Source organism: Mustela nivalis (assembly GCF_964662115.1).
Source record: "Mustela nivalis genome assembly, contig: HAP1_SCAFFOLD_516, whole genome shotgun sequence".
Classification (NCBI taxonomy): Eukaryota; Metazoa; Chordata; class Mammalia; order Carnivora; family Mustelidae; genus Mustela; species Mustela nivalis.
The window spans coordinates 48,245-120,333 of NW_028136141.1; the positions used below are offsets into that span (position 1 = coordinate 48,245).

A 72,089-nucleotide genomic window follows, 5' to 3' on the forward strand; every position below is an offset into this window, starting at 1 on the left:
CATCTTAGCAACGACAAGCCAAGAAACTAACAGACCGCAAGCAATGCCTCAGGGGAGGAAATCCGAGCCCTGCGTAAGGGTGAGACCCTCCCACCAAATCATGGAGCATCTCAACAGGAAAAGGTCCACCCAAGGGAAGCTCAAAGTGAACCCCCGCAACCGTGCCAAAGACATGTCTGGAATCTTCCACAGAAAGCACACGAGTACCTCAATGGTCTCCAGAAACGGTGCCAACAAGGCCTCCCAATCTTCCAAAAACACCATGCATCCAAGGCAGAGTCTACACCCTAGAACCTTAGGTCCAGGACGGACTCATGTTCTTGGAGTCCACAGAAGCCAACGGAGAGCATGTTGGAAGAGACCCATAGCCCAATGAAGCCAACTGAAAGACTTCCGTGCCCATTTCAGGAAGACAACTTGTATGTGCAAAAGGACGCATTGAAGAGGATTCGAATGTGGAAGAACCTTGAGCACTCCCTCATGGTGGATCAGCTACCCTCTGTGGAACTGCATGGAGATGTGGCAGCACAAGCCTGCCTTCACCCTCTCATGACCATCCCCCAAATGGTTCCATGCGATAAGCAAACAGTGCCTCTTGAGGAAGATGGGCATGTTCCAATGGAGCCCCGAGAGGATGCACAATGTGTTAACAAGGGGTCAGTACAGCACGACAGACAGCGGATGCTGCAGGTTGGTGAGGAGATCCAGGAAGGCAAAGAACAGGAGAATGAACAAGGAAGCTCCAAGCGAAGGTCGGGCATTTTAGGATGGTGGGAGGTTCTCTATACCTGGCTGCCCTCCATAGGAACCTAGGTCCAAATTCAATAAAACATCCTTTGGCCCCAGTCAATTATTGTGCACTGTTTTTGTCTTTGTTATCTTATCGAACATGCACATGCACGTTTGGACAGAGAGGCAGAGAGATCCCAATCAGGGGGTGGAGCTGGAGAGGGAGAAGCTTACTTGCCCCTGAGCAGAGAACCTGAGAACAGAGTCAATGCCAAGGCCCTGGAATCATGAGTTGATCTGAAGGCCGCGTCTGAACTGATGGACACAACCCGGGACCCAACAATTGACTTCTGAATACCTCCTGGTTCTAGACAGAACCGCTGCTCTGTCATTGTTCAGAAATGCAGGGGATAAGGATTTTGGCTTGGCTGCTGTTGCTTGAGCTATCCGGCCTGCTTCGAGAGCTGGTATAGCTTTTCCTCTTGAAGTCAGTGACTGGGCTATGGACAAACTATTCTCCGATGCCTATTTGCCTAAAGAGAATACCTCCATGCCTAGATTTTCCGGGGGGAATGGCACTATGTCTTTAGGTGCTCCGCTTCTGTGGAAGGTGTTGGGAGTCCTCTGTGCCTCTGATTCTGGACCACTTTCTCTGCTCCCAGATGAGGGTCCTTTTCAGCCCCGAGTTCTCCAATCTAGGATCAGCCCTCTTTTCTTTCTCTCACTCTTACTTCACCTACAAGAGGCACCTCTTTCATTAACTTGGTGATTCCCTAAGCTCACTATCATGTTCCATCAAAGAATACATTCAAATGGCCAACAGACACATGAAAAAATGCTCCACATCACTCGGCATCAGGGAAATACAAATCAAAACCAGAATGAGATACCACCTCACACCGTTCAGAATGGCTAAAATGAACAAGTCAGTCAATGACAGATGCTGGCGAGGATGTGGAGAAAGGGCAACCCTCCTACACTGTATGTGGGAATGCAAGCTGGTGCAACCACTCTGGAAAACAGCGTGGACGTGCCTCAAAAAGCTGAAAATAGAACTACCCTATGACCCAGTGCTTGTAGTACTGGGTATATACCCTACAGATACAAACGTGGCATTCTGAAGGGGCACATGCACCCAAATGTTTATAGCAGCAATGTCCACAATAGTTAAACTATGGAAAGAAACTAAATGTCCTTCAACAGATGAATCAATAAATAAGATGTGGTATATATGTTCAATGGAATACTATGCAGCCATCAAAAAAAAATGAAATCCTGCTATTTGTGATGACGTGGATGGAACTAGAGGGTATTATGCTTGGCGAAATAAATCAATCTGAGAAAGACAACTATCATATGATCTCCCTGATATGATGAAGTGGAGATGCAACATAGGCAGTTTCGGGCGTACGAAAAAAAAATAAAAAAAGATGGTATTAGGAGGGAGACAAACCATAAAAGACTGAATCTCACAAAACAGACTGAGGGTTGCTGGGGGGAGGTGTGTTGGGAGAGGATGGTGGGGTATGGACATTGGAGAGGGCAGGTGCTATGGTGAGTGATGGTGAGTGCTGTGAATCACAGACCTGTACCCCTAGGGATAAAAACACATTATATAAAAAATTTTAAAAAATAATTTAAAAAACCCATTAAAGAAAAAACACAGATTGCAAGCCCAGAGCTAATCTCATATTCAATCAAAACTTTTGAAAGTTTTCCCCTTAAAGATCAGAAGAAAGACAAGTGTGTCCATTTTCACTACTCTCATTTGACACAGTAGTGGATGTCCTAGCCAGAGAAACAAGGAACACAAAGAAATAAGAGACTCCAAAAAAAAAAAAAAAAAAAGGAAGAAGTAAAATTTTCTTTTTTTGGATAACATGAACTTACATGTTAAAAAATCCTAAAAAATTCACAAAAAATTTGAATAAACAAATTTAGTAAAATTACCAAATACAAGATCAATATATAAAAGAAAAGAATTTTGTTTTGTTTCTTTTTTTTTTTATGGACTGCTTCCCAGTTTGTCATGTCATCCTTGTTCAGTGATCACGCTAATCTTCTCTGCATCATTCCAATTTTAGTATATGTGCTGCCAAAGTAAGCACAAGACAGGAGCATTTTAACATTCTAATGATGAACTATCTGAAAAAATAAAGAAAACAATCTAATTCACAATAGCATCAAAAATAATAAAATACTTAGGAATAGATTTAACTAAGAAGATGAAAGATCTGTACTCCATAAACTATGACATTGATAAAGAAATTGAAGGTGACAGAAATGGAAAGATAGCTCATATTTATGAATGGTAAGAATTAACATTGTTAAAATGTCCATACTACCGTAAACCATCTGTAAATCCAATTCCTATCAAAAATCCAATGTTAGGGGCGCCTGGGTGGCTCAGTGGGTTAAGCCGCTGCCTTCGGCTCTGGTCATGATCCCAGGGTCCTGGGATCGAGCCCCGCATCAGGCTCTCTGCTCAGCAGGAAGCCTGCTTCCTCTTCTCTCTCTGCCTGCCTCTCTGCCTGCTTGTCATCTCTCTCTGTCAAATAAATAAATTAAAAATCTTTAAAAAAAATCCAATATTATTGTTTTACAGAAGTAAGTAAAGAATCCTAAAGTTTATATGAGACCATAAAAGACAACAAATAATCAAAGCAGTTCTGAGAAAGAATGAAGAAGGGAGATTACACTTCTTGATTTGAAACTATACTACAAAGCCCTCATGCTCAAAACAATAAAGTAAACTGGCATAAAAACAGACCAATAAACAAGTAGAACAGAATTGAGAGTCCAGAAATAAATCCTTTCATACAGTCACCTAATATTTGACAGGGGCCAACATATGTAATGGGGAAAGATAGTCTGTTCAATAAATGATATTTAAAACTGAATAGTCACATAAACAGTATGAAAAGGGAACCTTATATCACTCATAAGTCTGAACTTGAAATAGATTAAAGACTTAAAGGTGATGCATGAAACTAAATTTCCTAAAGGAAAACATAGGAAAAATTCTCCTTGACATTGGTCTTGCCAATAGTTTTTTGGATACCAGACTAAAAACACAAGCAAAAAAAGCAAAAATAAATAAATGGTATTACATCAAACTAACGTTTCTGCTTTGCCAAAAAAAGGGAGAGAGAATGAAAACACAATCCACAGAATGTAAGAAAATACTTACGAATCTTATATCTGAAAAGAGGTTAATAACCAACAGATACAAATAGAAAAAAATATATGATTAAAAAAATAGCAAAAGGATCTCAATAGACTTTTTTTTTCAAAAAAGTTATATAAATGACCAACAGGAGCATTAAAAAGTGCTCAACGTAAAAATCTCAGGGCAAAGTCCTTATGTTGTTGTTGTTGTTGTTTACCTCTGAAAAACACAGCAAGATATTAGAATATATACTACCAAAAAATTGAAACTAACCAATTTTGGTAAATATTGGGGAAAACGGGGAACTTATGCACTGTAATAGGGATATAAATTTGTATGGAAAACAGTATGGAGATTATTCATATTATTAAAAGTAAAATTACCATATGATTCAGTAATCCCACTTCTAGGTATCTATCTAAAGAAAACGAAGTTCACTGTTCAAAGACATATCTGCACTCTTATGTTTATTATAAAATTATTAACTCTAAGCAAGAGATGGAAATAACTTCAGTATCCATTAATGGATGAATGAGTAAAATAAGTATGGTAAATATATACTACGGAATACTACTTAACCATGAAAAATTAAGAAATACTGCCATTTACAACAGCATGGATGGATCTTGAAGGTATTATTCTAAGTGAAATATTTCAAAGATTTTGTATATTTTTTTAATTTATGTATTATGATATCCCTTACATACAGAATCTGAGGAAAAGGAAAACTAATGGAAACTTAGAGTTGAGTTGACAAGGGGTGAACCTGGGGTGGAGTAAGGTGGTCCAAGGGTGCAAACTTGCAACTATAATATGAAAAAGTTCTGGGGATCTAATGTACAGCATGATGATCATAGTTAATAAGATATACATACTTTTTTTTATTGTGCTTCCCTTTATTAAACTTTGCATATATCACATTCTTACAAGTTGAAAGTTTATAGCAATCTTGTATAAAAGAGGTCTGCTGCCACCATTTTTCTAACAACATTTGTTCATTTTGTGTCTCTTTGTCACATGTTGGTAATTCTTGCAATATATCAAGTTTTTTCATTATTATTGTATTTGTTATGGTGATCTGTGATCAGTAATTATGACCCACTGAAAACTCAGAACTAGTGTACTTAAGGTATATACATTGTTTTTCTTTAAAAACATAATGCTTTTGAACAGTGCAGTATAGTTTTTATTTTTTATATGCACTGGGAAACATAATTTTTTATATGCACTGGGAAACCAAAAAATATAATAATTTGACTTAGTTTATTGAGATAATCACTTTATTGAGGCAGTCTGGAACAAAACCCACAAGACCTCTGAAGTTTATCTCTACTATACTATATACATAAAAGTTGCTAAGAGAGTAGATCTTAAAATTCCTTATAATAAATGCATAAAAAACAGTGGCAACTATACAAGATAGTAGATGTATTAACATTTTTATGTAGATTATATTGCAATAAAGATGTATACCAATTTATCAAATTGTACAAAATTTACACAATGTTAAAGGTTTGCAATGTTATAAGAAATCATTTCTTAAATTTACAAATATGTCGATTTTTTTCAATAAACCTGGAAAAAACTTTTTGTAGAATTAATCTATTTTTCAAAAAATGAAGTAAGGCAGTAGAAACTGCAACTAACTCTGAAATAATAGAATATAAAATCCATTTTCATTATATACACTGTGACAAAAAGTATTACTTAGTTTACAATGGAGGAGTACTTATGAAACATGAAGGATGGTCTATAAAAAAGGCTGAAAGAGCTCAGTTTTAAGGTTTAAATTTAAAATCTTCTTTTGAAATACTAAACTGACCACCCAGTGTTCCAAACATCAATGTCTTAACTGCATGAATTTATTTCATACAACTCTATAATCTAGTTTCATAAGAAAACAGCATGCAAATTTTGAATAAGACAGACTTGCTTAAGTTTCATGTTCAACAGTAAAGGATACCTCCCTAAAAACAAATAGAAGACAAATCAGCATATTTATTATGATAATTATTATTCATAAAGAGATTCATATTGAATTAGGGAATATATATCCTCAGAGGGGGTAAAGTAAAATGAAATTTATTTTGGTAAATGTGTCTATGAATAGTCAATACAATGCCTCAATATAAATGAATATTACCATTTTGAACAATTTAATTATTATTACTAGAATTATTATAAGTATAAAAATAGCTATCATTTTAGCATGGAATATGAGATTCTCATGCTCCATGCTTCATCACATACACACAACAACGCAGCATAAGTATTATCATCACCATTTCATGGGTGAAAAAACTGAGGCTAACACATTTGGATAACTGGTTTATGATTACATGGGTAGCAAAAATGCATCACACTAATTTAGGCTTTATGATTTCAGAATTGTACTCTTACCATTGCACATTCTATTACTCTGTAAATACTTGGCCTGTTTTCATTTGGTTCTTTAATTTTATTCATGTGGTGATGGCTTAAAGATTCATTTAAAGGAAGCTTAAAAATTTCATTTAACCAAAAGCTCCCAAGAATTAAAAATGTCATTGATCTAATGTAGACATGGATATCATTAGTTAATGGGTAACTATATATTTTCCACTCTAGTAAGATAAAAGAGTATTTTTCTAAGTTTTAGTCTCTCAGTGTTAAAAAGCACTTTGTTAAAATAGAAATATTTAGACAAAGGTGATCAAAAGTCTGGATCAGGTCACCTTAAGGTAAATATTAGGAACCTGAGGAAACAAATGGAGATTTGAACACTGAGCTATGATATAATGAATGGTTTCAAGTATTTAGTAGAGTATAGAAAAGCCCTTTAAAGCCTGGTCTTAGCCTAGCATTGCAGCTTCTGGGATATCTATCTATCATCTATCTATCTAGATATAATGTGAAAACTTTTTTAACTTAAAGATTTTGAGAAATAGAACATAATCAGCACCATAGAAGATCTGTTTATGATAACAACCTAGCCCCTCCTCCCAGTTTGTTAATATTCTCTCTTATTTAATGTAACATTGTGCAAATAGACCACTACTGATCTGCTGTTATGAATGAAATAGCTATAATCATCTGTTTGCATATCCTGGTGAAAATATTCATTTAGTTCCATGTTGTATTTCTAGGAATGGACCAAATTTTTATTTTTATTTTTAAGTTTTCTAAATATTGTCCAACTTACCTCAAATGTTTTTATTATGGGCACTTTCATTCTTTCACATTCTTGCAAGGCAATTTTACTGTTGCCCAATATGGTAAGTGTGTAATAGTATGTCATTTTAGGTTTTAATTTATTATTAATTTAATTTAATTTAATTCCAGATTCATAATAAAGATAAACAGTTTTTATATATGAGTGGCCATTTGGATTACCCTTTCTGTAAAGTGCATGCTCAAATCTTTTGATATCTTAACATTGTGTCATACTGACTTCTTTAATAGTAGATTTTCTGAATGAACTTTAAGCTGTGTAGGTCTTCTCTATTTTATTTTGAACTTGTTTTCATTTCAAAATCTTTATATTTATTTTCATAATCTGCTTTTATTTTTCTTTGTCTATTATCTATCTATCTATCTATTTATTTGCAAGCAAGAGAGAGCGAGCAAGTGAGAGTGCAGGGAGGGATAGAAAAAGAAGGGAAAAGAATCTTAAGCAGACTCCAGGCTCAGCACAGAGCCCAACTCTGGGCTCTATTTCACAACCCTGACATCATGACCTGAGCCAAATGAAAGAGATAAAATAAAATTAAGGTGTTAAAAAAAAAAGGAAAAAGAATTGGAGGTTTAATTAAGTGAGCCACCCAGGCACCCCTGTGGTACCTTAAATTAGCTGTCATATCTTTAAAGTTCTAGAGTATCCATTTGGTTCATTTATAAAACCTTTCTCAATATCATTTTTAGTGTCAGTTTTTGGTTCAATTTGCTTCCCCTCTCATTTCTTTGAGCAGAGTAATCAAGCCATTTTACAATCTTTATTGATCATTTTAACATCATACTTAATCCCATTTTGTCTATCAAATCTTGTTAATGGTTTTTCTTTGTGTGCTTTGTTACATTTTGCTATGTTCAAGACATTATATTTGAAACTCTTATTGAGTAGGGATAATTAAGAGCTATAATAATGGTATGGTCCTCCTTGGTAGGATTTTCTCTTATATCTGAGACTCTACAAGACAATCATACTCCAAATTCAGTGATTGACTTTCTCAGTTTACACAGAAGGCAAGGTAGGCTATAGTCTTATTTCTGCTTCTCCTTGTGCTTTGGGGATCTCAAGTTAAATTTGGGTTGTACCAAAGTCCTCAAATTTGATTGCTGCTGGATTTTGAATTTTGTTTCTCTAGTATCAAGAGTCTATGAACAACACAGCTCAGTGTGTTTTAGCAGTTTCAAATGCTCTCATAGCTAAAATGGCTTCAGGGCATATATCTCTAGGCTCTCATTGTATTTCGTATTTTGGCCCAGTAATCCCTCACTTATTTTTATAATCATTCTGATATTTTTAACTTTAAAAGCTATTTTGTCTGGATTTTTAGTTGTCTTAAGTAGGAGTTTTTAGATCACCATTACTAGAAGCAACAACAAATATACATGAAAATATCTGCAGTAGTTTATCACATCTTTATGGCTTTGAACTTCCATAAGCTGAGGCATCCTTCTCTAATCACTTAGGCAAACTCCAATTTAACCTTTAATACAACCCAAGAATTGCTTCATTTAAGAACATGTTCAGGGATGACTCTTCCCCACTGTTCTTACCAACATTCCCACACACTCTTTGCTACCCACACCTTGCTTATGAACTTTCGTTAGGTATATCAGCGTGACCAGAATTTTGCTCTATTGTATTTTTGTCCTTTAGAGCTTTAATTAAATATGAATTCCATAGAAAGTCTGTCCCTTTTCTTTCAAACCTGGGTTAGTTATTTCTTCTCATTCTTTGTCAGAAGTTACTTTATTAGAGAAACTTATAGCTCTATTGTGACTTTGGAGCCTTTACAGTTTTTCGACTGGAAAAATCACCCATCCCTGAGATTTTTACGCAGCTTCCTAGCTGATATTATTCAGAAATCTGTTCAAAACAGACTTTTTCAGGGAGGCCCTTTCGGACCACTCAGTTTAAAAACCTCTTCTCAATCACTGCTCTTTTAAAAATGTGCTTATTTAGTTCAAATATGCATCTCTATTAAAGAAAAATCAGTACGTTTTTTTTTTTTAAAGTTGGCTTACCTATTATCTATCTCTCCCATTAAAATGATTCCTCTGGGCTGGGGTTTTGTTGTGCTCATCTTAGGCCAGGCACTCAATAAATTGTCTCTGAATGATTGAATTGTTTGACTCCCTTGCTAGATTCTCAACTTCATGAGGCCAAGGATTGTTCTATTCAGTCCTTCTTTATCCTCAATGTCTGTTATATTGCAGTCACTTACATGACTAATGGGAAAAATCACAGAAAGAAAGAGTTAAAACTACATAAAAACCCCGTAGGTTCAATAACACAAAGCTTTCTAAAATTATTTAGCCCAGGAATTGAATACTGGCTGCACTTTTGATTTTTTTTAAATGGTATTGAATTTAATTTAAATGGAAATACTGGAATGGTAGAATAATAAAAAAATTATAAAAGCAACTTGCTCCTTAAAGTAAGAATTATATAGGGCATCTCTTCTAGAAGCAAAATTTTCAAATGACAAACATCTGAAAGCATAGAAGGAGAAGTAAGAGTGTGAATTGTACTTCAATGCTCTTTTCTTTATATTCAACAAACAGCTTCATTCACACACCTTTCCAATTTTTTCAACTCTTTTGACAAAGCCTTCAGAGGAGTTACTGCTGATGACAACCATCACAGCCTAACAGGAGAAATTTTATAAAGAAAAATAATAGCATGTTTTTCCCAAATTGTTAAGGATATGGTGAAGCTCTGTCGGATTCAAAGGAGGAATGTGCAATTCCATGCTATATATAATAATAACTTGTTTTAATAGTGGCTTTGCAATTTTTCAGATATATCCATTTACTGAAACCACTATCAAATAAACAAAAACAAACAAATGAACAGGGGTTCGAGACAGAAATTATCTAATCTAAAAATAGCACATGTTCACAGAATACACAACACATATCCCAAGTACTACTATAGGTTTCAAGTAATAGTCAAAACAATAGTAAACATGATTCAGACCCTACCAGTCAAATCATAAATGGGACCTTAACTGTAAATCCTTATCTTTAGATCAAAGCGGGTAATTGGGGGCTGAAGATACATTATAGAACTAATATGTTATAGAACTCCTCTGAAATGAGTCATTTATTCCATCACTTTTCCTGCACAGCTGCTGACCCATGTTTTGGTTCCTGGAAATAGCTGCTACCCTGTCATACTTCTTAAAAGCACATATATTGATAACTCTACTCATTCCTCCATTCCTCTGTGACTGTCACTGTGTTAAAATGTGGAGTCAGCTGACTCACTTGTGATGGTAATAAAGTAGATGAGTTTGCAAAGTATTTTGTTATTTCTAAAAATGCAAAAACCAAATTACATTGAAATCATAAGGGGTGTTTCAGGGAGAGCTGTAGGATGTGGTTTCTTGTGTAATCCACAGAGATTAGCTCCAACACATATTTAAACTCTGCTCTAGGAGCAACCTTAGTGGTAAAGCAAGAAGATAAACAGATGTATACACACCCTGGCACAAAATTATCACTTATGTTTGGCTTCCTAGTCTCCTCGTGTTACTTATTTATCTTAACTTCTCTCTGAAATCAGGGAACACAGAATCTCAATCAGTAGACATTTTTCTACTGAATTACCCAATAGTCCGATCATACCCCTAATACTTTTTAAAATTATTTCACTCATAATCCCAAATCTGCTTTGCTTCCTCATCTTAGTACACTGTAATTTGATTTCAAAATGAGGACAGTTGTCAGTAATGCCACATTCATTCATCTATTTTACAATTCCATGTGCTTATAACTATGAAGATATGTTAATAACATCCATTCCAATATGCCACCCTAAATTTATTATCATGAAACAAGACCTCAAGAAAGAGAATTCAAAATCATCCATGTATTTGCAACTTATTGCAATAAAGCCTTTATCAATAGACTTCCCTGTGCACATGGTGGTCAAATTGCTGGTGAAAACCAGCCAGATCTATTACAAGCTTTCTCATGGCTTCTAGGTAACCCAAGTGAGCCTTTATTGATACTGGGAAGGGATAAAGCAGGGAAGGGATAAACAGTGCTATAAGATTTGGCTAGACAAAAGTAATGACTCTCATTACAAAGTGAGTATTTTTTTTTCAAGCTTTAGTTCAGTTTATTTTTCTTGTATAAAACTATGTAGTAGCCACAGCTGGAGCCTGGGTCCTCTGAACAGAGACTCTGGTGTGGGTCTTCACAAGATGGTCCGTGAACTCCTGATAGGGAGACTTGGTGAACACAGTCTCCTTCCAGAGATCAGGGGTGAGATAGCTGTAGGTCTTGGAGATGGCATCGAAAGTAGCCTTGGCAAAGTTCCCTAGGGTGGCAGTGCAGCCCCTGGCCGAGGTGTAGCAGTCGTCAATACCAGCCATCATCAGCAGTTTCTTGGGCACAGGGGCCGAGACAATGCCAGTGCCTCTGGGGGCGGGGATGAGACGCACCAGCACAGAGCCACAGCGGCCAGTCACCTTGCACGGGACAGTGTGGGGCTTGCCGATCTTGTTCCCCCAGTAGCCTCGCCGCACAGGGACAATGGAAAGCTTCGCCAGAATGATGGCTCCGCGGATGGCAGTGGCTACCTCCTTGGAACACTTGACATCCAAACCGACGTGTCCATTGTAATCTCCGATGGCGACAAATGCCTTGAACCTGGTCCGCTGGCCCGCGCGCGTCTGCTTCTGCACAGGCATGATCTTCAAAACCTCGTCCTTGAGGGAGGCTCCCAGGAAGAAGTCGATGATCTCAGACTCCTTGATGGGCAGGGAGAAGAGATAGATCTCCTCCAGGGACTTGATCTTCATGTCTTTGACCAGGCGGCCCAGCTTGGTGACGGGGATCCACTCCTTGTCCGCGGCCTTGCCCCCGCGAGCTCCGCGGCCTCGGCCCCGGCCCCGACCACGGCCCCGGCCCGCCCCGGCCCCGGATGCCGCTGCCGAAGCCACCGCGGAAACCGCCGCGGCCTCCCATTCCAGGGCCCCCGGGCCCTCCGGGCCCTCCCGCAGCACCGGCGTCATCCGCCATTTGGTGTTCTCTCGGAGAGGAAACAAAGTGAGTATTTTAAAGCAAAAGAGCCTGTTGGGAATATTGTTTTATAAAATAGTGGTTTTTTTTATTAACTTTTTAAAATTCAATTAGGTAACATATAGTGTACCAATAGTTTCAAATGTAGATTTCAGTTATTCATCCATAGCATATAATAGCTAATGCTCAGTACTTACTGTTATAGCTTCTTGAAAGCAGAATTTTAACCCACTGAGCCACCCAGGCGCCCTTGAAAGCAGAATTTTAGATCACATTTTCTGATTACTTCCATGTCGTACAACACTTTCCTGCTAGCAACCTTCAAAACATACTGTTTGTTAGAGGAATTTCTTTAATAATAAATAAATAGGAATTCATTTAAATTTATAAATATATAAAATAAATAGGAATTTATTTAAATTTATTTAAATATTACACACTGTTTCATTGTTCATAAATAAGGTGATGATATTATAGCCATTAGTTGGTAGCACTGATATATCACTATCTTTTTACTTCTCAGTGCATTCTCTTTACACAAATAGATATATATTTTAAAAAATGTGAATCTGTGGCAAACTTGTAAAAAACCCTATACAGTAAAGTTTATCATTTTAAGTAATCTCAATTATCTTCCTCAATTGTGATAGTATATCCTTCTATCTAGGCCAGATATTGTATGAGGGATTTGAAGAGACATACTTTTCTAAATTTCACTTTTCTCATCTGCAAAATGCTTATCATGATCCTACAAAAAAATACACTTATAATTTTTTGATGAAAATTTATTTATTTATTTTAAGATTTTATTTCTTTATCAGAGAGAGTGGGCGAGAGAGCAAGCACAGGCAGACAGAATGGCAGGCAGAGGTAGAGGGAGAAGCAGGCTCCGGCCGAGCAAGGAGCCAGATGCGGGACTCGATCCCAGGATGCTGGGATCATGACCTGAGCCAAAGGCAGCTGCTTAACCAACTGAGCCACCCAGGCGTCCCTTTTGATGAAAATTTAATCTGTATAAACAATATATTTGCTGTAATGCGTGGTTCATGGAAAACATCTTTTTTAATTATAAGCAGTATTAGAAATTAAGTAAATGTGTCTATAATATTTAAAGTTTTAACACATAATTCCACTGCTTTGCCTTATTTTCTCAAATCCCTTTACCACTTTCACTGACAGAGTCAAATGTACTTTTTCTACTAGTAGCCAGCTCTTTGTCTTTTGTCAGAAAGATGCCCTTGTGAATTATTTATAATAGAGATATTAGCAATAATAATAATAATAATAATAATAATAAATAGCCATGAAAATGTTAAAAAAAAAGTTTTCTTAACTAATTAGGGTTCTTAGACATCAATTAGAGGAACCACCTCGGGCAAGCAAATTAATCTGCAAGACATTCCCAGAATTAACAAGTCAGTCAGATACAGGGTTGTCTGTAGACTGAAAAGAACTAGGTTTGGAAAATAGGTAAGGACAGTGAAAAAAGTGATCAAATTTTTGGGCAAAATAAACTCTTAGGTGTCCTTTCAATGGAGTCCTGTTCATTATGTAGCAGAAACTCTGGAGATTATCTCAATCCATTGGAGTCACCCCGTTTATTAGCTTGCTATTGACAAAGTTATTTACAAACTGTAGAGCAAGAGGTTATAATGGAGAAAACTGATGGTAATGCACAGGATTCTTGTTAACAATAATGCAAGTTAGTGATTTTTCATTAGAAAACATAAATTCTATAACCCAAATTATGGGCCCAGAGCACTTCTGCTGCACAACTCTGCTTATATCCCAAATAACCATGTGAACTAGTTTTAATATCTGCTTCTCTTATTAATTTTTGAATAAAAATTCTTGACACAAGTATTTTATAATTGTGTGATAATCATGAATTTAATTTTTGGAGAACAAAACACACTTTAGCATAACTAGGTTTGTTCACAGAACCAGCCTTGGTAACACACTTCTATATGTTAGAAATGATGTAATAAATGTAGAATATTGGGCACTTGTTTGGTATTCTTTGCCATGTTTTGCACTATCTAAAAAGAGATCAGTGAACTTGGACTGGAGTTAGTAGACATGGAAGAAAATAAAATATTACAGAGAAGAATACTCTGTGGTCCACAACCTAAACGGCCTGGGATTCCCATCATTTGGATCCCTGTAGCTTTACAGAAGTCAATTAAATTTTTGTATCTCTGATTAAAGTTGTTTCCCCAGTACTTTTTCAAACATCTCTTGTAAAGTATTGTTTCCCAGAAAAAAAGGGATTTTGCACATGTATCTGCCTTTGTCTCTGGTCATGATCTCAGTCAGGATCCTGGGATCGAGCCCCATATCGGGCTTCCTGCTCATTAGGGAGTATACTTCTCAGTCTCTCTCTGCAGCTACATCCCCCTGCCCCACTCATGCTCTCTCTCTCTCAAATAAATAAATACAATCTTTAATTTTTTAATTAAAAATAAGATAAATAAATTAAAATAAAAAGTCTGGGCTTACTGCCCCATTTAGCTCCTTTTGTTTTTTTGAGTTGTATTTAAAGCAGCATGAGAGAACATGAGGCTCTCAAACTTAAAAAAAAAAGGAAAAAATTGAGTTTTGTTAGGATTTAAGATCTTGTCTGCTAGACAAAAACGTTGGCTTTGTTAACATGTGAAAATTATCAAAAGGGAATAAGATAGAATTCTAATAATTTTTGTAGAAATTAAAAATTTTCTCCAACCCAATTACATACAGACCCATTAAGTAAATTCATTCCAATGTCCCAAACCAACCTTTTCTAATAGTAATGCATCTGTGTAAACAGGGTCAACCCAAGGAATAAATAAATATTATTATTTTTTTCCTGTCTCTTCCACAGTCTCATCTGGGTATATTGGTAGCAAGCCAATTATCTATCTTATAAGACATGATATCATAAGGAAGGGTATTCTGTCCATTTGGAACAACTGAAAATCATTGTAATTTTATCTTGGTGCAGTAACTTGAGATGGCACAGTGTGGGTTATGAATATATTTTATTTTTTTTTTACTGGGAAGAAGAGATTATAGAGATATTGGTTATCCAATAGAGACTGACAGGTGTTGATAGTTGCCAGGTCAATATCCATCTACTTTTTCCTTTAGTATCAGAAAGCACTGAGGGATTGACAACAAGGAAACTTAAAACAACATCAAATATTTTATTGTCTCTTTTCTAGTTACATTGTAACCATATGACAAAGTATCAGTCGTACAAGATATCATTCTCTTTTACCTCTATCTTTCTGCCAGAAATGTGGGCTTAATAGTGAGAACTCCAACAGCAATTTTTGCAACTGTGAATAAAAAGCCATGAAAACCTCTAAGATAGTTCACTTGACTTTCTTAAGACTCTGAACCAACACCAGAAAACACTCTCTGTAGTCTTCTTGTTAAATGAAAAATATGGTTAAACCACTTTTGACACTCTACTACCTACAGCAAACTGTAAATCTTAATTGAAATATGTCCTCTCAGCTGTGCTTAAGCAACTGAGTCCTGAGCTTTTCAGGTTTTCAGTCTGAAAGAGTACACCTCGGGTGCTCTGAAAGGGAAGAGAAACGACACCCTGTTCTCCATATAAATTAAAGAAGAGAAATCTGTGCATTTAAGTGGGCCATATAAAATTTATCAAGCAGTTATCTCCTAACTCCTTCCTATCCAAATTACCTGATATGCTCTCCCTACTCCTTTATTCCACGTTACTGCCTTTTCACAACATGTCTTCTGTTATTTCCTTCTTGCAAGCTAGTTTTGATTTCTGCATCTAAAAAAATCAACAATCATTGTGTATTTCAATTCCCATTTTCCTCAAATGCATTGATTCTTCTTATCTATTACTCTTTTCTCATACTCAGTGTCTTTGTCTTTATGGGGTTTGTACTTTGCTTTTCCCCATCCTTTACTGCCATTATATAATCAATCTAATAACTTCTTAGAGAAAGTTAAAAATTCCCGCATAGCCACACGTGAACACAAAGTCACTGATTTTTAGCAAACCTATAAGATAGTCAGACATCCATTCAATTTCTTTTTTTTTAAGATTTTATTTATTTATTTGACAGAGAGAGATGACAAGCAGGCAGAGAGGCAGGCAGAGAGAGAGGAGGAAGCAGTCTCCCTGCTGAGCAGAGAGCCTGATTTGGGGCTCGGTCCCAGGACCCTGGGATCATGACCTGAGCCGAAGGCAGTGGCTTAACCCACTGAGCCACCCAGGCGTCCCTCCATTCAATTTCTTAACTGAGTCCCAAATGCATCCTGACTTCTAACCTAAACCTAAGCTCTACTTCTTACACGTTGTTATATGACCAAATTCTTTCAGTTCAGTATTTTGTAACATTTAAATATTAATCAGTTGATGCTTTGTTTGTGTATTTCTATGAAAATAATTTGAATACTGTAGATTTATTGTTATATTTATAGGTTTATAATCAAAGTTTCATCAGTTGAAGTTTTTGGAAATTTCAGATATAATGATTAACCTAAAATGATACTGCCTCAAATCCCTCTGATATCAAGGCCCAACACCTGATTATAGCCAAACCTGTGGTGGATAGTTCCATGGGAAATTGCAGTTACTTAACACTGATAGGATCTCATGTTCTCTCTCTCATTTTGGAATGTCTCCAACACAACCCAAAAGTGTAGGAGAGTTAATGTCCTCTGAGGACAGCTCTCAGTGAAGTGGAAATAAGAACCATAGGTAAAATTGTCAGTTTTCAGGTCTTCATGAGGACAACTTAAAGAAGTTTCTCAGGACCTTTCAGTAAAAGCAAGCCTTCATTTTCTATCCACAACAATTATATCAACAATGTACCTCTTTGACAAAGTTGCTTCTTCACTGTATCACTTTCCCATTCTTTTCTACCTTGGATAATCTCCCAGATAAACTAACAGTACTCAAATCCTTTGTCCTACTCTTTGCTCTCAGGATAAATGGAGCCAAAAGACTTAGATTAATATCAAGTTCTGAATGGGATCTTAGAGCTATTTCTGTCCTGATTTTCATAAACATAGGGACCTTTGAATTATCAGGCTATAAATAAGTTCTAAATGGAGGGGGCAAAAGCAAAAAGTAGAAATTTTTATGTTTGATTTTTAATCATGATTAATTGACTTTATTGATTATTATAAATACTAACATTATAAAAGTGTGGATCTTTGTAAAACAATGTCATATTGTAAGAAAGAAGTTGCATAATACTTTTGAGAATATTAAACCAAGTGTTCAGGTGCCATCTAATTTCTTGTTTAATCCAGAACTTTGGTGTGCATCATCTTGAGGAATAGGATTTTGAAGTCCAGACAGACTAAGAGAAAACTGATCCAAATGTGTGTGTTTATATTTCTGCTTTTGTTGTAAAAATCAAAGTGTGATTGCTGGTTTAAAATGGTAAAACTAATAATGTTCATGGACTCGATTATAAATTTTCTAATTGTATGGGAAGAATCCAATAAACATAGAATTAATTGATTTGCAAATCCCCAAAGAGCTACAGGATCAGGTAGTGGTATGTTCTGATTCAACAGCATCATAATGCAGCATTTTATATGTGTGGCTAATGGATATTTTCATGAATGTTTGCTAGCTAGTCAGCCAATACAGAGAAATATTAGGTAGCGTAATTACTCACAGTTGTGTTTAATAAAATGAGAGAAAATTATCAAATGACACTAATAATAATAATCCTATAGCAGGCTAAATAATTCAATGATAATTACAAGTATTAATCTAGCTTTCTTCCCTGATTATGGCTCTGCTCTCCTTTATCATAATGGGAGTAGCAGATTGTCTGCAGTGAATTGTGAAAACGCAGCAGTGACTTTGGCAGTGAAGGCCTCCCATCAATTTTGATAGGTTAAAATGATTCTGGTTGGTCTTGAGCAAATGTGTCAATTTTTTTTTTCTGTGTGTGTCATAAAAGAAAGAAGCAATAGTAAATTCTTGCTGTTATTCCATGGAGCCAATAAAATCATACTGCCAACAAGAGGCTGTTGACACCATAGGTGTAGTTAACTGTCTTGAAATACTACGCCTGGAAATAAAATCCTAATATTTCACATAACCTCTTTTTTTAAAAGAAATAAAACAAAACAAAACAAAACAACTATACTGCTTACATTTAGGGCCCTGCTGTTGTGTAACTATTTTTGAACATGTCTTCTGTAAGTGTATATATATATATATATACATATATATATATATATATACATATTTTTCTGTGCAATAAATTCATTTAGAGATAAATTTGGATTGCAAATTATTTTGGGGGAGGCGTGGTATTTGTGGCTAGTCTTACAAGTAAAAAGGACTAAAAGAAAGAAGAAAAACATTTTTTATTACAGCATATTTACATCTGTCCAAAGTACTTATCTACTATAATACTGACTAATGTATAATACTGTACACAAAGAAAGAAGCTAAATGAGTTATAATTCAGTCAGTGTATAGCTGGCCATTTTAAAACTTACCACTGAATCTTTCTGGTATGCAATGTGATATCTGGCAATCTGGTCCAGTTCATTACATCAGGTCATTTGTATGTTCTTATTACCATTTTGATAGCATAGCACATTTTATAACCCAGACATTTTACAATGGAACTATGATGCATGTATTTTCAAAAGTATAGACATACATGAAGCTATGAGGTCAAAAAAGATGAATGTCCGTAGTACCATATAGACTCAACAAATAAAAGTGTCCAAGGGTCTGAGTGTGACTTATGAATATTGTATAAGATTAGGCCAACATGTGGTTTTGATATAAATAATCTGTTCTTAAATTAGAATTACAATCGTTGAGTACAGTGTTGAAAATGGCAGATAGATTTTAGCTATCTTTGCTCACTAGGGAAAATGGAAAAATGTTTAGTTTGGTCAGATTTTCACTTAACTTCTGAAAAATCTTACGTTTGAGAGAACCCTTCTGAAATAAGAATCCTTAAAGACATAACCCCTTTGGCACAAGTTTTCAAGAAACTTGTTTGATGTTGTAGACAATTCTATGGCACACGTACTGTTCTAGATGTTTCATGCCAATAATATGTAAGCCATACCAAGGCTACATATACATATAGAGATGTTCCTCAGCTTACAAGGGGGCTATGTACAGAGAAACACATAAAAAATTGAAAATGCATTTAATACCCCTAAACAATCAAATATCATAGCTTACCTTAAGCTTATTTAAACATACTCAGAACACTTACATTTGCCTGCATTTGGGCAAAATCATCTTAAGCAAAGCCTATTTTATAACAAAGTATCAAATATCACATGCAATTTATTAAATATTACACTAAAAAAAGAAGAATATATATATTCTATATATAGAATGCTTGTAAGAATATCAGGTGTTCACCCCTGTAATCTTCTAGCTGACTGGAAGCTGTGGCTCACTGCCGCTGCCCAGCATCACAAGATGGCACCATATAGAACAAGAGTTTCAGGTGGTAGGTGTTGTAAGTTTTACCCAAACTGACATTGGTTTTTGTCATCATATATGTCAAGTAGTTTTCTCAGGTTTATTTTTAGAATATCCTTGTATAATGAATATTTACACTGATATCTAGTATAAAAATCTTGCAATTTAACATTAGAAACATTAAGATATTGAAAATCAATCTATTTCTTTAATTCATTGAAGACATTTTTGGCTTGTTTCCAGTACTTTCTTACTGGTTAAAAAATGAATTTGAAGTAGTCTGGATTTCATTATTATATGGCACTTTCCCTTTGATGAATACAAAGACGATATTCTATATTAGCTATCTGAGAAGAATTTATTTTTTTAATTTTATTTATTTGTAAGAGAGAGAGTGAGAGAGAGCACAAGCAGGGGGAGCAGCAGGAGGAGGGAGAAGCAAACTCCCGGCTAAGCAGGGAATCTGTTGCAGAACTGAGTCCCAGGACCCTAAGATCATGACCCGAGCTAAAGGCTCAGGCGTTTAACTGACTGAGCCACCCAGGTGTCCCAATCTGAGAAGAGTTCTGTATGCTATTCCTATTAATATGCAGTTTAAAGTCTAGGTAATTAACTTAATATTTTAGTGGCTATTGCATAGATAGCACTATGTTCCAGGCAGAGAGTAAGAAAGAAATATTAAATCAACCATATTCTATGCATTCTAAATGAAAATAATTAATCGATCATAAAAATCCTTCTATTTATGGAATATCAACTTATAAGCTTTCCTCCATATGAACAATGCCAAATACCAGAATAAAGGGTCATCTAATACAAATAAAGGATAGAATTAAAGAATTCTGGTAAGCCATTTAATTTTGAAAAATGGTGTTCTATTGTTGCTGAGTTGTGGTTTTCAGTTACATAATATCTGATAAGTGTAGAAGTAACATGAGTGTTACGTGAGATGAGAAATGGTATATAATTAAGATATTTTTAAAAGTACAGATAAATACAAATTTGTAAACATAGCATTATGGAGGAGTAAAAATAAATGATAGCTACACACTCTAAAGTGAATAAAACTTGGAAAGCTAATAGAGAAGTAAAACAAGGACAGTGCAAAAAGTATAGTACATTTTTATGAAGTTCAAACAAATTCTGTGAAATCATAGATGGACTTAAAGATACTATTATGTATCAAATATTGTAAAAATTAAGCAAGGAAATAGCAAACATAAAACAACCAAAGCATACAAACTTGGGTAGATACAAGAGGTGTGATCATGTTCTACTTCATAAAGAGATGAGTTAATAGATAAATACAAGTAACTAGACTTTTTAGAAGTTAATAAAACGTTGCCTGTTATTTCTTAGTAATATAAAATATATGGTTTTCTAACAAAAACGTTTATCTTAAAATATTTAAAAATAAATTTTAGGCTACTCCTAAGGTTATATTTACTTTTCCACTGTAGGAAAAGCTGGTTGTTGTAGTTGTATTTGTTTGTTTGTTTTAGTCTCCTCCTAGTTTTTATTATTATAATGTGGAATGAGGAATGTTAGATTGAAAAGTGAATTATTTTATAGACAAAAATCATTACTTGATTCACCTCCTGGTACAGCAGATGGAACTCCTGAAAATATGCCCTTTTGCCTTATGGAAGAGTAACAGTTATGCTTACTTCTGAAACATACTTGGTGGTGGCCCTAAATAGTGACACCATAGTAAACATTTTGAATATTTGCAATTAATTTTTATAGTCATAGGGCTCCAAAAGGCACTGCAGGTATCTTAGCAGGTATTTCAATAAGGCTAAAAGTTGCCTGACTGTTTAAAAATATTAGCAAGGCACAAAACATGGCAGAAGTATTGTCCTCAGATATTATTTTTTTCCATATGCTCCTGATTCCAGACATGACAAGTTATTTTTCAAATATTTATTATAAAAGTTTTTATTTATTTATTTGACAGAGATCACAATAAGGCAGAGTCAGGCAGAGAGAGAGAGGAGGAAGCAGGCTCCCTGCTGAGCTGAGAGCCCGATGTGGGCCTCGATCCAAGGATCCTGGAATCATGACCTGAGCCGAAGGCAGATGCTTTAACCTACTGAGCCACCCAGGCTCCCCCATGACAAGTTATTTTGATAGATGTATATACAGTGTATTTTCCAGTTATAAGAAAAATGGTTCTGCTATTTTTAACCTTTTTAAAAATTAAATAATTTTTTTCATTGAAATTTTATTTTTTAATGTTTTACTTTTCTTTTCTTTTTTTTTAAAGATTTTATTTATTTATTTGAGAGACAGAGATCACAAGTAGGCAGAGAGGCAGGCAGTGAGAGAGAGAGAGAGAGGGGGAAGCAGGCTCCCTGCGGAGCAGAGAGCCCGATGCGGGGCTCAATCCAAGGACCCTGAGATCATGACCCGAGCTGAAGGCAGCAGCCCAACCCACTGCGCCACCCAGGCGCCCCAATGTTTTACTTTTCAATATACTACTTAGAATATAAAACCTATTCCATTTTGTAAGATGTTTACCATTTAAAAAATGGTAATTTTCTCATTGTGTCTTCCCCTCACATTGCTTTATTTTGAATAAAAAATTTCACAATAAACATAACTGATGCTTTCCTTCTGATGGTCCCTCTGTTGGTCATATTGTATATGAGCCATGACAATTAGTTTTACAAAATTTATTGATGTTTGTTGATATGTTTTATCATAACTAATTTTCCCTCCCTTATCTAGATTCCCCAGCTTTCAGACAGGTGGACACTTCAATAAACCATACCCAAGGGATGTATCAAGTACTTCTTAGACATTCTCTCAGATCCTTGAGGTCTCATTTTGCCTAGGGATTTGCAATAGGTTCTGCCAGAGGCACCACTGTGACAACTGATGTCCATGGTCTATCTCCTGCTAAGCTCAAGAGGTCACTGGTTTCCAAGTTTATCTATAAAATTAATGCATTCCAGCAAGTTCTTTTTTTTTAATATTAACAAACTTATTTTAAAGTTTATATGGAGAGGCAAAGACTCACAATAGTCAACATAGTGTTGAAGGAGAACAAAGACTGAGGACTGACTTCAAAGTTTACTAAAGCGATTGGGCACCTGGGTGGCTCAGTTGGTTAAGCCTCTGCCTTCCGGCTCAGGTCATGATCCCAGGGGCCAGGGATCGAGTCCGGCATTGGGTTCTCTGCTCAGCAGGGAGCCTGCTTCTCCTCATCTCTCTCTCTGGCTGTCTCTCTGCCCATTTGTGATCTCTCTCTCTGTCAAATAAATAAATAAAATCTTAAAAAAAAGTTTACCATAACGATAATTGTAAGCATGATATTGTAATACCACAGAGAGACTAGATTAAAGCAACAGAATATATATTATCAATTATATTTTATATTTAATAGAAAAGCAAAAGCAATACAAGAGAGCAAAATACAATCTTTTAAACAAATGGTTCTGTAGCAATGGTGAAGCTAAATCTAAAAATATAAAATAAAATAAATCCAGGCAGATATCCTACACTCTTCACAAAAATTAACTCAGATTGGATTATAAACCTAAACATGAAACATGTAGAAGGTAATATAGAAGAAAATTTAAATGACCTTGGTTTTCGCAATAACTTTAGCTACAAAAGCACAAGCACTGAATTTAAAAATGTCTACTCTGTGAAACACAATGCCAAGAGAATGAAAAGGCAAAGCACAGACTATGAGAAAAAATTTGCAAAATACACATCTGGCAAAGGACTGTTAATCAAAAATACACAAAGACCCCTAAAAACTCAACAATGGGGGAAAAACCGGATTAAAAATGAGCCAAAGGCCTTAGCAGATACCTCACCAAAGAAAATATTACAGATGGCAAATAAGCATATAAAAAGATGCTTCACATCATATGTCATCAGGAAAATGCAAATTAAAACAAAAAAGAGACACCAGTACATACCCAGAATCCAGAGCACTGACAACAGAACACGAAATGTTGGTGAGGATGTGGAGCAACAGGAATGTTCTTCCATGTGTATTGAGAATAAAGAATGGAAAACAACTTGGCAGTTTCTTACAAAACTAAACATATTCTTGCCAGATGATTCAGCAGTAGCAGCTCTTGGTATTTATCCAAAGAAGATGAAATCTATACCCACAAAGATGTCTATAGTAGTTTTATTCATAACTGACAAAAGCTTGGAAGCAACCAACATATCCTTCCATAAGTGAAAGGTCAAAGAAAGTGTAGTACATGCAAACAATGGAATATTATTTAATGCTAGAGAAATGAATTACCAAGCTATGAAAAGATATGGATATAAATATTTAATAAATATTTGATTTTAGGCTTCTACAAGTCTATCAATGTTATTAGTATATTTTAACAGTGAATGCTCAGCATTCATGAATTTACCTAATAAAACATTTTGGGTTCAATATTTTAAATACTTCAACCTCTATGATTATATTCCTAATAATTTTGAATTGGGGTAAATAAACCTTAATTTTTTGTAACTTGTTTCTTATTGCAAGAGAGCTCAATGAAATTTTAGAAAATAAAAATTTACAAAAAAAAAGTTTAGTTTACTATTGCCAAATAATTTAAAACTTTATCTTATATTCAAATACATATATTTTTCTAAATTGATTTATATGCTACTAAAACCAAAAACTTTTAGTTATACTAGATTTCATATCCTGCAATCAATGCCAGAAATCCATCTGGCAATGATTTGTCTTAAATAGAGTTAAGATGGGTGTAATTACAATGCAAGATGGAAACAAAGATAGTATAACAATTGGTGTTACATAACTTTTCCGTTTTGATCAAGTTACTAATCTACAAAAGGCTTTTATCAGTGACAGACTTGGGACTTTAACAAAACTTTTAAACTTGCATGTGCGACTCATTCCTAGAAAACAACACAATCAATAACACTTTATTTAGATTAAATCATGACTATTTCTCCATTTGAATAAAAAAGGTAGCAACCCCAATAAGTTTATTGAACATGAAAAGTTGAAATGCTATAATGCTCCTAAGGAATTAAATGATCCAGTCAAGAATTACTAAAAAAGGATATAAATTACCAAAGTGTTTGTATAATTGTAATGTACAACTGCCCATTATCGTTCCATAGTGTAGGCTTGTACAAGAACTCTATAAAAGAACTCCACTTCTAAACTGTGGAAAATATGTTCCCTTTCCCCCTATATACAACTATTAAGCCATTCATTTAGCTTTTAAAATATCCACTTAATACAGGCTTTTTACACATTTGAACAGGCAGCAGGGCTCTATTCTTATCGCTTACATCTGAAGGATAGACTTCTAGCGTAAGAGGTAAAGCCCATAAAGGAGCCCAATAATAACAACAAAATACAGTTTAGTGAGCCCTTACAATCTGCCAGCTACCTTTCTGAGAATACTTCAATTAATAAAACATATAAAATACCTGACCACAAAGAGCTCACATTCTTTTGAAATATAATAGTGAAATAAACCAATAATAGAGGGGCACCTTGCTGGCTCAGTCCATTGAGTGACTGCCTTTGGCTTGGGTCATGATCTCAGGGTCCTGGGATGTAACTCCCCAGCAGGCTTTCTAGGCAGTGGGGTGTTTTCTTCTTCCTCTGCGCACCCTCCCAATTCTCTCTCTCTCTGTCTCAAATAAGAAAATAAACCAGTAATAGAATAATGATTGATGGTTGATGGTGATAAGTGATACAAAGAAATACAAGAAAGGTAAAAGCCATTGGGGAATGCTGGGATGAAAGTTAATTTTATTTTGTTTTGGGTGGTTATATCTCATTTATGAGATGTTATTTGCACAAAGACCCAGGAAGTGAAGGAGAGTGTTATACAAATATTAAAGGAAAAGATTGCTCTAGGCAGAGCAAGTAAGTATATAGACTTTGTGTGAACAGCTTGTCTGTTACTTTTGAGGAAAAGCAAGGAGGCCAATGAGGAGTTCATAGTGGTGGAGAGAGGAAGAACGTATTGATGTATGACCTTCTAGTACATTAAAACGCCTTCAGTTTTTATTTAATATGAAAGGGGAAGATACCAAAAGTCTTTCAACAGCAGAATAAAATCATATGACTTGATTTTTAGGTTAAATTGCTGTACCAAAATAAATTTGCATGGAGAAAGGAGTGCAGTATGTGTGGAAGTGGGGTTATCAATCAAGTCAATAATTCAGGAACATATGATGGTGTTTTTAGCATGCTGGGTGGTAATAGAAGTGGTGAGGTATGGTTTTCATTGTGTATATATTTTGATGGTGAATATTCTGGTGAACAGGATGGGGTATGTGCAGGACAGACATCAACATTTATTTTACCTGCACAAACAGAAGGGTGGAGTCTTCATTCCCTGATATGGAGAGAACTCTGAGTTCAAATGTTCTTTCTCATTAAATGGCATAGTGATGATGAGGATTTAGTCAGACAGTGAAAGAGAGCAGTAAGCATAGTGTTAAGCGGTAAGACATTATAATACATTGGAACATCAAAAAACGTTGTGTTGGATCATCTGTTTATGTGAGTAAATAAATAAATAAAGCTTCCTGGGGTTCTGATAGAGGTAAAGAAGACTGTATATGATCCAAAGGGGCACGTGCACCAAATGTTTATAGCATTAATATCCACAATAGGCAAACTATGGAAAGAACCTAGATGTCCATCAACAAATGAAATATATATATATATATATATATATATATATATATATATATATATATACACACACAATGGAATACTATTCAGCCATCAAAAGAAATGAAATCTTGCCATTTGCGTTGACATGGATGGAACTGGAGGGTATTATGCTTAGCAAAATAAGTCAACCAGAGAAAGTCACTATCATATGATCTCCCTGATATGAGGAAATGGAGGTGCAATGTGGGGGGTTTGGGGAACAGGAAAAGAGTAAATGAAACAAGATGGGATCGGGAGGGAGACAAACCATAGGAGACTCTTAATCTCACAAAACAAACTGAGAGTTGCCGGGGGGGGGTGGGGAGGTTAGGGAGAGGGTGGTGGGGTTATGAACATTGGGGAGGGTATGTGCTGTGGTGAGTGCTGTGAAGTGTGTAAACCTGGCGATTCACAGACCTGTACACCTGGGGCTAATAATACATTATATGTTAATTAAGAAGAAGAAAGAAGAAGAAAGAAGAAGAAGAAGAAGAAGAAGAAGAAGAAGAAGAAGAAGAAGAAGAAGAAGAAGACTACTATAAATCAAATGCTATGGTTTTCAGCATAGAGTGTGTAATCAGGCATATTTTATTAAAGTAACCAAGTAAAATGAGGTCGAAAATTGGAATAACAGAAAACATAAAAATCAGAGATTTTAAAAAGAGATATGGGACAGTGTAGAGAATATAGTCAATGATATTATAATAGTGTTATATGGTGACAGATGGTGGCTATATTTGTAGAGATCATAGAATAATGTATGGAGATCTTGAAAACCTGAAACCAATGTAACACTGACTATCAACTACACTCAAATAAAAAAATAGTAAAAGGAAACATTTTAATTTAAAAAGATAAAAAGAGGGACAAGAATTTGAAAAGTGAATTTCAAAAAGAGTAAAGATGAGGCTAAGACATACTCTGAACCTTGAGGAAAACACCATTTTGAAAATTCTTCCCATTTTGAGAAAACTCAAATGAATCAATACCATAAAAGAACCCATTTTAACCGAGAGATGTAATGAATGCTCAAGAAATAATTTTATGACAGGATAATTCTTCCCTATGAAACAGCATACAGAAACCCGGGGAAACACCTGGAAGCCAAATAAACTATACTGAAAATAAGAATTAGGAAAAAGATAAATGATGAAAGATAAGAAAATTAGACCTGCGACAGAGACCTAGTGAAGAGAATTTTTAGCTTGTGGTTTAATGTTTTTGAGGATAATCTAGAGTTCATAACTGCCTTGAGGCAGGCTGGTTGTAGGCAGTTTAGGCAGACCCCTAAGAGAGGCCTACTTTGGGCTGGACAAAGACAAATCCAACCATTTGACTAAAGTGTCTGTGAAGATGTTGAAGTCAGATGCAGCAGAGAAAGACCTGTCAAACCTAATCTCAGAAATGGAGATGATGAAGATGATTGGACAGCACAAGGACACCATCAACCTGCTGGGTCCTGCACACAGGATGGTCCTTCGTACACTATCATGGAATATGCCTCCAAAGACAACATACAGGAGTACCTGCAGGCCCAGAGGCCTCCTGACCTGGAGTACTGTTACAATATCAGCCACAATGCAGCAGAGCAACTCTCCTCCAAGCACCCGGTATTCTTTGCCTACCAGGTAGCCTGAGGCATGGAGTACCTTGCCTCCAAGAAGTGCATACACCAAGACCTGGCCACCAGGGAAGTGCTGGTGACAAAGGACAACATGATGAAGATCTCAGACTTCAGCCTTGCCAGAGATATCACCACATCAGTTACTATAAAATGAGAACCAACAGTGGACTGCCTGTGAAGTGGATGGTCCCTAAGGCCATGTTTGACCAGATCTACATCCATCAGAGTGACTTCTGGTCTTTTGGGGGTGATCCTGTGCAAAATTTTCACTCTGGAAGCCTCCCATATCCTGGAGTGCCTGTGGAGGTGGTTTTCAAGCTGCTGAAGGAGTCATTTGATGGATAAGCCAATAAGTGCACCAGAGAGTTATACACAATAATGAGGGGTGGCTGGCATGTGGTACCTTCAAGCTGCTGGTAGAAGACCTGGATCATACTGTGGCCTTGACCTCCAACCAGGAGTACCCGGACCTGTCCTTGGCCCTGGAACAATACTGTCTATGCTTTCCCAACACCCAAAGCTTCACCTGCTCCTCAGAGAAGAATTCCACCTTCTCTCATGTGCCGTTGCCCAGGGAGGCCTATCTGCCCTGACACCCAGCCCAGCTTGCCAATGGTGGACTCAAATGACTAGTATCCCTATTACTCCTGTCCAGATTCCGTCATAAGCTGTAACCCTTACCCCCCACCCTCCCTGCAAGACTCACTGCCTTCTCCTTTGTCCCTTTCCTACTGGCAGGAGCCAGCTGCCTACCTGAGGCCTTCACCCCTTGAAGTTCACCTCTCTTCCCCTTCCTCTTCCTCCTCCTTACAACCTGCTCATGAAAGAAAGGAACAGAGAGGCAGGTACTTGCTCGTGGCTACTTCCTTCCCTCCCATATGTTGGACCAAGACCCCTCCCTGTCATCTGGTACTGCCTAGACGTCGAGAGAGTTGGAGATGAGGCATGCCAGTGAAAGCTGTCGGAGCTTTCCTGGTTTGGTTTTGTCTGCTTAGCATAACATGTAAGACTGAGTTCTGGTGGCAGGGACCTAGTCCTTGGGGCTATAGCACTAGTGAGGGGAGGTCAACTGCTCTGGGCCTTGGCTAAGAGCAAGCCCTGCTCCAGAGATATGGTGCCAAGGGCTTATCAATTTTGATACTAATTTGCTTTGCTGACCAAATACCTGGTATCAAAAGATGGGAAGGCAAAGACTGGAAGCAGTGTTGTGACCATGGGGTCCAGCCCCAAACTATGAAGAAAACACAAAGTGTATAAATCTGAGTAAGTATATATTTACACACCTTTTTAAATAGGTTGTTATCAAAGATTTAATCAATGGGTAATATGCTCCTCGTGGCTGGGAAGCATCAGTTGCCATATATTAAAAACAAAGAAAAGAGGTGTCTGGGTGGCTTCCTCCAAGAAGTGTCCCTTCTTTTCAGGTCATGATCCCAGGGTCCTGGGATGAAGCCCCACATCAGGCTCTCTGCACAGTGGGAAACCTGCTTCTCCTTTTCCCTCTGCCCTGCTTATAGTTCCTCTTCCTGTCTCTCTGTCTGTCAAATAAATAAAATATTTAAAAAAAAAACAAGAAAGAAACAAAATGTTTTAAAAGGCCTTTTTTTTTTTTTAATTTTCTAGGGGTGCCTGGATGACTTAGTTGTTTAAGCAGATGTTTGCCTTTGGCTGAGGTCATGATTCCAGTGTACAGGGATCCAGCCCTGCATGGGACTACTTGCACCCCAAGGAGCTTGCTTCTTCCTCTCCCTTTGCACATGATTCCCCCTGTTTGTGTGCTTCTTCTCTCTCTCTCTCTCTCTCTTGCTGTCAATAAATAAAATAAAATCTTTTACTAAATAAATAAATTTCTAAACCTACTTTCAGTTTAGGTCCCTTAACAAAAATTGCTACTGCTTCATTAAAAAAAAAAAAAAGATAATTTAGAAAGATGCTTCCAGAGTTAAAAAGTTGTTTTGTTTCTTTGTCAGGATTCAATATAGAAGTGCTTTAAAAAGTAAAAGAAAAAATATGCTATATTAACTCTAATCACACTATAACTTTGGTGGTTATATCAAGATAATGAAAAGTGATTTTAAAGCAAATTTCATTATCAGACATAAAGATCAAGTCAAAATTACAGAAGAGTAAAAGGATGAATTCATCAGGGAGTATAATAATTCTTTTTTTTTTTAAAGTTTTTATTTATTTATTTGACAGAGAGAGATCACAAGTAGGCAGAGAGGCAGGCAGAGACAGAGAGAGGAGGAAGCAGGCTCCCTGCTGAGCAGAGAGCCCGATGCGGGACTCGATCCCAGGACCCTGAGATCATGACCTGAGCCTAAGGCAGCGGCCTAACCCACTGAGCCACCCAGGCGCCCCGGGAGTATAATAATTCTTGAATTTTAATACGTAACAACAGATTTGGGGATATATAGGGAAAAACTAAGAACAAAAATCATAACTTCTACCTTGGACGACAAATGGAAAATAATTTCAACACCCTTATTTTAAGATTACATAGACAAATGGTCATCATATTGGTAAGATATGTAAGACTTGAACAAAATGATCAACTAACTAGATATGCTTGATATTACATTACAGTAACTGAACTAACTGAGGTCAGTCTTTGGTGAATCACAGAAACAGGTGGAGTTGTCAAACAAAGGAATCTTTGTTTACAACATACAAGGAGTTCAAAGGGAATAAGTTCCAAAGCCTTGACTGTTTGAACAGGAGAGAGATTTTTATTTAGTATTTAAGATGAATACTCAGAAGGGAGAGTTTTATTATCCCGTGTATGGTTGGTCATAAAGTTGTGGATGCATGCACATCCACATATGTATTTGTGCAATATGTATTGCATGTTCACCTGAATGAAGCTTGTATTCCACCGAGGGCAGAAACTTCAACGTTAGAATAAAGCAGAGGTAACTGTTGGACAAGGGAAAGGAACTCTGCAGGCTTCAAGAGCAGATAGAAACTAGATGGGATCTTGGGCTCATTTTCTGGGACAAGGAATGAAAGGCCTTGATTGCTTTTGAAATAGCACTAGGAGTTTTACCACTGATTTATTGTCTCAATAGCTTAGGCTATTTCCTGGTCTGGTGGTGACTGTTAGTTTTCCCATTGCCTTGTTCCCTCAAAATCCTTAGGAGTGAGGTTTTTGCATTTCTTTGTAAGAACCTCCCAGGAATTTTTGGAAGAAGTGTGCTGGGGCAAGTACACAGGTGGGGTATAGATCATTGAAAATAGCTGGGGACAAAAAATGACTTTTCTTATGTCAGGAAAACTATATCTCTTCTTTAATTTTCTAGGAACCTCTAACTCTTTCTGCTGATGTTACCAGCAGGCATCTGAGATATTACTGATTGTTCTCTTGAACCTAAGGAAAAGGAAATGTAGAAAGCAAAAGAAAAAACTTTAAAATCTATCCTGCAACTCATCAATGCACTGCAGCCACCTCTCTGTCTTTCCCTTTCTCTTTTTCTCTCTTTCTCTTTCTCTCTCACTTTCTCTCTCACATACGCACAACACACGCAAATCGACTTAAAGCAATTTTTAATTTTCCCTATTCCATTTTAATATACTTGAGGCATGATCATTTTCTTAGTAAATACAAGGAAAAAAAATCTAGATTTCCATCATTCTGTGTGATTAAAGTATTGAGGAATTTACTTCCAATAGCACTTATAAAAACATATTTTATTTAAGGAATATTATATAATCAGGTGCCTGCATTTTTCTTATTCTCTAACTAGTGTTATTTGGCAATTAATATTTTGTCAATCAATATTCCCCTATACCTGAATGTGTGGGCAGTGAGAGATGAGTTAGAGGCAAGGATGGTGAACACTCCCAACAACTGCAGACTACATATATCTTAAGCCATGATTTTCTTTGCAAAGGTCAACATTGATAATGTTCTAGTCATACCTCCGTGTACCAGGAAAGAAGTAGCATATTTCTTGAAAGACACAGCTATCAAAGCTCCATTGAGAATCCGTAAAGATGGAGAAGGGATTTGCAAATTAAATATCTGATAATGGACATCTACTCTGATTATTTAAAAATGAATAAAAATAAAAAACCTTACTAATAACCAAACAGAGTATCCAATTTTACATGTGAAGGAAATAATGGAAGAGACATGTCACCAAAAGTATATGGATGGCTTATAAGCACATGGCCAATTTCTCAACATTTAAACATTAAAGAAATAAAAATTGAAATCATAATGAGACATGCTTACATATCTATTAGAATGGCTAAAATTATAAAGGCTAATTGTACTTGGTCTGAGCTAGATTGAGAAGAAACAAAAAATCTAAACTGTTGTTGGCATATATCATGATACAACCACTTTGGAAAATAGTTTCAAAATTTTTTTAAATGAAAAATATGTTGCAGTTACACAAATAGCCATTTTATTCTAGGCATTTCACCAAGAGAAACAATCCCTATGTTCATACAAGGACTTGTATGTGAATTTCATAGCAGCTTTATTTTTAAGAATTGAAAACAGTGGAAATGTTCATCAATGTCCATCAATAGAGCAAAGACAATTGGAGATTCTCAAAGTAATGATGCCGAGAAAAGAAAATCCAGGCCATGAATAGTACATACTGTGTGATTCCATGACTACAAAAAATCTAGAAAATACAAATTTATATATAGTCACAGTCATCAAATATATGGTGTGATTTTAGTGCCTTCTTCTGTGCTCCCATAGCTTCCTACACTTGGATCTCCGAGCATTTCTTACACCATGTGAAAATATGAACTCTTTCTCTTTATTCTGTCTTACTAGAATAAGAATCCTTGAAATTTTATGGACATTTGAACTCTCAGTTATTAGCAAAAATTCTATCACACAGTAAGTTTCCAAATATAAAAGCCAGAGTTTTACAATGACTTCGAAGCTTTTACATGATCTAGCCACTCATTTAACCTCTGTGACCTCTTTCCCTGCTACTCTTCAGTCACTCACAGTGGCCTCCTTGCTATTCCTCAGATATGCCAGGCATGATCCAACCTTATGGCCTTCAAGATAGCCAATTCCTTTGTCTGGAGTGACCTTATTGCTGATAGTTCTGCGCAAATTCATCACCTTTCCATACATTTGTTCAATTGTCAGCTTCATTGTAACTACCCTGATCTTTCTATTAAAAGATTTAACTCCCCATCCCCTGCCTAGCAACCTTGATTTTTCTCACCCTGATCGAATTTTTCTTTTTCCCCATTGTACTCTTCCTTTTTGAATGCACTATGCCATTTTTATTAAGGTTTATAGCTTTGAATTGTCTCACCCATTAAAATAAAAGTTCTACAAAGCCAAGTATTTCATTTACCAGTGTAGTCTGAAGTAATATCTGCCATATAATAGTTCAGTAGACAACTGGTAAATTTCAAAATAAATCAATGTTGAGAGTATACTGAATTTCATAAGTCATTTCAATATTTTTTTCCAAAAAATAAACTACATAAAACATACTTTAAATTTACTTTCAAATTATTTTATAGCATATAATGGACAATATACATAAGCCTAAAGAAACAATCCTATAATTAACCATTTCATACCTACTTAAAAACTGCATAATACCACACTCTTAGATCCTCTTTGAATGCTCTAAAATAACCCTTCAAAGGAAATACATTTTTAAAACTCACAGATTTTTTGGCAAATAATTTAATAAAATAAAAGTTTCATTCATCTATGTAGATCAAAATAAATATTTTTAATAAGCATGAAATTATAACTCTGAAGTGTGCTAAAATGAAACCACCTGCTAAGGGTGAGAGAACAAAAATAAACATCCTTTTTCCAAATAAGAGGAATTTATTACCTTTGAATCAAAGCATGTGGATTTGTTTTAACTGGCAATAAAGCAATATGGAGACACAAACCATAGAAAGTCATATTTTAGATTTCTAAAAGACTTCTAAGTGAAGAGTATACATTTTTTAATTGCTACATAATGCTACATAATGACAAGATGACAGGTTGTGACAAATAGCATTTTAAAAGCTCTACTCATAATGGAACGAAAGATGTCATTTCCCTATAATTTTATATATGTCTTTAATTTACTATATCTGGATCAACATATTACCAAACAGATGTTCATCAAAGACTAAATCATTTTTAATGGAACATAATAATTTGAACCTACATCTATTAATCATTTTTTTCGATCTAACATTTATAGTCTCGCTAAACATTTTATCAGTTGTTGACAAAATTCAAAATAAATAGGATAAAAAGTCGTGTTTGGAAAAGTAGATTTCTTTTCAAATTTGCATTTAAATGAAAATATTTGCTGATATTTTTAAAACTTTAAAAGTAATTTTATATATATATCTGACCTATCAGATGATATAAAATTTTTGGAGAAAATATGACATATTTTTTGATCTTGGTTGAAGGTATTAATAAAGAGCAACTGTTTGTATTATTTGTATTGTGATATCTTAGTTAATAAACATGGATAACTGGTATAAAATATGTTTTTTTAAAAATTTTATTTATTTACTTGACAGAGATCATAGGAAGGCAGAGAGGCAGCCAGAGAGAGAGGAATGGAAGCATGCTCCCAGCTGAGAAGAGAGCCCACTGTAGGACTCAATCCCAGGAACCTGGAATCATGACCTGAGCCGAAGGAAGAGATTTTAACCCACTGAGCCACCCAGGTGCCCTAAAATATGTTTTTTTTTTAATATAGAAGTATAGTTCTTGCCAAAATATGGAACTAGCTGGAACTGAATGCCTCCTTCAAAGTCAGCTCTGGAGAAATTATGCCAGTGTAATATGGAACTATTTCAGATATTAACCAAAAAGAAAGAAATGATGATAAATTCCTTAAAAGACTCAAAGTTGCCCTTGACTGGTATGTTTCAAGCTCTATTCCTGGTTTGAAGACAGGTTTTAACAGGCCTGTCACTGTAGAAATCCACTAGATGTTTAGAGGCTATCAGAACTTTACAAAAACCTTGAAGGGGTAAAGACTTGAAAATTCTTTAGAGAGATTAGCTCCCTAAGGCATTATTCCTCCACACATTTTCCTCCAATCAATTAAGACTGATGGATGAGGGGCACCTGAGTGGCTCTCTCATCACGTGGGTGGTGGGTTAAGCCTCTGCCTTCATCTCAAGTCATGGTCTCTGGGTCCTGGGATCCAGCCCCACATCGGGCTCTGCTCAAAAAGAAGCCTGCTTCCCTCCCTGCTTGCCTGCCTCTCTGCTTACTTGTGATCTCTCTCTCTCTCTCTTTCTCTCTCTCTGTGTCCAATAAATAAATAAAATCTTTTAAAAAAGGCTGATGGATGATAAATTATGAAAACTGCTCCCTCCAAATGATGCTTCTTCATAAGGATTTAAGAATTTAAAATTGAAACTTGATCATAGGATTTATCTTATAGAATAACATCAAGTGAAGGCAGTTATTATTAGTTCTGAAGTATTGGTGATTCTGAATTCTTGGCCTCATTAGTAAATTTATTTTTAAATTCTCCCATGGAGTGGTGATTGGCCTTCAGTCTTTCATTGATATACATCATTGGGTCAAATGAGATGTGTGTGCCCAGAACTATATATAATCTTTTTTGTATTTCACTGGAGATGGCATTTCTGAGTTTTGTTCAATTGAATTTGGACAGATGTTTTAATAGTCACTTCTAGAGTTGGCCCTGGAGAATATCTTCCTTTTTTTCTCTTCCCGATTCTCTGAAAAACCCTGACTAATTCACATTATCACAGTAATATCACATTTCAAGTTTTTCCAAACACTAAAGCTGCAAAATAGAAGGAAGCTACTCAGAATGGAATACTATTATGAATGATTGAGAAAGAAAACATTATTATAATTAAGCTACCAGGTTTCAATGTATTTTATTGTTGCTTAGAAAATCCTAGCATACCCATACTTTACAGAGATTTGATGATCCTAAGAAGAGCTGAACTCATGGACCAAAATAACTATGCACATAAAAAGTACAATTACTTACCTAAAAAATATGATGTGGTTAACTTTATATGCCAATCCAAGTGTTATTGGAACAGGAATTAAAAAAATAGCTTAGGGGCGCCTAGGTGGCACAGTGGATTAAGCCACTGCCTTCAGCTCAGGTCATAATCTCAGGGTCCTGGGATCAAGTCCTGCATCAGGCTCTCTGCTCAGCAGGGAGTCTGCTTCCCTCTCTCTCTCTCTGCCTGCCTTCTGTCTACTTGTGATCTCTCTCTGTCAAATAAATAAATAAATAAAATCTTAAAAAAAAAAAAAAGAATGACTGTACTTTTAAAAAATAGCTTAAAAGGAGCGCCTGGGTGGCTCAGTGGGTTAAGCCGCTGCCTTCCGTTCAGGTCATGATCTCAGGGTCCTGGGATCAAGCCCCACATCAGGCTTTCTGCTCAGCAGGTAGCCTGCTTCTGTTCCTCTCTCTCTGCCCACCTCTCTGCCTACTTGTGATCTCTCACTGTCAAATAAATAAATAAAATATTTTTAAAAATAGCTTAAAAGTATATGATAAAATAATGATATACATATACAAGGAAAAGAAAGATACTATACTGTGAATATAAATTAAGTGAAAATTGTTGAAATAAAGAATACAATAAATGGAGACTAAGATGAATATAGCTGTAAAATGAATAAATGAGTTGGGAAAAACAAACAAATTAATGACTTCTGCCCAAATACAGCAGAAAAGAAAAAAAAAATAAAGAAAATATTTAAATAAGTACTGAGATAAATTTTGGAGAATTAAAGAAAGATAAAAGATACCAGACTTAAAATGATGCCAAACATGAGATATCAGAAACAAAACAAAACAAAAACTACACACACTAAAAACCACTCGTATACATTATGGTGAGTTTTAAGAATATCAAAAACAGAGAAGAGCATAAATGATGCCCAAGAGAAGAACAGATCACCTAAAATGTACAAGAATAATACTGACAGCACAATTCTCAATAGTAATAGCATATAAAGAGACAGCTGGGAGTTTTTATAGATGGAAAAGATATTTGAAACTAGGTATTATACATCAATCCAAATTATTGATTAAATTTGAGAGCACAGTAAAAATACAATGAAGCATGTTAGGTCTTAGAACATTTATCACACAGAGACACACATTTTGGAAAACTTCCTTGGAAGACAGCTCAATTTAGATCGAGAAAACAGAATTATGTACTCAAAGGCACATTTTGAAGGAAGGATTGAATATAGTCTGCACTGCAAATATTCTTTAATCGTATGTTCTGAATTTCCTAAATTTAAGAAGTATTTGTTCAAATATTTATCTTTAAATAAATCCTAGGAGACTTTTTCTTGGATTCTGGAAAATCAGTCCATTTGGATACAAATCTTTTTGTCACTGATGGAAATTTTGATAGCCCTTAACTGTGGAATGCCTAATGTATTGTTACAGCAATTGTGATTTGCCAATACATGGGTGATGTGTGTGTGTTGTGTGTGTTTATTTTTATTTTTGATGGTTTAACTCTTCTATGAGATTTTTAAGTAGACATGATTTTAATAAATTATGATTTGTTGAAATTTATCTGAGGTCATATATAATAAAATGAAATTTGTGTGAACTAAAGAAGTGCATCTCCATTTTTTTTGTTTTAAGAGTAGACTGGTCTTTAAAAATTGTCCAAAGAAGTACATTATATTCATTATTAAATTTGATAATATACTATAAAGTATTTATGGTCATATTGGACCATATCAAATTCTACTATTAATTCATATTAATAATTACCATAAGAGGAAAAAGGGATATTTTTCAAAATAATAAAAAATTAGCGTATTTTTCAGAATATGATATAGTGTTATTCACTGAATTGAGGGAACAAATGTCAAAGTCTAACACAGTTTACAGAATGTTTTAACATAAATTGAAATTTAAATCTGACCAAATTTCACAGTTTTAAGTAAAATGATAGCACTTTATATCCTTGAAAAGTGGTAAGTGACCCAAAACATGGCTTAGAAAAACAAATTTAACACTACACTAGTCTGAGATGGTTAAGTTATGGTACAACTTGCCATTGTGTATCATCAAATGGTATATTTTTTTCTTTTGGGCTTGTCATTATATTTTATTTTAGCCATTCTGGTAAGTGTGTAGTGATATCTCAGTGTCATTTTAATTGCATTTCCTTGATGTCTAATTATGTCAAAATATATTACTTTGATGTTTAATGCTCTGAACTTTCTCAGTTCAAGACCATGAAGCCACTTAGGAAAAATACAGTTGCAGAGGCACTCATAGACCAACTCTTATTTCGAAATAAGAAGAAACATTACTACCCATTCCAACAAAAAATAGATTTGTTATGCAGCAGGGATTTTATAAATTACCTGACACAACTTATATAGTAAGATGAAATGGGACAGGCGGCTTCTTGCAGCTATATACAACATCATTTTAATTTCAATTTTCAGTATAATTTTTCCAAGGTATACACAGAATATATATTTAATGTAAATTGTGAACATTTTAAACTCTGTATATGGAAATTAGTCAATTTTAAGTTTATAACAATCAAAATTAACGGAAGTTTATGTTAAATTAGTTAGCTTTCTCTGCATTGCAAGACAGAATAATCAAGAATTGGTAAGAAAAAAGTAATCTCTGTAAAATTACCGGGGGTGCATTATAAAGTGTTCGGTAACCGATCAAACTCACAATTTGGATTGAATGGCAAGTGATTTTTAAAATCTGGAACTCATTGTCAATTTTTTTTTCTTCATTGTGTCTTAATAAATTACTGTGTTCATTTGCATGGAAGTGAAGAAAAATGCATGACATTTCATCTCAACACTAACACCTTTAACTGGCAACTCTGAATGTACTTTACAGCAGTGTAACAAAGTAAAGATCAATGATGTTTCATGAAATATCTGTTATAATTCTCAAGGAGATAGGGAGTTTGTGCAAAAATGCAAATCACTTTGCGACTAAACACATTGTTTATTTCAGCTAATTTTAAGAAAATATGCTGAGAATCTCTCAAAAAAGGAAGCAATGATTTAGGTTTGCCTTCAAAATCCTTATCTAATCCTGAACCAACAGCACATAGTTCAAAGAGCAACTAATTTGAGTAGCTCCAATTTACACATTTCCTAACAATGCTTAATTTAGTGGAATTTCTGTCCAATTATGGTAATTTGATGTAATGAAAGACAAAAGTTCAAAAAGATCATCCTTAATTTATATAGATGCCAAACTCTGCATTTTCTGAATGACGCCCAGGAACGTATTTTCAAAAACAAACAAACAATGCCAGAACCACTATTAGGTCATCTCTGGGCAGAAAGTGACTCAGAGCTTACATTACTCTCTCCCTGAAAGTATACTGTAGGCACTGAAACTACTACCCTGAGTCTGTGCTATCAAATTCCTTAAGTTAGAAAGTTTTAAAACCCGTCTGTGTGGGAGTATTTCATTTACAGATAGAGATTTGGTTGTTTATACATTTTCATACTTGATTTTTAGGGTGTAATAACTATGTTTTAAAATTCATGGTGGTTTTGAATACTGTTGGATAATTGAGCTAAAATGGTATATCCATTCCTCCTAGGAAACAGAAATTATAGAAAGGTAGTGCTTTTCAAATCTGACATCTTTGAGTCATTGCAGTTTCATATAAATGCAATAGGAAAAGTGTCATTCATGTTTATGATATTTTCTATAAATAAATTAGAATGTACTGGAGGCCTGATATAAAGTGGGATGCCTAAACTTCAGTAAGATCTTGTTTTCAATTCAAAATAAATTTTATTTTTTATTTTTTTATAATGTCCCTCAATTTCAGATAAGCACCCCCATAAGGTCCACTCCGTTTTTTTTAAGATTTTATTTATTTTATTTGACAGATAGAGATCACAAGTAGGCAGAGAGGCAGGCAGAGAGAGAGGGAAGAGGAAGCAGGCTCCCTGCTAGGCAGAGAGCCCGATGCGGGGCTCGATCCCAGGACCCTGGGATCATGACCTGAGCCAAAGGCAGAGGCTTTAACCCACTGAGCCACCCAGGCGCCCCCAAAATAAATTTTAAATTGAATTATGCACCTCTAAGTTCAGAGACAATAAACATCAACCAACACAATTAATAAGTTCTATTTCTTGAAATTTTGGGAACATTGATAGTCTCATCTCCTGGAAGAACAACAGCTAAAATTTTTGGTCATGGATTCTTGCTAAAATATCACTTTCCCAAAGAAAATTAATGTTGTGAATTTTTATTGATTGTTATTGATCATGAAGAATATAACAACCACGATAAAAAGAGTAGGAAAAACATGATATCTCATCTGTAAGGGCATGTGGAAAGTAGGAAATGCTAATAAAAATAACTACCATTATTTCCTAAGTTAACATAATATAACAGAACAAAAATATTTCAAAACAATATTTTCTTTTTTTTAAGATTTTGTTTATGTATTTGACAGAGAGAGATCACAAGTAGGCAGAGAGGCAGGCAGAAAGAGAGGAGGAAGCAGGCACCCTGCTGAGCAGAGCGCCCAATGTGGGACTCGATCCCAGGACTCTGAGATTATGACCTGAGCCAAAGGCAGCGGCTTAACCCACTGAGCCACCCAGGCGCCCCCATAACAATATTTTCTAGGCTCATTCTGATAACTCTTTTCTACATTCAAATTTAAAGGTTGAGGCATGTGATATATATTACACAAAAAACATCCCAAGGAATTCGTTAAAAAAAAACTTTAATAAAGAACAAATCCAAAGGAATTTCTTTTCTAATTTAATTAACAAATTATGAATTGACTTACCTATTTCATCACAGTGTATCAGGCACCAATAATATTTTTTAATCGTCACACCTGATGCAATAGTTATCATCTTTCAGACATACTGATCACGAACAAGCAAATAAACAAGAGCACCGTAGCTTAAGATCTACCTGCATAAATATAGGCTACTTCAGACAATCTCTTCACCACAACATAGAAATGAATAGAAATCATACATGCTCTGTATGGACATACAGATGAGATAGAAGGGGATGGATGTTAATATATGCAGAATCTTTATTAATTACATTGTAAACCATAATATGGAAAAACAGAATACAATTTTAGAAATACCCAGGTCACCATCATTGTTTTATTTTTATATGTGTAGATAAGGAGTTTAATAAACAATCCATGACTATTCAACTCTTTATATTTTGAAAATTTTAGTAAAAGTAACAAACCTACCACCTAGAAAATTATACTTATCTGCAACATACAGCTTTGCCAGCATGGTAGAGGAAAAGCAAAACAAAATAAGTAAGAAAAGTTTAACATTTCACAAGAGATTTGCTTTTATTTTTTATTTATTATTTTTTATTTTTCATTAATTATTTACTTCTATTTTCTACTTTATTTTAATGAAAATGTCATGACCATAACATAAGAGCAGAATTAAACCAACATGAGAAATTATTTTTTCATAAGTTAAAATAAACTAGCTTGGTGATTAATTCAAAATTATATTACAAATTTCAGTGTTCTTGAAGTAAGTATCACTGCATAAACAAATGAGTCAGGAGTCATAAACTAATGATGATTCTAAATGTTATTTAGAGAGACATTCTGTACTTAATATATTTCAAATATTCTACACAAGGCAAAGTGGATCCAAGTAATCTGTAGGCAAAATAAGATTTTAGAGAAGTATATATTTCCAACAGTATTTATAAAATATTACCTTTATGTAAGGCATCATCCTGGACTTTGTGGAAAACACACAAAGGAGTAAGAAGTGGCCCTTCAAGAAACATATACAATATCAAGGTTTAACATGAAGCAGCATGTCTTCTCTAAGTAAAAAAAAAAAAAACATTGTACCAACTGACTTTACTGAAACTTTATATTTATTGCTCTCATTTTAGGTCATAGTGTCCTTCTGCATGCAGGCTGCTATAACGGACATGATATAGACTTAATAGCTTATAAAGAACAGGAATTTATTTCTCACAGTTCTAGAACGGAGAAGTTCAAGATTAAGGAATGGGCAGATCCAGGGAGAGCCCACTTCCTCATAGATGGCTATCTTCTCACTGAAAACGTACATGATGAATGAAGCAAGAGAACTCTCTGGGGTCTCCTTTAAAAGGACTGTAATCCCACTTATGACCTAATCACCTCCCAAAGGCCCCTAAGTTTTAATTCTATCACTTCCAGAGTTAGATTCCATAATATGATTTTGGGAGACATAAACATTCACACCATAGTATATATAAACAAAAAAAGACACAAAAACAACAAACAAAAAAATTATTTTAACTACCTATTATTTTCAACTACATAAACTTTTAATTTGTTTCTATATAATATTAAATAACTCATTTGAGTGATTCACTTATATCCAATGCATCTGAGTGCAATTAAATTTGCTTACCCAGCATATCCAGAAGCATATTTCTTCAGACTATCCCATTCCCCACCTTACAGGATTTACCACAATTAGAAGACATGGGATAGAGGATAGATAGATAGATGTATACATAAACACACTTGTACATACACATATGCATATTTTTTCCTGTTAATGATACTCATGCAAATAAAATTTAAGCTCAAGAAACCTGTCTTGTGTGTTACTTAATATCCAGTTTTTAGTCAACATCCAAAAACAAATAATCCAATAAAATCATGGATAGAAGACATGAACAAGTGTTTCCCCAAAGCACACATTCAAATGTTCAGTAGATACATGAAAAGATGTCCATCATCATGTATCATCAGGAAATTGCAAAGCAAAACTAGAAAGAGATACCACCTCACACCTGTCAGAATGGCTAAAATCAACACTACAAGAAACAAAAGGTGTTGGAGAGGATGTGAAAAAGTAACACTTGTGGGGGCTGCCTGGGTGGCTCAGTGGGTTAAGCCTCTGCCTTCAGCTCAGGTCATGATCTCAGGGTCCTGGGATCAAGTCCCACATCGGGCTCTCTGCCAGGCATGGAGCCTGCTCCCTCCTCTCTCTCTCTCTACTTGTGATCTCTCTCTGTCAAATGAATAAAATCTTAAAAAAAAAAGTAACAATTGTGAACTGTTGGTGGTGATGCAAACTGATACAGCCATATTTGAAAGCAGTATGGAATTTCCATAAAATTTAAAAATAGAAGTCCTTTGTGATCCAACAATCCTGTTGGTGTGTATTTACCCAATGAATATAAGAAAACTTATTCAAAGGGATTCTAGCACCCCTATGTTTATAGCAGCATTATTTATAAAGCTAAGATATGGAAAGCACCCAAGTATCCATCAATTGATGAATAAATAAAGAATAAGTGGTATGTATATACAATGGAATATTATTCTGCCATAAAAAAGACTGAAATCTTGCCATTTGCAATAACATGGTTGGAACTAGACAGTATAATGCTAAAAGTGAAATAAGTCAGTCAGAGAAAGACAAATACCTTTACTCATATATGGAATAAAAGAAACAAAACAAACAAGCAAAGGGGAAATAATAAGACATAGAAAGAGAAACAAAGCAAGAAACAGACATTTCATTACAGAGAACAAACTGATGGTTACTTGACGGGATCTGAAAGGAGTGATGGATTAAATAAGTGATGGGGGTTAATTAGAGCACTTGTCATGATGAGCACTGAGTGCTATATGTTATATTGTACACATGAAACTAATACAAACAAATATGTTAACTAACTGGATTTCAAATGAACATTTTTTAAAATCCCAGTTTTTAGCTCACATTCTGGCTTACAAAAGGGATTTAGTCAGGAATTTGGAGATTAGTTAATGAACAAATAAGGGGTGAACAGGCAGTTGTTAGATAAAATTACTATCCTTTCTGGCATTATCTTATACCTTTTATCTAGAAGTATTTTTAGCACTTTAGACTCTTCCTATTTTATTTTGAGTCATTAAACAAAAATTTCCTCAAAGGACCTTAGACTCCATCCAATTTGAGCAACAGTGTGAGAGAGGAAATGGTGTCAGGAGGAAAAAAAAAAAAAAGATGAATCTACTTTTGTTTACTACTGAATGCATAGTTCTTCCACAGAAGAAGCTCTAAATGGAAAGGGCTCCAGCTTTATATGTGTTCAGTCATATGTTCAGAAGTAGGTAACACTATCAAAAAATATAAAGCATCTGAGATTATTTTCCCTTATTTGAAAGCTGGTGTATGAGTCTGCCGTAGTTTCTTGGGTGTTGATAGAAGACGCAGACTCATGGTTCAGAAATAATATAGTTTATTATTCACAGCAATAGAGGTAGCCAGAATATTAACAGTATTTGTGTATGTGTGTGTATTTGTGTGTGTGTGTGTGTGTGTGTGTGTAGGGGTGGGAGTTATATATCAGTTCTGAGCCTCAGTTCCCACAAGAAGAATCAAAACAGAGGCAGATAATATTTGCAAACACAACAGGTTAAGTTAAAAAAAAAGATACTATTTCTGTCTTCCAAGTCTATTCAATACAACCATCTTCAAAGGATGGCCTAGAACAAATAATAAATGCAGAAATGTAAGCAACCAATTGAAAAGTGTCTCCCAAGAAACATACTTTGAGAGTATTCATTTGACAAAAATACTATAGGATATTACATGGATCAGGTGCATTGAATACTGGAAGGTTAAAATTACAAGGGACCAAATATTTTTAAGCAGTTCTGGCATCCAGTAGAGTTCAAATAGGTTTTATAAGATTGAGGAAAGAAGCCATCAAAACCTGGGCCCAGGGGCCCCTGTGTAGCTCAGTGGGTTAAGCCTCTGCCTTCGGCTCAGGCCATGATCTCAGGATCCTGGGATCAAGCTCTGCATCAGGCTCTCTGTTCAGCAGGGAGCCTGCTTCCCCCCCCCCTGCCTCTTTGCCTACTTGTGGTCTCTGCCTGTCAAATAAATAAATAAAATCTTAAAACAAAACAAAACAAAAATCCTGGGCCCAATTTTCCCAAAAGTATGATTCTGATTCTAGTCTCTATGATGTTATCCCTTGAAGACAATGCCTCTCATTGAGTTGAATTAGTTTACTAAAGAGCATACCCCCATTTGTTGTAGGAGATGAACAATATGCAAGAGGCAAAATGCCACATGGAAGCCACCTGGTCTTCAGTGGAATATAGAATCAGTTCCTTTGGGATGAATTTGTTCCACATTTGACTTCCCACTTAAGGGAAAATAAGAGTGCCTTCTAATAGATTTTAAATAGGAAATGACAACGGAAGCTTATACAAGATTATAAAATGGGAAATTTCATTTAGATAAGCAATCATTTCAAAGTCATCTTCTTAATATTACAGACTCTTCACATAATCATAATTTTATTTTGGTATTATATGGTAATTTCAAATATAGTAAATATAAAGAATTTACCTCTGTAATTTTTGCGAGTCTGGTCATAGTTTAATGGCAACAAATCTTCAATTTAGAAGTATGGTCTACCAATTATTAATACATTTGGAAATGGTGTGTCATCTTCACTCCACTTGTCTCACTAAAACAGTGAGCCAAAAAAAGTAGGTCCAAGCTGTTTACTATGGTCAAAATGGGTTGCTTTTGCACTTGGTAAAGAAGCAGTCATATTTTGGAAGAAGAAACTGAGGCTATTAATATTTTCAACTTATTTTCAGAAAAGGAAAGAAAGGATAATCTAAGCTAAAGCCAAAATCTTACACAAGGTGGCAGGAGAATGATCTTTTCCCAGATAAAGGGTTTTTCATCTTAGCCATGTTAGGAGGAAGAAGAGATGAGACATTGTGGACTTGACTAACGTTTGTACACTGTTCAAAAAGTTTTCAAAATAATGTGTATTATTTTTCTTCTTTTAGCTGAGACAAAAACAAACAAACAAACAAAAAACACTAATGAGCTTACTCTTAAAAGGAGGTAAACAAGAAACTAGCAAAGATTGAGTGTTAGGTATTGTCCCCCTCCTTTTCTTTTTAATTATGTTATGTTAGTTACCATACAATACATCATTAGTTTTTGACGTAGTGTTCCATGATTCATTGTTTGTGTAAAACACCCAATGCCCCATGCAATATGTGCACTCCTTAATACCCATCACCAGTCTCACCCATCCCCACATCCTTCTCATCTTTAAAACCCTCAATTTGTTTCTTGGAGTCCATAGTTTTTCATGTTTCATTTCCCCTTCCAATCCCCCCACTTCATTTTTCCTTTCCTTCTCCTAATGTCCTCCATGCTATTCCTTAGGTTCCACAAATAAGTGAAACCATATGATGATTGACTTTCACTGCTTGACTTATTTCACTTAACATAATCTCCTACATTCCCATCCATGTTGATGCAAAAGTTGGGTATTCATCCTTTCTGATGGCTGAGTGATATTCCATTGTATCCATAGATCACATCTTCTTTATCCGTTTGTCTGTTGAAGGGGATCTTGGCTCTTTCAACAGAATGGCTATAGTGGACATTGCTGCTATGAACACTGGGGTGCATATGGCCCTTCTTTCCAGTAAAATAGAGCTAGCCTATGACCCAGCGATTGCACTACTGAGTATTGACCTCAAAGATACAGATGCAGTGAAAAGAATTAGGTATTGTTAAAGCACAAATGCAGGGGATAGAAGTTATGGTACAGAAGAGGGAAGGGCAACCATATGGCAGAGTAGAATAAAGTAGCTCAGGAAGAAATTAGTCATATCCAGATATTGTAAGGCATGAGGGGTTGGCAGGGAGAGCATGAGAAATCATGAGAGAAGAGAGAGAAAATGGACCAGGCAGGAGAGGTTTATAACATTTTAACATCTAAGGTAAGCATATGCAAAGCAGAATAGGGAAAGAAATAAAAGTTCTTATAAGAATCAATACATAAGGAATAACGTGGAGGACACTGGGAGATGGAGAGAAGTGTGCTGGGGGAAATCGGAGGGAGAGACAAACCATGAGAGACTGTGGACTCTGAGAAACAAACTGAGGGTCTTGAAGAGGAGGGTGGCAGGTGGTTGGGTGAGCCCAGTGGTGGGTATTAAGGAGGGAATTTATTACATGAAGCACTGGGTGTGGTGCATAAACAATGAATTTTGGATCCCTGAAAATAAACTAAAAGAAAAAAAAGACTGACTACAGACATGGACCTCAGTGTAACACAGATATGGAACTCACTGTAATACCAGCCACTTCCCACCGACACACACAGACTATGATAATAATAAATAATAATGCAGTTAAGAAAATTTCCTGCCAAATAATTTTTCCTCTTTTTTATTTTTATGATTATTATTTTTATTTTATTTTTAAAGTTTTTATTTAAATTCCAGTTAGTTAAAATAAGGTTAATATTAGTTTCATGTGTACAATATAGTGATCAACACTGCCATACAATGGCTTAAATAAAAAAATGAAAAAAATTTTTTTAAAGATTTTATTTTTAAATAAAACCTCTACACCCAAGGTGGATTTCAAACGTACAACTCCAAGATCAAGATTTATATATTTTACTGACTGTTCCAGCCAGGCACCCCAACAAATAAAAATTTTATAAAATTGTTGAGTTTGTGGGAGTCTCATTTGCTTAGTCAGTTAAGTGTCTGCCTTTGGTTCAGATCAGGATCTCAAGAGTCCTGGGATCGAGCCCCATATTGCTCATGCTCTCTCTCTCTCTCTCTCTCTGGCTTTTGCTCTTAAATAAATAAATAAAATATTTTTTAAAAAATTGTTGAATTTGTTTAACTAGTTTTAAACTAGTAGACAGAGATGAAGATAAAGTATGATGTCATGGCACGGAATAATACAACTTACACTTTTTAAAAAAAAATGTGCAATGCAAGTTACCTCACTTCTTTTATCACCACACTGGGACTTTCCCTACTGAGTTGTTGTAATGTAAGGACCTATTTTATATTTTTATATTTTAGCAAGAGGCTTTCATTGAGGTTAACCCTTAAACTGTCCTTGCTCCCCTTCCCCCAGGGGATTCACTTAAAAACAAGTCCTGGAAATCAGCTCCAGGTAACAAAGCCCATATACAAGGGTGGGTCAGGCCAGGTGGAGACATCAATGAGCAGAGGGGGGGCGCGGTGTTTGCATATTGTCTCCCTAGATACTAATGAGTATGCCCCACTCCTCTGCTCTTTGGGAACCTTTTTGGCACTAATCCTAATCAAGGTGTAATAGGCTGGGTCAAATGTCTATACTAGGGTAAATTGAACCTCAATTGGTCACCTAGCCTCACTGTGGAGTTTCCTGTGTGTGTTAAAATCTCATTGGTCACCTGTGCGTGGCCAGGCCTGACTGCATGGCCTTTGCCCTTAAAAGCTAGACTGTGAAACAGCAAAGGGTTGCCTTCTCTCATAAGAGGTGTGGCCCCAAACGTTCGGTTAGATTCTTGATGCTTGGCATGAAATAAAGCTTTGCTTGACCTTTGCTTTACATCAGTCTCGCTCCTTTAATCATAGACCCATTATTGGGGCATAACAGTATTAATCTTAAAGTTATAAGTCCACAATGCATCCATCATCCATTCTACCCCTTAACATTCCCCTTTGGACAGACCCATGATCTAGAACAAGCCTTATTTTATAGTGCCTTGTAGGTGATTTTGGCTGCTGCCTAAATTGCCTACTTTCCTCTCACCATTACCACGGAAATTGGGTCCACTGAAACAAAGGGGTAGTGTAAGAAATTAACACTTCCATAAATCTCTTTAAATAATAAAGTATAAGATAGTGATACCTTTTTTTCTGCCACATAACCAATTCTTGCAAGAATAAGGTCATATAAAAGAATTTACAACACATGCTAGCATTATCCTACTGGACCCAGATCATTTGTATGTTTCTCTGTCTCTGAGAAATGTAGTTATTTACATGACTGAAACCTGAAAATTGTTTGATATGACCACTAATATCACCTTCTTTTTTTAAAGCCTGTTTAAGGCTTCTGTAATACATAGGTTTTTTAAAAACTTATTAAGCATATTGTATATATCAAACACTTTAAAAATCTCTGCTTTAAAAAAAAAAAAACTCTACCTCAATGGAACTTTGAGTCTGAAAAAGATACAGGCAATATACAAGGCAACAGATAGAATAATTACATATTTGATTATATACTCTGAGGATGTCACATTAAATTGATATGAAAACGATCAGAAGGATCTGGATTTCTTGTCAAAATTTTTTGCCTTACAAAGAAATTGATATTTAGGGAAAGTTGTTACTGAAAGAGGTCCTGTGTCAACCAAAAATGTTAAATCATGATCTCGCTAAATTTTCCAGTTGTGATCATTGCTTTGTTTAGCTGTCTTCTATTAAGACTGAATTTAGTAATTCAGTCTCAGATTTCAGTAAGTCTTTTTTTTAAAGATTTTATTTATTTATTAGAGAGAGAGAGGGAGGGGCAGAGGGAGAGGAAGAACCAGACTCCTTGCTGAGCAGGCAGCTGATGCAGGACTGGATCCTAGTACCCTGGCATCATGACCTAAGCTGAAGGAAGACACTTAACCAACTGAGCCACCCAGGCACTCTAGACTGTAAACTTCTTAAAGGTAAAAAAGTTTATTCTTCTAGTAGTTCCACAGACATTTCTAACATCCATAAGAAAGCATGTACTGATGTAAAATGCCAGCAAATCAAATTATTTAAAAAAGAAAGAAAGAAAGAAAAGATATATCTGGATAAAGAGAAAAACAGAAAATCTAATAATACATTGAATTATTAGAGCAAAGAGTGGAGGAAGAGAAAATAAATATGAAATAGAGATTTCCACTAAAAGAAAAAAATTGAATAAGGCAGGAGATTTAGAAAATTATTATGACAGACTTGAGAAAAAAATAAAATAGGAATTTTTAGAAAATAGCAATAAATGAAAAGGTAAATTGTTCCTACCTTTATAATATTAGCTGTTTGTTGTTGTTGTTGTTGCTAATTTACCTATTTAAGCTAATAAACAAAGAAAGGTTTCATTTAGGAATAAGGTTTCTATGTATATATATATATATTTTTTTTTCCATTTAGGGATAAGGTATATATATATATATATTTTAATTTTAATTGTTAGAAAATGTGTCACAGAAAGTGTTTAAACTTTAAGATACAGATGCAACATGTAATGAACTGCATTGTTTGAACGTCTAATTTGTAAATGCTGTTAGAGGAAACTTGGTGGAAATGTTCCTATGTGCTTGTGTTTCTGGAACTATGTATATTTATTAATAAGGAATAGTTTAAAATTATGAAATGACCAGGAGTGGACAATTTTCCTAATCCTATCAGCTCTTTGCAGCTCTTTTATTAGCCCCCTTCAGGAATATCAGCTTTTTTATCTAATTAAATTTTATATTAATGTGCTTTTGACTTTTGGCCTTTCTCTTCCTTCTGTTCTTTTTTTTCCCCTAAATTACATGTTTCTGTTTAACAGCTACTATCAATTCTTTGATATGAATTCTCAACATCAATTTACTAACTCCAGAGATGAAGGAGCATCAATATTTAGAAGCGAAGAATACAAAGCCTTGGGCATCTGGATGGCTCAGTCACTTAAGCATCTGCCTTCGACTCAGGTGGTGATCCCAGGGTCGTGGGATGGAACCCCAGGTTGAACTTTCTGCTCAGCTGGGAGCCTACTTCTCCCTCTCCTTTTGCCTGCAGCTCCCTTTGTTTGCGTTCTCCCTCTCTTTGTCAACGAAATAAAATATAATAAAATAATGTAAATAATACATTTATTTATTTATTAAAATGCAATTATTACACAATACATAATGTATTGCATAATTATAATAATGATTAAATAATTTATTAAATATTTATATTAAATATATCAATTTAATTAAATAAATATTTTTAGAATTTAAAATATTTCAAATTTAGATTATTAAATATTAAATCATTAATTTAATAAATAAATATCTAAACATAATTAAATAAAATAATTTATTTATTAAAATGAATAAAATAATGTTGTCATTATCTCAGCATGTATTTTTAAATAGTCTAAAAAAAAAATCTAATAAAGTCTAAATACATTGAGTTCAGATATTTATACAAGTTAACCCAGACACTCAACCCACAGTTTCAAAACTTTTGTTTTTATCTACTACTCAAAATACGATTTTAATGTATTTATTTGTAACTTTGACATAGCAAGGAAACTTGGAGGAAAAGGAGACATTTGCTTTTAATATTTGAAAATTATTTTGTTGATTTAAAAAAATAAAAACCTTAACACGTGAGCATTTCTTCTTAAATAACACTGTGAAGTTTCTGAGTCGCATTCTATTAAAAGTGCTGATAAAATGGCCTCAGTTACTCATTTAAATTATCAGCTGAATGGGTAACAAATGAAGTAGAGAGCTTTTTAATTATTTATGAATGTATTGCTTGTGGATGGAGTGCCACATAGAGTTACCTCTCTTTTTGGCTTTGTTTTGTGAGCAGCAGTGGAATCTATGAATGAGATTAAACATAAGGACATTCACAGAAATTCTTAATGAACTTCTGGGGAAGGGCAATAAGTGCAAGGAAAAACTGCAGCAAGACTAATTACAAATTTCAAGTGGTCATCGCTTAATTATAGAAGCTTTTAAGTTCAAGTAATATATCATTTTTATGAGCCTATCATATTGTATTAATTACCACAAACTGCACTCTTGAACACTTATCTTTTCACATATTTCTTATTCTTAGTACTTAAAATTACCCTTATGATTGATAAGTAAATGGATTTTACAGACAATGCATTTATTTACATAAATAAATAATGCTGTTTATATATATAAAAACAATTGAATGTGTTCAATGAATTTTTTTTCAAATTAACATCTTAATTCTACCACATTAGTTACAAATAGATATAGACTTTATAGATTCATCAAATATTTTATTCTCAAATTTATATGTCCTTTGTGAAGTAAATGAAACTGTATATATTAAATATAATCCTATCACATGTAACAGTTACTAGTGCATCCCAGGACATACATAGGTCAGGTCCTCCTCAAGGCATCACGGATAACTGGATTTCACTTTCTATCCTAGGAGTCTTCTGTATATTTCTGTGGCTTTTATACTACAATCAGGAGGAAGAATTCTTTTGCTAAAAGCTTCCAAATGACTATGCGAGTAGATTATTTGTAGACTAGTGATATAATATTATTGTTTAATATGTGAAGCATAATAAAATAAAATGCTATTGCCATATTTAATTTGTTCAGTAAAGCATTCATTTAGTTATCAAGCATTCATTTTCTTTTTTTAAAGATTTTATTTATTTATTTGACAGACAGAGATCACAAGTAGACAGAGAGGCAGGCAGAGAGAAAGGAAGGGAAGCAGGGTCCCTGCTGAGCAGAGAGCCTGATGTGGGGCTCTATCCCAGGACTCTGGGATCATGACCTGAGCAGAAGGCAGAGGCTTTAACACACTGAGCCACCCAAGAGCCCCAAGCATTCATTTTCTTTATACAGAAGAGATAGAACAATATTATATAGTAGAAAAGACAGTAAATAATCTAGAAACCTTGATCATTTTGTTTTGGCAATTTTAGAACATAAAATTAGCTAAAGCTCAAGTGCAAGTTATATTTGTATCATAGGAGGAAAAGTTAATTAAAAGTTTGTTTATTACCATAGTTTAACACTACAACGAAATGATAACGAGTCCAAAATCAATGAATATATGAAGTATACAATAAAAACAATAATCTTGAGTGTATGTGACTCACTGTAGGTATTGATAGGCTAGAAATCAAAGGGAAAGTATCTATAGGGTTTGTTCAGTTCCATGCTCATCAGATTAATAGGCTTTCTCATATTGCTTCCTTCACCACATTAATTTGTCTAATGAAGTTTTCAAGAGTTAAAGACAGTGATAGGTTCATGGCTGGAGAGAAGGTACAGAATCTAAGATAGTTCAGCAGTGCTTATTATTTAAGAGAAAGACAGCATGGGAGGTGAGGGGTATATCATGCATCCTGTTTTCACTCCCTTTGTGGAGCACCTACCCTGGAGGTCATGTAATAATAACCAATGACCAAAAAACAATAAAAAAACCCAAACATCCATGTGGAAGTGCCATCCCTGCCTGGAGATGAGTAGACTGCTCAAACAGATCCTGGGCAGGCATCTCAGCCCAGGCCTGTGTTGGGGAAGCTGGTTCCTGGCTTTGGGCGCAATCTGGAAGCCAGCAAACTGACGGGAGAGTGCAGCCAGGGTTAACAGGACTGATGATCTTTTTGCAGCCAGGCCGCGGGTGGACACCCGCTCAAGGAGCCAGGCTAGGAGGCTGCCCAGCGCCAGTGCTGGTCAAGCTTGCAGCCCCCGGGGCTTCCCCCGCGCCCCAGCCAGGGCGGGGCCTCAGGAGGGAGGGGGCGGGGGCGGGGCAGAGAAGGGGCTTTGCTAATTGCCAAAGCGAAAAGGGAGCTCGCGGAGGACTCAGGAGGGAGGGGGGCGGGGGCGGGTGGAGGGCGGCGGGGAGAAGGCGCTTTGCTAATTGCCTAAGCTGGAAGTGAGCTCACAGAGGATGTGGCTGAGAGTCTGGGAGGAGGTGGAGGGGCTGGCGGAGGAGGGGCGGGCAGCGCCGCGGTGCTGTGCTGCGGCTCAGTCGGGACTGCAGGACCCACCGGACTCGCCGCCCGTACGCTCCCATGTGAGGCTCCGCTGTCCCGCTCCTGCTGCCTGCTGCCCCTCCCCGCCCCAAGGCTTCTCCGGACCACCCTCTGCACAGGGGTAAAGTGACACCGCGCCGCGCCCTCACCTGGAGCAGAAAGCGCGGACCCGACCTGGGGGCGAAGAGGGGGGTTGTGGAGGCCCAGCCTCCCGCGAACCCCAGGGCACCGGGACCACCCCGGACGCTGCGCCAAACCCGGGTCCTCATGGGGTCGGGCTGGGGACAGCGCCTTGCGAGGTGCCCCCCGCCAGCAGGCACGCTAGCCCCCATCTTTCCGCAGCCCCATGCGCCCGTGCTGAGGACCCCCTTCCCTCCCCCGCCGTGGCCCCGCTGCTTTTGTTCTGGACTTGGGATCCCAGGTGGAAACTAGTCCCTCAGACCTCCCTGGCAGCAAGGAGGGCAGGGAGGGATTCTTGGTTTCCTGCCCTGGCTCCTCCTCTCTCCCCATTCACAAGCCTTCTGGCTTCCCTTTACTCTCCTCATTGTCAGTTTTCTGAAATGGTTTTCTTCTGCATGTTGACCCAAAGAGCTATTTCATGAATGAATATACACGAAACTGAGTTGGGGCCCACCTGTGAAAGCCCACCTGTAGAGGCCTTTCATTAGAATGGTCTCTGATTCTAGCCTCAGTTCAGAATACTGCATGTACCTGAGGACCAAGTCCAGATGTTTCTTTCATCTCTGACTTGAATTTGAAATCCTCCTCAGACTTCAGCTTCCAGGATTTCTCCAGTCCTTGCTCTCCCACTGTCTTGGTGGGGATCCGCCATGAGTGTTGAACACAGGAATGAATGAATGATATATACCCCAGACTGCTGGGGCTTTGTCTTCTTTTGCTGAGGTTGGAAAGGCTTGGGAGAGACCCCCTGTATGCAGATAGAGAGCTGCATGCAATTGCTTAGATAAACGTGTTCCCCACTTAACTGCTTGGGCATTGAACATTTCGCCCTTAACCTGTGGCTTGAGCAGTTAGGAGGAGACAATCTGGAGGTGAATCAGAAGATGGCTGAATCCACATGGTGGTGGTCTGGGTTTGGGAGATTTTCCTGTAGATTCAAAGGAAAGATATAAATTCTTCCAGTGGGGAGTGGTAAACTTTTTATCGATGGGAGATGGAAAATAAATGGTCTGGTTAAACTTTCCCGCCGCCTCAAAACCCATTATTTGAAAACACAAAAAGCAAAGTGAAGGGAGAAATCCTCCCACCCCCATTCCCACTCACCTCCATAGCCATCTCCTCTTCCAAGAACCTAACAGACAAGGTGCCAAGAATTGTTAGGTACCAGCAGTGGTCTCAGATCTCATTCAAGAATCATGGTGAAAGGCTTTCAAATAGATTGTGGGGGAACAGGGGTCCAATTAGGGGGGACAAGTTTAAGGTTTGCCTGGTCCCCTAAAAATTAATGGCACTAGAGAAGATGACCTTTGGGAACTATAGCTTAATGGATACAATGTGTTAAAAGCTTCAGTGAGTCATGGTGGAAAGAGGCTATGAGGGCAGCAAACACAGTCCTAGATGATGTTATTAATAGCATTATAGGCTCTAGATTTCCTGTGGTGGTGTTCTTGGCAAGACCAGCCTGGCCAAAGTGGATACTCTCAACCTGGAACAGAGGGTCTTGGAGATGCCAGCACGTGAGGTATGATGAGAGGGTAAAATGATAGGAGGTGTCCTTTGGAAGGACTGACTCCTTGACTTTAAAAGGGAGAACCCAAATCTGTAGGTGAAATCTTTCTGGCTACAAAGAGGGCCAAGGCCTCCTAAGGCCAAGGTCTCCTCGTCACTTTCAAAGATGTCGAAGAATATATTCAGACATTTCAAAGATGTCCTCATATCATTGGTTCCCACTCTGGAATTCTATCAATAAGGTGAGAGTTCCTCTAGTTGAAAAAGAGATCTAAAAAGACTTCCCTTTCTCATGTAATTTCTGTAACCTCCAGGACACACCCCTTCCAGCTCTGTAATGAAGCCACAGCTGGTGCCAATTTGTGGAACTCCTTAAAGTCTATTCTCCCTTATATACCCCCGGACCAAGTTCCCATGCTCCCTCACCTGATTTCCTGCACTCACCTCCCACCTGGTGTGTTCACACCTGCAAGTGCCTTTTACCAACCCCTTTGCCAAAAGGCAGCCAGAGTGACCTTTCAAAGACCTATCAGTTCCTGGCATTTGTCTCCATAGAAATCTGCACTGATCTTCTAACAAATTCTCAGTCCTCCAAAGGCACCCATAATCCTCCCATCAGTCTATTCATACCCCTCCAACTGACTGATGCCTGTTCTGCCCCATCTCTCTGCCCTTCAACCACACTGCCTCCTTCTTCCTGTGGAGACCTCTCATGGCACCTGCCTCCAAGCACAGGTGATTCCCATTGATGGGAAGACCCTCTTCTCTCCCCCATCTCCCCACTCCAGTTACTCCCACTTATTCGTGAGCTCACAAGCCCCATGGTACACACTCTCCATGCAGCCTGCTCTCTCTTTTCTAGCACTGGCCTCCGTTTCTAGCTGTGGTTGTGTCATGGATGTCCTTCCCCAGCCAGCCTCCAAGGTCTCCTTCCCTTTAGCTCCAACACCTGACACAGTGCCTGGCACGTAGTAAGCCCTGGCTAGCTTCTAAGAGCCTCACTGAGGGACTGAAAGCATTTTAAAAATGTCACTACGTAGGCTCCAAACTGTAGGCAGAAAAAGCTTTGCCTGGATTGACATTTTAGAGACGTATTGGTCAAGTTGAATGTGTTCACTGACTTTGCCTTGTAAAATTAAAAAAAAAAAAAAGGACCTCTGTATCGCTTCGCATCTACCGAAGGCGCATGTATACTACTAGACCACGTTATGAGCTTAATGGAAGGAGACAAGATGTTTTCGCTAAGAAAATGTATAAGACTGTTGAGGTCAAGTGGGAGGAAACAGTCCGTTTGTTGGAGCATTGCTATCTTACTCTATCACAGCCACTCATAAAAATCTGACACGGGGTGAGTCAGAATTGTCTGTCGGAGATGAGTTAGATCTGGCTCATGTTCCTACAGACATGAAAGCCAGAAACGAAGAAGGCTTTGAAAGCGTGGGTTGAGGAGGCCGTGTGGTTCACTGCGATGAGCTAAGTGCCCAGGGCCACCAGCAGACATGCTGGCCTGTGTCCCTCCTTTGTTCTGGGGTCCCTCTTGCACCATGTGGTGAGGCTGGTGGCTGGGAGCAGCTCAGGACAGGACCTGGTGGCATCTTACCTCTCCCACTCTCCTGTGGGCTCCAGTGGGTCCCAAGGGACAGCCTGCCTTCCTTGAAAAGCCCAGTAGCACTGGGAGCAGAAACTGGGGCCAAAGAGTGAGCACCCTGTTTGACAAGCTGGACCAGCCACCTCTTCTTCAGATGCAGGGGGAGCCCTGGCATGCTGACTCCTCCCTTCTCCCTTTCCCCTTTCCTCTCTTCCTCCCTCTTTCCTTCCCCTCTCTCCTTCCCTGGTGGTGCCCTTTCCCAATGCCCACTTCATCCCTTTTCCTTTCTACATGCCTGTCTTCTAGAGTTTCTTCTCTTTCCTCCCCATTACTTCCCTTCATCTGAATCTCCTCTTTGGTTCCTTTGTCCCTGCTCTCTGCTCCTCCTCCCCTTCCCTGGCTCCTGTTCAGCTCCATGGCTAATGCAGGCAGAGCTGGATTAACATGCTCACTTGCTAGCTCAGCCACCCTCCAGAGAAGTCACTCTTCGGTGGCCACCTTCCTGACCCCCTGGTCGCTTCTCCACTTGTTCAGATATTGCTCTGAAGTCTGAGGAGGACAGAGCGGGGCTGCCACAGAAGCAGGCCAGAGGAGAAACCAAACCATGTGTCCACACTGTCCCCCAGCACTGCTGCTCTGAGAGCTTTCTGAGTCCTCAACAGGGTTAGGATTTAGGGGCTTCTTCAGAACCGGGAGTGAAAACAACCATAGGTCAAAAGAAAAGCTATGGCCCCCACACAAAAATAATAATCACAAATGAAAACTATGTTAACTCTGAGTCCCAAAGTCGAAAAATTGCCTTGAATCTGTCACTAGAAAGCACCCAAGGCCTCACTCTCTGGGTTCTGGGTGCCCTGGGAATGGCAGGAGGCTCTGACAGGCGCCTGGGAGTGCGGAACTATGGGGGCTAGCCTGCCGGCTGGCGGGGGGAAGGAGGGCGTACCTCCTGTGGCGCCGTCCTGGCCCGACCCCCTGCGGACAGGGTGTGGTGCGGCGTCCGGGGTGGTCCTGGTGCCCTGGGGTTGGCGGGAGGCTGGGCCCCGACCACCCCACACCCCGCTCCTGTCCTGCGTTTTCTGCTTCAGGTGAGGTCGCGTCGCGGTGTCACTTTACCTGTGAGCAGAGGGTCCTCCAGAGAAGCCATGGGGCGGGGAGGGGCAGCAGGCGGCCTGAAGGCCTGAACGGGAACGGGACACCGCTGCGTCAGGGGCTAGGCTGCAGCGTCGGAGCACAGGGGCAGCGAGTATGGTGTGTCCTGCAGTCCCGAATGGGCTGCAGCACAGCACCCTGGCGCTGTGCGCCCCTCCTTCCCGCCTGGGCAATTAGCAAAACCCCTGCTCAAGGCCGCCCCCGACCCGCCCCCCCCCTTCCCTCCTGAGTCCTCAGAGAGCTCACTTCCAGCTTCAGAAATTAGCAAAGACCCTTCTCTGCTCTGGCCCCGCCCCCTAACTTCTGAAACCTGAGCCATGGCTGGGGTGCGGGGCTAAGCCCTGGCATGCTACTGCATTGCCAGCGCCAGTGCTGGGCAGCCTCCTAGCCGGGCTCCCTGAGCGTGTGTCCACGTGCAGCCTGGCTGCGAATAGATCATCAGTCTTAAACGCCGGCTGCACTCTTGGGTCAGTTTGCTGGCTTCCAGATTGCGCCCAAAGCCAGGAACCAGCTTCCCCAGCACAGGCCTGGGCTGAGATGCCTGCCTGGGATCTGTCTGAGCAGTCTCCTCCACTCCAGGCAGGGATGGCACTTCGACCTGGATGTTTGGGTTTTTTGTTTGTTTTTTTTGGTCATCGGTTATTACATGACCTCCAGGGTAGGTGCTCCACAAAGGGAGTGAAAACAGGACGCCATATATAAGCATACAGCCATTCTAGAAAAATAGCTTGGGGTTCTCCTGGAAACGCTGCATTGGTCCTTGCACTATGGTTTAATAGAAAAGGGATTATGCACCAAGTTACTTAAATGAGCATAGGTTGAAATCGTTTACTGAGAGTAAATATTTTAAATAGTTATATTTTAACTAAATCTATCATCAATCATAAATCTATTACACGAAGGTTACAGGCAATTTAAAAGCAAGAGCACTCTCTTCAGGGTTTTAAATAATCCCTGTCTGTCTTGGCACATGAGAAGGCAAAGATAGGAAATGGTTTGTAAAAGATCATATAATAGCTTTTACTAATTCTATTTATTTGACAGACAGAGATCACAAGTAGGCAGAGAGGCAGGCAGAGAGAAAGATGGGGAAGCAGGCACCTCGTCAAGCAGAGAGTCTGATGAAGGGCTTGATCCCAGGACCCTGAGATCATGACCTGAGCCCAAGGCAGAGGCTTAACACACGGAGCCACCCAGGCGCCCCCAGATGAAATACATTTCTGACTTAGAAACTTCAGATAGAATTATTTTGTCCATGATGACAACTGAAAAAAATGTGTCATCCCTAAACCTAACCTTAAACCCTACCAACGCTGAAACCTAAGCTGACCTTAAAGCCCAAACTAGAACCCTGAATCCCAAACCTGGAATGGAACCCAAAGCCTGTACCTGAGCCCTGGATCCAAGCCCTGAACCACGAACCCAAACCCTAAACCAGACCTCCAAGTCATGAAACCTGAACCCAAATCTCAGCATGAAGTCAAACCCCAAATTTGACCTTGAACTTTATCCCATAAGCCCTGAGTCTTAAAGCCTAAATCATAAACTTAAAGCCCTAAACTATAACTCTGTTCCCTTGTCCTTCACTCTAAACCCTCACCCTAACACTAAACCCAAAGCCTGATCTAGAACTCTGACTAAAACCTGAACCTGTATCCAAATTCAAATGCTTCACCACACTTTGCTTATGCACTTGCCATTGATGGATATTTGCAGTTTGTACCTCTTGATTCTTGTGAACATTGTTTGGGTTGGGGGCTAGGGTTAGGGTCTTGGATTAGGGTAGGGTCCAGGCTTGAGACCAAGTTGAGGTCAGAGTGTGGGTCTGCATCAGGGCCATGTTCAGTGACACTGTTTGGGTCAAGGACTGTTGTAATTCCACATTGTTTCCAATTCATTGTTCCTTAGCTATTTGGGGGGAAGTTGGGGGGTATTGGGCTCCATGCAGCTTGAATTTCCGGAATGAAATGGCATCAGCTGGACCCCAGGAGGGAGCAGGACCTTCCACTGAAGGGTGAGCTCCCACAGTCCTGCACTGCCTTGCACCGCCTGCAGAGGGCGCCAGACCCCAGCTCCGCCCTGAGCCAAGGCTGCACAGCCACAGCTGGGACCAGAGCCCCGCCTCTTCAGGACCCACTGTGGAGACTTCTGGAGAATGTGGGGCGCCTCCCACCCTGACAGGACAAGCTGAGGAGGGTGTGGCTCTGCATCCACACTGACCGGACTCGTTGTGGAGGACGCGCCCACACTGGCAGCAGTCCAACCTCCTAAGGACCAGATGCTGGAGGAGCTGAGGAGAAGCTGCCTCAGTGCACTGTCAAGGGTTTCGTGGTCTCAGGACCCCACAGAGGAAGGGCGCCCTGTGTAGACACTGGGGCTTCCGTCGTTTTGTGTGAGGAGACGTGGCCTCCTACTGTGCTGTGCACGGGGCTGTGGGGTCCCCCCTTTCTGGGCTCGGGTGCTCCTCGGTCCTCGTCTGTGTTTGTGTGCTCGCGGATTCGGTTCCTTGGGCTCCTCAGATGGTCTGCAGTCAGGGAGCATCAGCCTTCTTCGGTGTTTGTGCTCTCCCCACCTCAGCCCTGCGGGGTCCTTCCCGTGTCCACACCCACTCCAGGCTTGCGCCGAGTCCAGAAATTCCGGAGCCAGAGTGAGGACTCTGTAGACGGTTTTGGGGAGAGTAGGTATTTTCCCAGTGTGGGTTCTACCCTGAGCACAGTGCCTCCCCATCTCCGTGTGTACCCCTCCCTGTCTGTCGTCATTGTTGCAGGGCTGTCAGATGACAGGTCTGTCACCTTCTTGGTTCAGGGGCCTCCCGGGTATCTTGCTGTCTTGGATGCAGGTGTAAATGAGATCGTTCTCCGCAGTCTCTTTTTGATGGTTCCTTCCGAGCACCTAGGAGTGCCACTAATTTGTGCATATTGATTTTGTTCCTTGCAAGATCTTGAATTTATTTGTTCGATTGGCCTTAAACTCAATCTGCCAGTTATTTGACCAGCAGCATGGATTTAATTGGGAAGAGCAGAGAATGGCAGTCTGGGCTGAGCAAGCTAAGGTCCCATCACAGGCAAGTGCGAGAAACAAAGGAGAGTAACATTATTTCATGGAGGAGGAAGAAGTTGGGAAGGGTGCTTGAAGGAAAGTCCCTTGGAGAAAGGCAGGGTGATGGAGAATTCTCACCAGCTGAGCTGCAAAGCTCCTACAAAAAGTCAGGAGATGAACCTCCAGCTTCCCCTGTGGGGCCTAAAATTGGTGAGTCTCTCCTGTGGGGGATTGCAATGTGGAGTCTGTAATGGGCACTGAGCAGCAGGCGCCCCCTTCCAGCCTCCCCTTCTGGCATCCCCAGTCCACTTTACTGGGGCTTCCCTTCCTGCTTTTGCACAGTTCTAACCAGCTTGTGGTGGAACGTTGTGGAAAAACTGAAATTCCAAATCCACTGCTTCTACTGCACCTGTGATACAGGGGCCCATGATTTAATTCTCCCACGAGTCTCTTGCTAACATGTGTCCTCTCCATGTTGGGTGACCTGGATCTGGGAGGGCTTGGACTCCATCCCAAAGTCTGATGTTCTCTCTGCTTCCGTGTCGTCGTGCTAACATGGTTGTTTGGAAGATTCATTTCCTCTGTGGTGATTTCAAAGTGCAGTCAGCTTGTTATAGCAGCACAAATACGTGCTGTCTCCACACTCAGATTCCCCAGCCGTCATTTCTTTACCACGTTTGCCACTTCACACGGGATGCTTCAGTGTGTTTGATCCCACACCAGGACAATGTCCTGCAGAACCACCACATAACCTGAAATGAGGAGATCATTACAGAACCCATCCAAGGGTTAGTGTTAGGAACCAGGGACATGGCAGGACTGACCTGAAGACCCCATGGAGAGCTGTCAGGGTGGCTGAGTTGACAGTGGAGGTGAGGGTGAGTGTCTGGCTCTGGCTTTGTGTCCAGGAGTCAGCTCTGTGTGGGTGTGTCCTCAGCTAGGCATGCAGATTTCTGCTCCTCTGAATCCTTTCCGGAGTTCCAAATGGCACAGTTTCCTTCTGGGCAGCAGGCTGAGTCCTCTGGGATTGCCCATGTGTCCCCAAATTGTAGGGCACCTACTGCAAGGCCTTTGGGGTCACAATCCTGAGAACCGAACCAAACCAAAGGTTATGGTTAGGGCCCACCACATGGCAGGCCCGATCTGCCAGCACTCTGTCCATCTTTCTGGGGGAGGAAGCAGTCGAGGGATTTGTTCAGGGTGAGTGTCAAGCTCCAGGTTTGCATCCAGGGGCCTGCTGAATATGGGGGTTTCCAGAGGTAGGAATGCAGATTTCAGTTCCTCTGAATCCTTTCTGGAGTTCCAAATGGCATGGTTCCTTTCAGGGTGGCAGGGTGAGTCCTATGGTGTTCCTCACTGTCCCCAATCTCTGAGGATTTGGAGCCAGGCCGTCGGGGACACACCTCTCAGGACAGAATCTAGGCTTAAGAGTTTGTGCCTATGGGCATGGCTGCACTGATCTGAAAGCACTGTGGCGAGGATCACAGGGGTCTGAGTTGAGAGCATGGTTCAGGATCAGTATCAAGGTCTGGGTTTGTGTCCAGTGGACCGCTGAATGTGGGGGTGGTCTCAGATGTCCAAGACGATTTCCCCTACTCTGAATCCTTTCCAGCATTCCAAATAGCCTGGTTTCCTTCTGGGTGGCAAGCTGAAATCTCTGGGATTTCTCAGGTCTTGCCATTGCCCTTGCAAGGGCAAGATACTTTTTACAGTAAAAGAATTCACCAGATGAGCTGAACAGCAGAAAAGACACAGCTCAAGAGTTAATCAGTGAACAGGAATATCATGCCAAAAACTTCTTTGATAACACACTACAGAGCAGGGGAAGATAGGAGAGAAAGCTGAGATATAAAGGACAAACCCTCCAACTTTACAACATCATTCCCTACTTGTTTATTTCCATTGCTGTCAGCTCCTTCCCAGTCAAAAATATGTCACCTGAGCCAGCCTTTTTTCTTCCTGAGATTGGGGCACTGCAAAGCCCACCAGAGGGGCCAAGGGCACCCCTATACCTGCTGAGCTGAGCCCATTTGTACCCCAACCGTGAGGAGGTACCAGCCTGTCCCCCTGGTGCTCCATGGTCTGTGGCAGTCCTTCCTTCTGGACCCTGCTTTGCTGCTCTATTTTCGCTAACCCTGGTCTCAAACTAGGGATTGCTTCTGGAAGAGGAACTCAGGGAGATGAGGCTCAGGAGGGTCTCCCTGCCTGGAATCTTCGTGTGAGGAGTGCACAGCCAACAGATTTTGCCCAGGGACTTGCAAAATGCAGAGAGGCAGATTTCTTTTCTCTCTTTCTCTCTCTCTCTAGCCTCATACTAACCAGGAGTTTTTAGAACTTTCTTCAGTGACTTCTAGGTGTAGCTTGGCCACTTTTTCACAGAAAGGCCACTTGAGCATGATGAAACACACGTATAAGCAATTACATTAAAAAAAAAAAACAATAAGCCAATGCACACAGACCTTTGACAGCAGCACAGGACACTCAAGGGACCAGAGTCCCTACCTTGGGCAATAGTGGTAGAGGCCGGGTTCTGCCATGTAGGTCCCTAGACCTTTGGCAGTTTCCACGATTGCAAATCCAGACATGCAGAATCCTGAGGGACAACCTACTAACTGCAAAAGAGCAAAAATTCATCAGGATTCAGAGAGTGGAAATCCATTTGTACTGGAAAAGAAAGAAGTAGGCTTGCTGTGAATCCAGCAGGGAGGACAGGCATAGATAAAGGCTGGTGTATGGGTCACGGAAACTATTGTTTCTCAAGGGTCCTGCTGTCTCTGTAAAATGCTATGAGGACTGTCTCTTGGGGACCTCCTGCTTTCCTACCAGTGACACCCCCAGATTCTGCTTTGCTAGTCCCATGGATTCCTGGGGATACCCAGTTGATAAGCTATGCTGTCCTCATGACAACACTTGCTAATGGACTGAATGTTTGTGTCTTGTCCCAATTCAGATGTTGAAGCCCTGACCCTCAAGGAGTGCCATCAGGAGGTATGGGCTTTGAGAGGTGGTGAGGTCATGAGATTGGAACACTTGTGAATGAGATAAAAGCACTTCTGAGAAACGACCTGAGAGATTGTTCTGCCAGCTGTCATCCATGCAAGTCTACAACAGAAATATGGGCATTTGTAGATAATGAAGCAGTCTCTTGCTAGATATCAGATCTCCCAGGATCTTGCTTTTGGACTTCTCAGTCTCTAGAACTGCAAGGAATAGTACATGTTTTGCTGTTTCAGCCACCCAGTCTGTCATCATTTGTTGCAGCAACTTGAACTGAATAAAGCAGAGCCCAAGTCCTGGTTAATCCCTGCTTCTACTCATTTCCCCTCAGAAAGAGCTTCTAATCCAGAACTGACCTCTGCTTTCCATACACGTGCTTCAGACTCCTTCTGTGAGAGCCCAGACTTTGTAAAAGACTCCTCCCTCATGGCAACCAGCATTCTGTGACTCCTGAGGACTGTCCTCCCTGACTGTATTGAGTCAATCAAACTGATTTTGATTCTGGAGTCCCAGGATCAAGGACTGCATCAGGCTCCCAGCTTCATGGGGAGTCCGCTTCTCCCTCTGACCTTCTCCCCTCTCATGCTCTCACTCTCACTCTCTCTCTCTCCCTCTCAAATAAATAAATAAAAATCTTTTAAAAATCTGATTTTAACAGACCATAAGCTTGTTCTTGCTGGTCTTTGGAAGATTAGGCATTAGCCCTTCGGAGAAAGTTCTGAATGGCTGCTTCATGAAGGGGTGAACTGTGTCCCCAAAGTCTCTTTTTGCTGCCTTCTAATCACAGATGCTGAGACAAATCCTCCCAGGTGCTGGTTTTTCAAAGCACTTAATGCTTTGGCTTTGAAGTTCCTCACTTGACAGTTCTGCTTTAATCAGTTTGTGACAAAACAGCCAATTGGTGGTGGATGCAAAGTGCACTGATAAAGTTAATATCAGGGAACAATTTTTTGAGTGTCATGCATGTGCACGTGTGTGCACACACATATCCATGTGCTAAGCATTATGGTAAATGTCTGACAAGAACTAAAAGATCAAAAAGTCAGGATACCCCATTAGCTGATATTTTTATTATTCCTACATCCTAATCTATGAAAAACAGGGTCAGAGAATAAGAAGTGGCAAAAAGAATCAAGATTTGAGGCAGTTCGATTTCTCAGCCAGCCTTGATCAATAGGCATGTACACCTGTGTCTAGTTTCAGGTCTGTGTAACCTTGCCATAACCTTGGATAAGCCATTCATCTCTCAAGTTCAGGTTCTTGGTCCAAGGAGGGAAGGGGCACAGGTTGAGTACCTCCAGTGGGACTTCCTGGCAGGCTTGTTCATCCAAGCATTCCTGTTTCAGTTGGAGTAATTGAAGCCAGTCTTTGTTTTACCGAAGGCCAAGCTTGTCCAGTGTGTCCATGCCACCAGCCAACAGCATTTGTCCATGCCATGTAACAACTGAGCAACATTCATAGGAATGGGGGGAGGAAAAGATGTCCACAGGTGTTGACAGATGTTCTGCATGGAGGAACAGGAGCTGGGGCCATCACCTGCTGTTTCTAGTGGCCTTCTCTGTCGAGTTAAAATAAATGGCAATTATTTGCAATGACAGGGGTGAAAGTAGAGGGTATTATGCCAAGCGAAATAAGTCAGTCAGAGAAAGACAATTATCATATGATCTCACTCATATGTGGAGTTCAAGAAACAAACCAGAATCATAGGGGAGTAAAGGAAAAAAATAAAACAAGATGAAGTCAAAGAGGGAGACAAACCAGAAGAGACTTTAAAAAAAAAGATTTTTATTTACTTATTTGACAAACAGAGATCACAAGTAGGCAGAGAGGCAGGAAGAGCGAGAGAGGAGGATGCAGACTCCCCAGGGAGCAGAGAGCCTGATGTGGGGCTCGATCCCAGGACCCTGAGATCATAACCTGAGTTGAAGGCAGAGGCTTTAACCCACTGAGCCAGCCAGGTACCCCTCAGAAGAGACTCTTAATCACAGTAAACAAACTGAGGGTTCTTGGAGGGGAGAGGGATGGGTGGATGGGGTAACTGGGTGATGGACATTAAGGAAGGCATGTGATACAGTGAGCACTGGGTGTTACAAAAGACTGATGAATCACTAACCTGTATGTCTGAAACTAGTATTATATGTTAATTAATTGTATTTAGATTAAAATTTTCTTTAAAAATAATTTTAAAATAAAATAAGTAACAATCCAATAATGATCAGAGTTATCCAGCAGGGAGTATCAGATCTAGAAGTCAGTTAAATTTAAGGGGCTTGCCAAAGTTTAGGAGAGTCACGCTAGGTCATTTTCCTGTGTGGGGAAGTCTTCAGGGGCAGTTCCAAAGACAAAGATTATTAATATTTCTCCTTCCCCCATTCCTCCTAGAGCCAAAGATGTTTCCTCCACTCACCCACTGGCCCTGTATGTAGGTGTTGCTTTCTCTCTACCAATCAAAAAATCAGTGAGTAACTATAACTTCACCTTTTCCAATATCCCCCTACCCCCGACCTTTGGTCTTTAATGGCCATGGGCAACAGGGACAAAGACATTTTTTAAAAACTTACAGAGATCTATTATGCTCTACTACCTTGGCCCGCATGGGCCACTGCAAAGGGATTCTGTGAACCGTGTACTCAGATGAATGGTCATTATCTTCAAAAAGGCAGGGGCAGTGATAGACACAGGAACCAAAAAAGCAAGAGTTAACGGACCATCAGAATAATGGAGTACCAACACTTTTATGTCCTTGGCTTGAATCCTCAAGGTCCAGTGTCTCAACAGAATTTTCATTTTGGTCTCATCTGCCTCACTTGTCCACCCCTGGGCCAGTTGGCAGTTATACTGAGAACCGGAAATTTTCCTTAGAAGAGAGAAAGAGTATTTGTCAGGTAAACCAAGGAAATGTCCATTATAGGAAGTTAGGCCTTTTGTCATGGTACTCCATTAGCACCCTCCTGACTGTTAAAGAAAAAAAAAATATTGTGACACCCATTAAAGAGAGTAAGGAAGATTTTATTCAAGGGATGCTACTATGATGAGATTTTATTGTATAGTATGGGAGAGAAATCTGGCTCAGCTCAGACAAATGGAGATTTACAGCTAAAGAGCATGGTGGGGATCACTGAATGTAAAATTAAGATGGAACATCAAGGGTAAGGATGAAGGGATTCTGGCTAAACCATCTGGACAGTAATATTGTTGAAGGAAGGCTAGGGTCATAAACTATTGAGATCAGGGGATAAGGAATTTTTTAAAAGACTTATTAATACATTTTAGAGAGAGGGAGCAGGGGTAGGGGTAGAGGGAGAGGGAAAGAGAATTTTAATCAGACTCTTCACTGAGCATAGAGCCTGAGGTGAGGCTTAATCTCAGGACCGTGAGATCATGACCAGAGTAGAAACCAAGAGTCAAACGTTCAACCAGCTGCACCAACCAGGTGCCCTGGGAATAAGGGATTGGATCAGATATTAAGGGTTATAGATACTGAAGCACCTGGGTGGCTTAGTTGGTTAAATCTCTGGCTTTGGCTTGGTCATGATCTGATCCCAGGATCAAGCCTGGCATTGGGCTTGCTGCTCAGTGGGGAGTCTGGTTCTCTCTCTCCCTCTGCTATTCCCCCTGCTCAGGCTCTCTCTCTGTCAAAATAAATAAATCTTAAAAAAAAAAAAAGTGGTAAGATACCAGGGGTGAGAGATAAGGAATTTGATCAGATATCAAGAGTAGGATAGAAGATTGCTGAAAAATGACCAAGCAGATTTCTTGCTAAAACTGGGCTAAGTGGGCGGAGCCTAAGGTCAAGGCTAGACAGAAAGAGGACTCAGAGGAACTTGACTCGAGTCTGGTCAAGGAGAAAATCTTCATCATCCATGACCATTGTATTTTCTGCAGTCACACATTTTATTAATTCTTTTATCAGACATTCAGTGAACGAGAAACATGAACGCAGCAGCAATAATATAACAAATGTAAGCGCTCTAGAAGAGACAAAGGCAGTATGGGAATCCACCTCATCAGATTTAGAATATGCATGACTCCATGACTGAATTACTACCACTGCTTGACTGTTGAGATTAAGATGTAGTACAGAGGATCAGAGGGAAGGGAGGGAAATCTGAATGGGAGTCATCAGAAAGGGAGACAAGCCATGAGGCACCTTTAACTATAGGAAACAAACTGAGAGTTGCTGGGGGGGAGGGGAGTGGGAGACATGGAGAAACTGGGTGATAGGCATTAAGGAGGACACGTGATGTGATGAGCACCAAGGGTTATCCACAACTGATGAGTTACTGAATTCTCTGAAACCAATGATGTACTATCTAATGGCTAATTGAATTTAAATATCTAAAAAAGGCACTTCAAAAAAAAAGATGTAGCATAACTCACAATATCCTTTGAGTGGAAGAATGTGCGGACTTTCCACACCTCTGCTGTCCAAGTCCCATGGCTAGTAGCCACATGTGGCTAATGACCACTTAAAAGGTGGCCAATTCAAATGGAGAAATGCTGTAAAAGCAGAATAAACACTGGCTTTCAAAGACATATTGTAACCAAAAGTCAGAGAGTATTGCCACCCTCACATCACAAACATCGCATGACTTCTACAGCTAATGAGAGTGGGACCCAAGATGAGAGAGGTCAACCTGAAAGTCCATGATGTCAGAAAGAACATGGAGAAAAAGAGTCACAATCCTGGAGTGGATGGGCTGAGGACTGTCAGAATGCCTTTTTTTTTTTTTTTTTTTGGTGATTCTGTATACGGACAAGGAGAATTCATTGGAGATGACATCTGTATGCCTCACATTTTCAAGGGAAAATTATGAAAACGCATATAGACCCACAGCCATAGTTTAATTATGTTTGAAATATATTCAGAACTACTCCAGTCAGTAAATTGCATATTTTCACATTTAGCTTCTCAATTTTCTCTTCGGCACCTCCCATTCTTGAAATCCCAACACAAATCACATCTCTTGCCTAAGGACCATAAACTACCTCACTATCAAAGGCTACAGTTCATTCATTCATTTGATTCATTCAAAGCAACCTAATCTTGAGTGATGTCTTAGGCGCTCTTCTAGGGACTGGTGACACGGTGAACAAAATAGGTAAAAATCTCACTTTCATGGAGCCTCTCTGGTATTTAGGGGAAAATCTTTCCTTATCAACATGAAAATACTTTTTATGGATGTTGCTTAGAATTTCAGTTTTTTTTTTTCTTGACAGTATCTCAGGTGATCATCTTTGAGGTGGTTCTCCTGAAAATATTTTTGGGGGGTACTGACTCGACTTTCTGAGTCAGACACTTTCCTAAAGACAGGGGTCAAAGGAAAAGTGACAACTGTCACTCTTGCAGTAAGAACAGGGATCACAATGCTTGAAACAGATATGCTGCTCAGCTGTCAGAAAGTCCACAAGGCTCCAAATGTGTGTGGCCAACTAACGGAACCTGTAACTCAGAGGTTATCATCCTGAGAGCAATGGGAAATCCCTCTAGTTAAGGACTCTCCTTGACGGAAGCTTGACAATGGCCTTGATTTACTTACTATGATGTTTAGGTAATTATACACATTAAGAAAAGTGCACAAGGCACTTACATTTCCATGATACCATCAAAGATATTGTTGTTTTATTAAAATGTTACATCTAGAGTTGTAACGTATAGAGTAGTTAAGTCAATCACTATGAGGTACAGGTGAGACTATTGTAACAGCCATACTTCCATAAAAAAGAAAAATTTTTTGTGGTTTCTGATCTAGGAATCAGCCAGTGAATAATTCTATATCAGTGTCCAGTTACTGGGCTAAACATGTAATCTATTTATATTTCTGAGGGTAAGCAGAATTGTGATCACTGAGCCAGCTGTATTCTAGTAACTACTCATTTACCCAACATAACAGATATAAGAAGGTAAAAGGCTTCTAAGGAGACTGGTTACTTATATTTTGAACCACATTTTGGCAGGTATAACTTGCAACTTGTGCTTAGTGGTAAGATTTCTGATATTTACTTTCTCCTTCCTTTGGCAAGTCAAGTTAGTTAAAAAGTAATTAGAGTAGAGTCCATTGTTTTTCTTAAATGCTTACAGAGATATAGAACTCTCAAGTTTCTTTACTAGACAGGATTAGATCACATTAGTGATAAAGATCAGAATGATTTACATTGCTAAAACGAGAACTTCCTGTCAGTTTGGAGAAAGCTCATTTTTATAACCAACATATTGGCTGGGCTAGAGATTAATGAGTGCTATGGGTGGGGTGATGAATGTGATATATTCAATGACCTGTGGAATTTGTTCTGTAATTTCCCCACTCCTCTGGTCAGCAGAGCGTCTTCTTCAGTACCCAGCACTGCCCATAACTGCATTCAGAAAATCACTCTCCAAAAATGGTTATTTGTTTTGCCTTTTTTATAATTTTTTAAAACATTTGATTTATTTACATGTCAGAGAGAGGGAATGAGAGCACAAGCAGGGGGAGCAGGAGAGGGAAGGGGAGAAGCAAGCTTCCTGCTTGGTGGGATTGCACAAGGGCTGAAGAAGACAGAATGGGAAGGGGACAAGGAGAATAGTGGGTTTCAGATTCTTGGGAACAGAGCCCACATCTATTTCTATGTTTATCTCACTGCTATAAACCCAGGTCACAGCAGAGTGCCTGCAGCAGAGTCATGGAAGTGCTCCAGAACTGATAACTATTGCTATTTATACTACTAACATTCCTCCACAAAGGGCCAAGTGTCATAGCTTCTCCCAGTTCCCCACACTGAACGCAATGAAGAATCAAACTATCGGGTGAAGGATGGCGAGGGGCATTTAACAGGACCCAGATCACAGGAGCCATATTGTATTGCAGGACCAGGGGTCTTACCAGTGACTAGGTATTCACTCCTCTTGAGAGGCTAGCTCCTTGGATCTCCCTCTTCAATCCTCTGAACCCATGTCTGGCATCAGAAACAAAAGTAAACATAACGTATCGCCCTTGTTTATTTTTTACTATTATTTGTTACAGAGGAAGAGAGAGATCACAAGCAAGGGGAGCTGCAGGCAGAGGGAAGGCAGGCCCCCCACTAGAGCCTGGTATGGGATCCAATCCCAGGACCCTGGGATCATGACCTGAACCAAAGGTAGATGCTTAACTGAGTAAGCTACCCAGGCGTCCCTTATTGTCCTTCTTTAAAATTTAATGTATTCTCTCTCCCTCTCTCTTTGTCCCCACTCTGTCACTCATACTCACACAATCACAGAGTCACCGACAATAGCAAGGCATTTCCCATTCTAATTCGCTAAGGCACTATGAGCTTAAGCTCAACAGAATCACTTTGCCAGCTGCTGCTCTACCGTGCCCTGATCCCTTCTCTATCCCCAAGCTCGATCTGTAACTCAAGTGTCATGGTGGTGGCTCTTTCTGCCCTCCCTCCACAAGGCTGTCATCAGCACACTCTTCCCCGTGGCTCCACTCCCCAGCACTGGCTGCCTTTGGTCTACGGGTATGCCCTCTCCTAGAGCTTTTCCACTCTCCCTGAGGGGAAGACAACCCTTACTTCTCCCCGGTGGCTGTCACGTGTCCGCTATATATTGTGACGATCAGCCCGATTAAGAGATTGGGAACTAAAAGACCGGCTTCTGCTTATGGATCAAACTAACTCTGGGGCTTGGCACACATGACAGCAGCACATGGTGGTAGAACTGAGATGGTTAGGGAGTTAATCTGCATTTTCACATCTGGTCAGCAGCAGAACAAAGAAGACACCCCAGATCTCCTATCTCCCAGAACAGTACTCTTCAAGTAACTTACAGCACCATCCTTCTCCAGCTTTGGAAGTGGCACTTTTCCAACCCCAAAGTCTTGATTCTAGGCAGCACTCCGAGAGATACTCCCTCCAGAATCACCCCTGGCTGGAAGTAGTGGTTGGCCAAGGCCTCCCAAATATCTTCCCTTCAGAGTTGCGCTTGCATCAAACTCAAAACTGTGGCACGTACGGGACTTTCCTGTCAGCCTCTAGCTCTAATGACCTATTGGACTTCAGAGGTGCTCTTTTATACCCACTTACCTTATAACATCAACGTGTGACTCCTCTAGAATTCTCTCCATGGCTTTTCTCCTGTACTAATTGTTATGGACTGAATTGTGTCCCCACAAAAGTCATATGAAGAATTCCTAATCTCCAGTGTGACTGCATCTGGAGATAGGGCCTACCTAGAAGGAGGTACT

At 38.6% G+C, this 72,089-nt stretch overlaps 1 pseudogene across 1 annotated transcript; it reads right to left on the minus strand.

Moving 5' to 3' along the window:
- Nucleotides 1–11,203: 11,203 nt before the first annotated feature.
- On the minus strand, nucleotides 11,204–12,133 carry LOC309857234 (small ribosomal subunit protein uS5 pseudogene; annotated as a pseudogene). Its single transcript has one exon. The product of its transcript is annotated as a small ribosomal subunit protein uS5 pseudogene (transcript).
- Nucleotides 12,134–72,089: the final 59,956 nt, after the last annotated feature.